At 39.4% G+C, this 72089-nt stretch overlaps 3 protein-coding genes across 6 annotated transcripts; all 3 read right to left on the reverse strand.

Annotated features, from left to right (window-relative positions):
- Positions 1–13569: 13569 nt before the first annotated feature.
- On the reverse strand, positions 13570–17635 carry LOC110917795. 4 transcript variants are annotated; one of them, XM_022162244.2, is made up of 2 exons: positions 17527–17635; positions 13570–14804 (listed from the first exon to the last, which is right to left on the reverse strand). In XM_022162244.2, the coding sequence occupies exon 2, from the start codon at positions 14788–14790 to the stop codon at positions 13735–13737; it is 1056 nt and encodes a 351-aa protein (XP_022017936.1). In that variant the 5' UTR covers positions 14791–14804; positions 17527–17635; the 3' UTR covers positions 13570–13734. The 4 variants fall into 4 exon arrangements, with proteins under 4 accessions (XP_022017936.1, XP_022017935.1, XP_022017934.1 ...); XM_022162243.2 differs by lacking the exon at positions 17527–17635 and adding an exon at positions 16927–17492; XM_022162242.2 differs by lacking the exon at positions 17527–17635 and adding an exon at positions 16657–17492.
- A 4754-nt stretch (positions 17636–22389) lies between these two features.
- LOC110919833 lies at positions 22390–47479 on the reverse strand. Its single transcript, XM_035985609.1, has 2 exons — positions 46744–47479; positions 22390–22424 (listed from the first exon to the last, which is right to left on the reverse strand). The coding sequence occupies exons 1-2, from the start codon at positions 47477–47479 to the stop codon at positions 22390–22392; spliced, it is 771 nt and encodes a 256-aa protein (XP_035841502.1).
- A 1457-nt stretch (positions 47480–48936) lies between these two features.
- LOC110919831 (extensin-like) lies at positions 48937–49689 on the reverse strand. The gene has a single exon (XM_022164083.1). It carries the CDS (start codon positions 49687–49689, stop codon positions 48937–48939), a length of 753 nt encoding a protein of 250 aa, XP_022019775.1.
- Between the last annotated feature and the right edge of the window lie 22400 nt (positions 49690–72089).

Consider the following 72089-nt stretch of genomic DNA (forward strand, 5'->3'; position numbering starts at 1 on the left):
TAGACAGAAATGTGACCCGGAAGACAGGTTTTTAGACTGCATCTCGAATACCTGATCAAATACACACAATTACCATCATCTTCAACCTCACAACTTAACTCCCCTGCACCCACATATTTGGTGCTTTTGGTTATTTGTGTGTCAATAAGTTTCATACCAGCTGTAACAAGACTGATTATCAAAGGCTTCTTTTATAACCTAATACACAAGAATGGTCTTTTTGATCATTCTATATATTGTTTACCTAAATCATCAGACTTTTCCAAACAATCAATATCTGAATATTAGATTATTAAAACCATAAACAACAAAACAAGATATAAACATTACCTAAAACAGCCAGTGTTATTAACTTATTACAGCAGAGTATTTGACTCTAGTTATTCAACAAAGTTTATTGTAGCAGTTCCAGTCAATAAACAGCCGTTTTTAGGGAGAAAAAGATGAGCAAATTGTGGGAAAGTGTTATTAAAACATAAACCAGATTGAGGCCTACCTCGTGCAACGGCACAGCGTCATTGCTAGCCATAGCAAGCATATTTCTGTCCAGTGCCAGAGCAAAACACGCAATTCTAGAATCATGAGCTAAAATAAACTTTGTTCGTTTTGATGCGTAATGCTCAACCCTAAATTGCCCCTTCCTTAATCCGAGACACACAAGCACAAACTTACCATGCGCTTGTGAAATCTCACAGAGCCCTTAGGTTTCCCAAACATCTTAATCTGTTGCAATAACTTTAAATCTGTAAAATTATACACAAACATAAACATCTCAATCTGATTTATCTTTTAATAACCATTACCTCAGCCCGCAGCTCGTCATCCAAAAGCAGATATCATGTAACACCATATCTTCCATCCTGTAACACATGAACACAACCACTCTATCAACACAAAATCAACAAGCAAAATGCACATTTCTACATCCACAACACACTTACTTTCCAAAAGCTTACACAGCATTTAAACTTACAACCTAGAAATATGAACCAAAACTGTAACATCATTTTTGAGTTACAATAACCAACCTCACTATCACATAAACAATTATAACAAAAGATCTGACGAAATCCACTTAAAAAATACAGATAACATGAACTATAACCATAACGAATGATCAATACTATTAGTTGATAGCTTCAGTAAACATTAAGATATATATGTGGCCTATTATTTAGTTCTAGCCGGCCCTAGAATTTGTCTATATATTATTTGTTATTCTCCCTGTAACATAATCACAATACAATTGCAATACAATCTGTTACCAAGTTTAACTTGGTATCAGAGCTTCATCTCTGCCGACACAAACCCTAGCAGGCTACAGCCTTGTTCCGATCCTTCTTCTTCCTTTTTTTTTCTCTGCCGATCAGTCTCCTTTCTGCTGTTTCTGTCTTCGAAAATCATGGCCATGATCGCAGCCTTTACTACAGCAGAGAAAACATCACACAACTCACACAAGTTTGCCTTTACCCTATCCCCTACTAATTACGGTTTCTGGAAAACAATGATCCAGCCGTTTCTAGTTACAAACAATCTCATCGGCTACATCGATGGTACAATCCCCTGCCCATCGCCAACCATTCCTGCTGCTGCTGAATCCTCTGATAAAAGTACAACCCTAGCCGAACCTGCTACTAATCCAAACTATCCGATATGGCTAAACAATGACGCACACGTCCGGATGATCCTTATATCAACCATATCTGAGGCAGCCTTTTCTCACGTTCAGGGTACCACCTCTCGAGATCTATGGTTATCTCTTGAACGTGCGTACGCACCCCACTCTGCATCAAGAGAATACACTTTGAAGGCACAACTACTCAAGATAGAGATGAAAGGTGATGAAACTCCGTCTGCGTACCTCACAAGGGCGCAGGAATATGCCGATGCACTTGCCAATATCAATGAGACAATGAAACCTAAAGATGTTGTGATGGTTGTTATCTCCGGGCTTCGTGAAGAATACAATGGACTGAAGCCCTCCCTTCTTGGCCGTATACCTCCGGTTCAATTCAATGAGATTCTTGGACTTGTTCATGATTATGAGTACATGATCAAAAAGTCTCTTCCTGCTGTCCCAACTGCTCAGGCTTTCACGGCTGTGACCAGCCCCCAACCGGCTCTTTCCGCAACTTCTGTTACCGCTGGACAGCAGCCGGATGCTCTTCAGGCTCTCCAACAATTAGCCTCAGCTTGGTTTCAATTTACAGCCAAATACCCCTTCAAATCAAGCGTTCTTTGCTTCTCGTTCCCAAAATTCTCGTGGTCGTGGGTTCAACAACAACCGCCGTGGACGAGGATCTTTCAACAATCAATCTTCTGTGGGCACTCGCAACCAATTCAGTTGGGCATCCAACCAAAATACAGTGTACGGAACTTGTAATCGTTGTGGCATAGGGCATGTTCCCTCTCAATGCCCCAACCGGGACCCTGCCACCATCCGGCCAAGATCATCGCAGCCATCTGCCAACTATGCTGATTTTCGCCCTTCATCATCCACCACGTGGCTGCCCGACACCGGCTCTAATAGTCACGTTGCTCAGGACACATCTACCTTCAACAATCAAGAACCCTACTATGGTGAGGATTTTCTACATGTTGGTAATGGTAAAGGCTTACCCATCTTACACATTGGTTCCACCACCTTTCACTCATCATCTAAATCTTTCAATCTTTCTAATATTCTTCATGTCCCACAAATCAAACAAAATTTACTTTCAGTTCAAAAATTTTGCCATGATAATCAAGTTTTCTTTGAATTTCACTCTACTTTTTTTGCTGTGAAGGACACGCTTACACGCACTACCCTCCTCACGGGTCCAAGTGAACATGGGCTCTACTCCATCCATCTTCCTCAAATTCAATCAGTTCCCAGAGTTGCCTTCACTGCTGTTCGTGCTTCCTCCAACATATGGCATCAACGGCTTGGTCATCCTCATCCACAACTTTTGAAGACCATGCTATCTACTTATTGTCTTCCTGTTTTAAATAAACATTCTGATTCCTTTTGTAATTCTTGTCACATTGGGAAATCATCCAAACTTCATTTGTCATCATCTAATTTTAAAAGTACTCATGTCTTGGATCTTTTGTTTTGTGATGTGTGGGGTCCTGCCCCTGTTACCTCTTCTGATGGTTACAATTACTTTCTGTTGTGTGTTGATGATTTTTCCCGTTACATGTGGTTCTTTCCATTGAAACACAAATCTGATGTATATGAAGTTTTCAAACAGTTTGTTCTTGTAGCTGAGAGACAATTTAACACCAAACTTAAATCTGTCCAAACTGATTGGGGGGTGAATTTCGGAATCTATCTCGTTTCTTTTCCTCCATTGGCATCTTACACCGCCTCTCGTGTCCACACACGAGTGAACAAAACGGCCTTTTCGAACGACGACACCGACATGTGGTTGAAACTGGCCTCACTCTTCTTGCTCAATCCGGTGTCCCTTCACGTTTTTGGCACTTTGCATTTGACACTGCCGTTTATCTTATTAACCGCATGCCCTCTCGGAACAATGATCGCCTCTCACCTTTTGAACACCTCTTTAAACGCAAACCTGACTTCTCTTTTTTGCGTGTGTTCGGGTGTCGATGTTATCCCCACCTCCGACCATACAACAAGCACAAAATGGACTTTCGGTCCTCACCTTGTATTTTTCTTGGCTATAGCCCATCACATTATGGCTATAGGTTCCTTGATCCCTCGTCTGATCGTATCTACATTGCCCGCCACGTGCGCTTCAATGAGCACGACTTTCCGTGTCAAACCTCACCATCCACTCCCAATTCTCCTACCACTTCTCAACCCGATCCTTATATATCCACCTACCCCACCCCGCCTTCACCTTCTACTGATCTGGTCACAGAACCGCCGGCTAGTGATCAGCCATCACCTTCCCCTACAACTGATCTTCCAACACCCCCACCTTCACCTTCACCTTCACCTACACCTCCGGTATCACCCACCTCACCGGACCATCCCATACCCGCCCCGTCTCCTGTTCCCAGCCCACTCCAACAATCGGCCCAAGCACCTCCCTCTTCACCTACACAACCGGCTCAACCAGACCCTACTCCACAACCCCGCCCTCGACCCTCTAACCTTCGCCCTAATCCTAAACAGCGGGTGCCATACAATCCATCTGCTTTTCATGCTTCTACTTCACCTGAAATCGAGCCCACTTCCTTTGCCATTGCCAACAAAGATCCTCGTTGGCGAAATGCCATGACTGAGGAGTATGCTGCCTTGCTTCGAAATGGAACTTGGTCTCTTGTACCACCTGTCCCGGATGCCAACGTGGTTGATTGTAAGTGGGTTTACAGACTCAAACGAGACAAAACAGGTGCTATCACACGATACAAGGCTCGGTTAGTTGCCAAGGTTCAATCAACAACCCGGTATCGAGTATCATGAAACTTTCAGTCCTGTTGTCAAATTCACAACGGTTAGGGTTGTGCTTTCTCTTGCTGTCTCTCAACGATGGCCTCTACGACAGTTGGATATACAAAATGCCTTTTTACATGGGGATTTGAATGAAACCGTTTATTTGAGGCAACCTCATGGCTTCTCTGATCCACAGAAGCCCGACCATGTCTGCCTCCTTCATAAGTCCCTCTATGGACTCAAGCAGGCACCGCGAGCTTGGTTTCATAGGCTTTCTACAGCCCTACATTCCTTGGGTTTTCAGGGGTCCAAAACTGACCCTTCTTTGTTCATCTATGCCTCTGGTGGTACTCTTCTCTACATGTTGGTTTATGTAGATGACATCATTCTCACAGGTAATAATCCCGAGGCCATTGATAACATTATTCACAGCTTGAGCAAAACATTTGCTCTGCAAGACATGGGTACTCTGTCGTACTTTCTTGGGATCGAGGTGGCTCCTTGCGGTTCTGATCTTCTCCTCTCTCAAAAGAAATACATTTTGGAGACCATCCACAAAGCGGGTCTCTTACAGGCTCGCCCGGTGCCTACACCAATGGCTACGAGTGCCACTTTGGCTCTTGGTGACAGTCCTCCGTTTGAGAATCCGGTCAAATATCGTCAGATTGTTGGTGCACTTCAATATGCCACACTCTAACGTCCGGACATAGCTTATGCGGTTAACAAAGTGTGCCAGTTCATGCATTCTCCAACCGAAGATCACTGGTCAGCCGTCAAACGAATTCTCCGATATTTACAGGGTACTGTTGACTATGGTCTTCTACTTAAACAGAATTCCAGCTCGACTCTACACGCCTACACTGATGCGTATTCTCCAGTTCTTAATGCCTATTCTGATGCGGATTGGGCTGGATGTCCCGATGACCATCGATCCACGGGGGGGCTATGCAATTTACCTTGGTTCAAACCTTGTTTCGTGGTCAGCAAAGAAACAAAAGACTGTATCTCGGTCCTCAACAGAATCCGAATATAAAGCCCTGGCCGACACTGTTGCTGAACTCACATGGCTTGAAGCTCTCTTACAAGAATTGCGTGTTCGTATGGCCACAACACCTGTTCTATTGTGTGATAATCTTGGAGCAACATACTTATCAGCGAATCCTGTGTTTCATGCCCGCACGAAGCATGTGGAAGTTGATTTTCATTTTGTCAGAGAGAAGGTCGGTGCAAAGAGGCTATCGGTTCAATTCATATCTACCACCGATCAGATTGCTGATGTGTTTACAAAGCCACTACCAGTACATCGTTTTGATATCTTAAGATCCAAGCTACAGGTCGTCACCCGACCTTAGCTTGCGGGGGAATATTAGTTAATAGCTTCAGTAAACATTAAGATATATATGTGGCCTATTATTTAGTTCTAGCCGGCCCTAGAATTTGTCTATATATTATTTGTTATTCTCCCTGTAACATAATCACAATACAATTGCAATACAATCTGTTACCAAGTTTAACTAACCTTCCTAAACTAGTACAGACCAGACGAAACCACTAGCCTTGAACAAGAAATCAAAATCAACAATAATCGTTCAATATTCTCATCTATCGCCTTGATTCTGAAACCCTAACCTTGAGAATTGCAGAGTAACCTGAGTGCGGTTATAAGATCTCATTTTGAAACAGCGCATCGCACTGCGAAAGAATTCTGTAAATTCACACGAAAACGATGAGAATCACATTGAAGATTAGAGTATTCGTACGAATGATGAACCCTAGATAGTGATAAAATAAGAATTTGGGGAAATTGGGGGGTTTTGGGATTATTTTGGAATGGGCGGTAGGTTGCTTTACTAATTACTAGAAAAGTTAATTAAGTATAAATTTTTCTTTTTCATATACAACCTTTTAAAACGGTTGCAACTTTTGCAACAGGTTTGCGACCACATCTTGTACTTGCACCTTGATATAAGCATATAAACATATTGATTCATCCAAAACAATAATAAATCAAAATGGGTTATACATTAACATTTTAAAAGGGTAGCTAATAACTTTAAACATGAAAATAATTAAGGTTAGGCTTGTCAATTTAAGTCGTGTGATAAATTGATCATGTGGTTGGAATCGGTTGATGTGTCTTACTCATTTAATAGACATGTGTGTCGATCGATCACAGGTAGCTGCGGAGGATTTACAGGGTGATCACCGTACGTTCGACGGAGCGTGAGACAGCGTGTGATGCCTCCACCGAGGGTGGAGGAGAGACTCGTTCAGGTCGAGTCGAGACTCGGTCAGGTCGAGATGTAGCTGTAGTCAGAGGGGATGTACAGTGGATGGTCGAGGCGATTGTAGCTATGCATTCTGGCGCGCCCCTACCTCCACTTATTGTATTTTTTTTGTTATTTTACGTTTGAAACATTGTAAAAATTTATCTTTTTGTTTGTTTTAGATGTAAAACATTCTAAATATTAATCTTATGTTTAGATGTTAAGTTGTTTGTTTAATAATTGTTGTCGTAGTTTTTAATATAATCATATCACATATTTATCGTTTTACAAAGTGGAAACTTATTAAAAACATTAGAGTAAACTGCCATTTTGGTCCCTGTGGTTTGGCCAGTTTTGCCACTTTAGTCCAAATCTCAAACTTATTACATCCAGGGCCCTATAGTTTGGTTTTTGTTGCCATTTTGGTCCAAATTTCAAATTTGACCAGATTTCCCATTAATGACCTGCTATTTTGTCTTTACCCTCAGGGGCATTTTGGTCAGTTTAGATTTATTATCTCTTTATAATAACTCATTTATAATAAAACCCTTAGATCATCATCTTCAACCTCATCTCAGACATCTCTCTTTCTCTCTCTCAACATAAAATCTGCTCTCTCTCTAAAATACCACCACCACCCCCACCATCGCATCATCCCCACCACCATCCCACCGCCGCCAACTCTGCTCTCTCTCTCTCTCTCTCTAAAATGACCTGCTCTCTCTCTACACTCGAAAACACATGGTAAATCGAAGCTCAAACGCTCGAAATCGAAGCTCAAACGCTGCTGGTGCTCAAATCGAAGCTCAAACGCTCGAAAACCCTAACCCTAAGAACACACAGATCTCCGCCTCAAGATCTCCGCCTCAAGAACACATGGTAAACCCTAACCCTATAGTGTTTGGCCAGTCGTTTTTTGGGTGGAGGTGCTCACCGGATTGAGAGAGAGGGGCGGTGGTTGCAGGGGGTGCGAGACGGTGGTTGCAGGGAGTTGCAGGTTCATCGGATGTGGTTGCAGGGGGTACGAGTGGGTGGTTGCAGGGAGTTGCAGGTTCATCGGATGTGGTTGCAGGGGTGCGAGTGGGTGGTTGCAGGGAGTTGCAGGTTCATCGGATGTGGTTGGTCCCTGTGGTTTTGGTAGAATTTTGTTGTTTCAATTGCTGATTTGGATTACTTTTATGTGATTCAGTGGATTTTTTTTTTTTTTGAGTAAACTGCGAGGCTGTGATGATTTCACCTAATCCGAGTCAAAATTGGGTCAACATTTGAGATTTTCCGCAGCTTGGCGTGGCAGAATCGGAGGAGGGCGAGTGCGCTTGCAACCTCTGTTTGCAGCCATGGCGGTTTTGATTTGTTGTTGGAGCCTCGTTTCTTTTTACAAATCGGTTTTTGATTTTCTTAAAGATGATGTTCTTGATTTTCTGGGTTTTGATGATGATGTTTGATGATGTTCTTGAAGATACAGATCTGAGCCTCGTTTCTTTTTACAAATCGCTTTTGTTTTTGTGTTGGTTTCTGGTTTTGTTCTGGGTTCTTGATTTTCTTCAAGATGATGTTCTTGATTTTCTGGGTTTTGATGATGAAGATTGACGATGTTCTTGATTTTCTGGGTTTTGATGATGAAGTTTGATGATGTTCTTGAAGATAGATGTTATTAATTACTGAAATGTTATAATAAATTAACATGGACCAAAATGCCCCTGCACTACAGGACAAAATAGGAGGTTGCAACAGTAAAAAAAATAGGGTTTTTGGATTTTGGACTAAAATGACAACAAAATGCAAACCACAGGGCCCTGGATGTAATAAGTTTGAGATTTGGACTAAAGTGGCAAAACTGGCCAAACCACAGGGACCAAAATGGCAGTTTACTCAAAACATTATAAATATATTTAACTACAAACTCGTAACATAATCCGATATATACAACACTATTTTAAAATTTACAAAACTTATTAAACTGTTTCCCGATTGCAACAAAAAATTAACCTCTCTATACATATTTATCGTTTTACAAAGTGGAAACTTATTAAGAATAATAAATACGTTTAACTACAAACTTGTAACATAATCCGATATATACAATGCTATTTTAAAATTTACAAAACTTATTAAATGCTTTTCCCGATTGCAACAAAAATTAACTTTTCTATACATATTTATCGTTTTACAAAGTGGAAACTTATTAAACATAATAAATATGTTTAACTACAAACTCATATCATAATCCGATATATACAACGCTATTTTAAAATTTACAAAATTTATTAAATGGTTTCCCGATTGCAACAAAAAATTAACTTTTCTATACAGCCCGTATACAGATTTCAAAACTAAAAACCCTTGTCAAACCTTCGAAACAAAATTATGCAAATATGTATACGGCCAGTATATAACTATACGTCCCGTATACATATAAAAACAAAAAAAAATTCCACCGCATTAAATTCTGCGCATAAACATTCTATACGGCCCGTATAATAGGGATGTGAAAATAAGATTATAGGGGTGTGGAAATAAAACAACCGTTATTTTGGAATGAGCGGGAGGTTGCTTTACAAGAAAAGTTAATTAAGTATAAATATTTCTTTTTCATATACAACCTTTTAAAACAGTCGCAACTTTTGCAACAGGTTTGCGACCACATCTCGTAATTGCGATCACACTAAACCTTTATATAAGCATATACGCATATTGATTCATCCAAAACAATAATAAATCAAAATGGGTTATACATTAACAATTCAAAAGCATAGCTAATAATTTTAGACATGAAAATAATTAAGGTTAGGCTTGTCAGTTTAAGTCGTGTGATAAATTGATCATGTGGTTGGAATCGGTTGATGTGTCTAACTCATTTAGTAGACATGTGTGTCTGACTCATTTAATAAATGTGTACTGTTCATATTATTGTAAAATCTAATGGGTTACCAACAAGACATTAAATAAGAGGGAAGTTCCTTATAGAGATATTTCAAAATGGAGTCTCCTTTAAACAAAATTCTTTTCAAAATGTGTCTTGATCACAAGTTTGATGAGCTGTGGAAATATGAAAGAAACCGAATATGAAGAGGATGAATATGAAAAGTTAGTTCAATAGGATTCCAAGACCGTCTAGCACAGTAATTCGTGATAATTACTAGGAAGATGGAATACAATATTCTTTTCAACATGTGTGTTGATCATAAACCCATATGCCCCAAACTTGTTTAAACAACTAAACCCATATTGGATCTTAAACTCAAATAAAAGCATACCCAACTACTCAAATTGTTAAATAATTAAGTAATGAAAAAGGCCAATAATTAAAATCCATTACAAATTTCTAACAATTGTTTTTTGTATTATTATCGTCTTTTTTATAGAAATGTTTACCATAAGAGACAATCCATATATTAAGTAATTTTTGGTGGTAATTTTTTTTTTCACCATCAATCATGAGACACCGGCCTTCCCTCTTCCTCCCCCTTCGAAACCATATCGCGTGCAGTCTATTTTAGTGTTTCTAATTGGAACCGTTAATTGACTGCACATTAAATACTCTATGCCTCACGAATAAATGCTCAGGAGGATGAATCGTCGGTTCTCCCCACACATATAGGCTTGTCTATTTGGACACTTTTGGTGCCCTAGACACCTCGTCTAGGCATTGAAATCAAGGGGCTCTGAGTGGGATGTCGGGCACAAAGTTTAAGGGGTCTACAAGCCTCGTCTAGGCCTAGACGAGGCGTCTAGCAGGTAGGTGTTTTTTTAGTTGAAAAATGGGTGTTTTGGTGGGGTAATTTGATTGTTTTTGGAGGATGATGTTTTTTTTTTTTAGTGAAAAAAGGTGTGTTTTGGTGGGGTAATTTGAGTTGTTTTTAAAGTTTTATTTTTTGTATAAAAATATTTTACCATTTTCAAGATGGGCCCTTTAAAAATATTCTATGGTTTAAATATTACATTGTTTTTAACATTTTACTTTTTCAAATATTACCATACCATTAAAATATTATATTGTTTAAATGTTATACTGTTTTCATCATTTTAATAACTGAATTCAAATTAAATATTATTTAACATTTTGAAAATTATATTGTTTCAGTATTATATTTCATAGTTTAGGTTTTATCATTTATTACCAAATATCGATTTAAGACAAACAATCATTAAGTAACCGAATAACTGAAAACAAAGTTAAATATGACATATATAAGATAAGTTTGTACATCCATAACAAAATATAAACTACAACTGAATACTAAATACCAAAATATGTACATGCCGCTGGTCTATGCCTCCGGGTCGGAATCTTGATATGGCTGCTGCTGTTGACGTGGTGCTCGAGGTGGTGGGAACGGTATGGTAGGTAACCCCTTTCTCTCTCGTCTATCTTGTGCCTCCCGAACTAACCAACCCACCAAATCCATAAACCTGTCAACGTCGGCTCGTAAACGCGGATCTTCTACAGCTCCCGGGGCATGACTTGGAATAATGTGTCGTGGAATCGCTGCTCCGTCTAAATCCACTGGAGGGTCCTGCATGACCGCTGCAGGATCTGGCGAAGGAGTTGCTATGGTGCACATGGGTGGTGGACAATTAGCCTCGCGGCATCCGAATCCAGTATTAGGGTTTCAAGGCGGCTCAGACATTGATCGTTGGAGAAGACAAAATAGTGAAGGTTTTCGACTTTGTTTGATACGTTTTTGGTGGCAGTGGTGGTTTCCCTTGAACCCTTCTTTTTGCTTGATCAGGTATTAAGGTTGCGTTCTAGGCGAAAGTGGTTGTCAAAAATTGTGGTGGTTGTTTAGTTTTACAAAGAAGATCCAAAATGTAGGCGTTCATCATTTATCTCATGAAAATTTTGTTGCAGCAGTAATTTGAAATGTGAGTTGCCAAAATAATGGAATCGGTGGGTGTTGGGTGGTGGTGGACGAGAGAAAGGGGAATATATATTATATAGTTTTTAAATTAGCTTGGTAAAAAGACTAAGCTACCCATATCTACCAGACTTATCTACTTACCTTACTTACCCTAAACCTTTAACAGAGTTAGTGCTAAAGGACAGATGGTGCAAGGTTTTTAATAGTTAAAGGATGATTCTTGTAATTTCAATAGGTAAAAGACATTCACTCACTGGAATTTGGTAGAAAGATAAAAAGGACAAAAAGTTGTAATTTACCCTCTTATCTATTTTAATGCTTTATAAATTAATCCATACCTATTTTGGTTATATTTTGTTTGGTTACAATTATCTTAAAATATGACCAAATACTAGTACCAACATCTCACTCGAACTTCAAATGAGCATATAGACCTATTCATCTAAAACAAAATTAATTGTAAAAGGTTATATTTTATTACTTATAAACCAGATGTGAGAATTTTTGACACAAAAATTATTAGGTTTTGGTTGGACAAGTTAACATGTTTTGTAAACAAATCATGTTTTTGGTTGGGTTGGCGTGTATACATATATTTAAGATGTATTTTCCTATATACTAAATGTGTGTAAAACATAATTTTACAAAACGGTCTGGAGCATGATGAAGTTGAATCCGATGATGATGGTAACCGCATATATGAATTTGGATTGCACTAATATTCGTAGGGATGCCAAAGTCGTAATGGTAGATAATTATTTTGGGGTTTTAGTGTGTTAAAGTTGAATTTGGTTTGATCTAATCTTCTTGGTCAAGCTTAATTGTTTTCTAGGGGTGGTGATATTGTTAGATGATGCGTTTGTTAGTAGAAACACCATTCAGTTGTGTTTGGATGAAGGCCCTCATGATAAATATAGGTGGCATGTCACTCATTTCTAATCCTCATGACCACCATGATCCTTCACATAGGTTGCATGTCACTCATCTTTAATCCATCATCTAAATCTACTACGCTAAGGGTGTGGTGATGACTCACATGGTTACCCCTTTATTTTTTAATTTAATTTTGTCTCAAAATCATCAAATGGGAGGGCCGTGGTAAACGTGGTTCATTCCACACGTAGTGGCGGACCCAAAATTTTTTCCATGGGGTGCAGAATATTTTTAAAAATTTTAGGCCCCTAGGTATATAAGTAAAAAATCGGTTCGTATAGGGTCGGTTCGGGTCGTGTTGAATAGGGCCGGGTCATGTAAAACAAAAGAACATCAAACTAAATTTATATAATCATTAAAACACATCAAACCTTGTTACAAACATAATTAAAACGTCGCCCCACAGGTTTTCAGGTTTCTCCGGTGAAAATTTTCAAGGGGTCCTTACCGAATGAGAACAAAGCCTTGGTTCGCGTGTCATGGGGGTGGCCGGATTTCTGGTTTCTCCGGCGAAAATTTTCAAGGGGTGTGGACGAAAAATTGCTAAGGGGAGCGAACGAAAATTTTAAGGGTTACGGACGGGATTTTCGACGGATAATACCACTAATTTTTTTTTTCAGGGGTGCGCCCGCCCACCTTGGGCTGGGTGTATGTCCACCCATGTCCACGCGAACCACCATCAATCAAGGAGGGGGTGTATCATATGATTAATGGTCCTATGTGGCAAATAATGTCCCAACCCATGCCCCCGCACCCATAGCCTAATTATGAATGTTTGACTTTACCTGACCAAATAGTCAAACTTGAAAATTACTTGTGCTTTGAAAAGTAATAAAACTGTGTAATTGGTTAACACATGTTCTGACCCAACAAGCCAATCTACATAAAATGAACATTGTACAAGTTCTTAAAAACCGGATCATTCTAGTGGTATGGAAAACGAGCCGATCCAATGTTGATCCCATACATAAGCAAGGGCAAAACCATAATCAAACTGGATATCCATGCATATATTAAGATGCTGACCCTTTAAACATAAGGTTAAAAACATAAGGTTAACTTTCTAAGGTCAAACCAAAGGACCAACAGATCCTTCCCTTCCTCATCCAACACAAGAATACAATGCAAAAAAGACAACAAACGGCATATAAAAGAGATGTCAATAACATTTATGTTCGCCTAAACCGCAGGTTCGGAAACAAAGTCTTTAAACCATGACAGCAGGTTCGGAAACAAAGTGTTTAAACCATGACATACGGCGGTTCTCATAAAAAGTTCTAATAAACTACTGTAGGAGATTAGCATTAAAGCATTCATGTGGGAAGTACCACATGTTGGTAATCAAACACCTGCCTTTAATTTTACTTTGATCACTATCCTTCAAACCAAGCCTTTCATTTCGCATCTGACGTTTGGCCCAAGTGTCAGGATTAACAGCAGCACTACTTTTCCAATCACCCACAAAGAATGCATTTTCCACTGTCGGCTTTTCTATCCGCATGCATTCCATTTGTTCAAAATCCATTTCATAAGCCTCGTACACATCTCGTGCAATACAACTCACCACATAGAGAGTTTTGCCCGAGTTTACAAACTCCGGGCGTAAGAGTCCCCGTTCTGGGAAATTCTTCATTCCAAGTAGCGTCAAACTGGGCATTGCATTGAGTCTCACTTCATATAAATGACAACTGCTGCTAATTGTATACATCTTTCCATTGAAAGAATGTATATCAAGGATGGGGAAAGGTAAGGAAAGAAAACGCCAGGTGGCTTGTTTACCAGATACAGAATATAATACTGTTTTGGTGAACTTTTGTGAGATCACAAGAACCCACTGGGATCTGGAGGGTGAAAAGACAAGGATACCCCTGAAGATTGATGGATTTGTATCTACCTTATAGGATCTGGGAAAATTAGGGAAGTGAAGTTCACACTTGCTGAGGGGATTCACAAGCCAGAACTCACAGGTTATGCTCCGGAAGAAGATCAAGTAACCGCATGTTAGACCAACACAAGTACTGCCAGTAGAATGGGGAAGAATGGTTTTGAATTTTCTTCCCTCAAAGTCCTCTAAATAGCACTCATTATTAGTGCTAGTAGAGAAAGATACTGACATGGGTCGTCTAGAACCCATAAACTTGTTTAGGTTAGCAAATGCTAGTGACCTCCAAGATTTGCAAACCCCGCTGAATGCCAAGAAATCTACGGGTCCAAGTTTCATCAAAATTGGTAAGAGCAGGTCGTGGTCAAGATTTGACCATGATGACAGACTACTGATGATAGAAGTCTTCAAACTCTTGCTGCTAGATGCATTACCATTCTGGTATCTATTCATATGCATTGTCTTTGCTGTTCCTACACTTGCAAAGTAAATCACATTAAATGAATGAAAAAACAAGAGATGCACATATGGTCATTTGATATAGGGAAGATAAACCGGTCTTGTTTTATAAATTATGATATTATGATTGCATATTTGTCAAGATGATATTGATCTAACACGATTGAAAATTTAAGATGGGATTGATATAAATGGCAAAAGTTATGCACTCACCAACCAAAAAGCAAAGAAACACTTTGAAGATTTATTGTAAACATCTTCATAAAAATCTTTCGACAACCCACCTTGAATATAACCATAACTGTAAATATATGGTTATAATAAGTTGCCTTGGTTAGCTCATAAAACTCTGTTTGCAAATATGAATTGATAATTTGGATATTGGTCTAAATCTGTAAAGTGAAAAATAAGGTAGCAACAAGTTAAGAGTTTCTATTTTCATAAATATTTTTCCCTGTAAGAACAACACTAAGGTTGTAACTATTTGAAGCTTACTAATTCCATGTATATATGTTTCCCTATGACAAAATTGTAAATCAACAGAAAATAAAACATTTTTTTTCTCTTTATTCTGCTATAATTTGCAGTTTACAGTGTATCCATAACACATAGAACTTCTAATCACCCCTTACCAGAAAGATGACAATATAAACCCCCTACTCAAGGTTGTTTGCAGCACATTACCCTATGTGAAATCAATTACAGATTTTCATGCAAGAATGAAACTGTTCATGGTTTACAAAAATAGGTAGGCGCCAGTCGAGCGGTGGGGCACCGATTAGCGATTAATATGACTGGAATTTTATATGTGTGTATATAGACACACACGCAAACAAAACTTAATATATAACTTTTTAAACTTATTAATCTATTGGAATTGATAGGGTTTGGAAAGAGTGAGAAGTAGGCAATCCTTCCCTCTATCTATCCCCAGGGATATAGAGACTGCTTTGAGAGACACCCCCCCCCCCCCACCCACCCAAACCCAACACCGATAACAAACAGTTGACAAACAACCAAAACTAGATAATAAAGAAATAGATAGCTACCGGATAATACAAGAGGGGTGAAGGAGAAACATAGTAATATAAGAACAAATTAATATATAAAGTCACAAGACTACATATAAACATATGTGCAGAAGTACAATGACATGCAAGGAAGGAAATATAAGCCTCTACCACATAGCTAAGACCCAAATGTACCATTTCTTAAGATTCCTTAACCTTAATCCTATGTCTCTACAAACCCTTATCCTGGATAAAGTCCTCATAGAAGTGCGGCTCTAGCAAATCCTCCCTAATTGGATTGATAAGTATAGTTTTTCAAATACTTCAAAGATTTTGACTAATTTAAACCAAATTTGATCGATTTTGACTGTCTTTGACCGATTTGTAGTTTTAGGGGTCAATTAGATGAAATTGCATCTACAGCCCAGCAATTAGCAATTAACCGGCTCCTACAACCGATTTTACAGCACTAGAATTCTTAAAAGCGTTAACTCGTGATAGAGCACAAAAACTAATTTTTCAAACTTACCACGTGTAAAATCCAAATAATAATGTTGATTAACCAAATCAAACTGATTAGATCACACCGAATCAACTAAAAGCAAAAACTTAAAGCAGATTAGACTAGGTTAAACAAAATTTAGGCATAATAATCAAATTTGGGAATAAAATATCTGATATGTACACTGAAGTAAAAAAGAAGTTACATTGAATTTGTAACAATCAAACAAGATTTTGTAACCCTAAATCTGAGATGAAACAAGAGCAAAAGGTTTTAACTGAGAAATCTATGAAAGATAATTCAACAAGAAAAAAGGTAAACATTCAACAAAAAATGAGATGGAAGAACATATACCGGAAATTGCAATCACGTAACGTTGAAAATGTAGTGGTTGATTGAATAGCCGCGACAACAACAAATAACAATGAGGCAAATTAGGGACACACAAAGATAAGATACGAAATTGTATATAAAGGAAGGAACCTCCTCTACGTAAACCCTCAGGCCCAGCGGGCTACATATTGGACTATAACATGAGCAAATAAATAACAAATAATCTAACACACCACCACCACTACCATCAACAACAACTATAGTTATCGATAATGAATAGCGACAAGGTACCTATATGCTACGTAGCGATAGCGATGAAGTAGCACCTTAGAACACAGAGAACATAGTGAGAATACAGTGGGTTTGTGTGAGTGTTATCTTGTCTTATCCTTTGCAAACAAACTCTTGAGGTTGTGTCTAATAGCAAGGATAAGGTTACTAGATCCTCCTCTAGGGACCTACAAGTGGTATCAGAGCCTAGGCACTCATCCTTGTTAAAACCGAGCCTAGTGTCGTGTTTTTCGCACAAAATCATTGAAGGTTTGGTAACTTTGTATGTGTTTGAAACTGGATTTTCAAGTTTGTTTTAAAAGATAAAATGAGTTAAAACTTTTCAGAAAGCTTGTAGTTGTTTGCAAAAAAATTTCACAAAAACCTTGTTTAGACACATGAAGACATGTTAAAACTTGGGTTTTTCTTAAAATTTCCTGCAAAATTCTGTTTCGCCATACTTTCCGGTGAGTTATTTTAACCGGAAAAGTCACCGGATTATTGTTGGTTTTGATAGATTTTCTAGAACAGTGCAAATCTTGCTTTTCACCAACTAAGAAACCTATACTCTGTCACTTCAAAAGTTTACCAACTCTTTACTAACTTTTACAATTCCCATACCTGCGAAAAACCTGTGTTTCTGTGCTGGTATCTCACGAAAAACCCATTCCAAACATTGAGTCAACAAAATCTATTCTGGTCAACGAAATATATATATTTTTGTCTGTTTCAGCGAAGAACAAGGCCATTTTCAAGAAGAACCAGTTAGTGGATTGTTGGATGAAATACCCAATATCTCAGTGGACTTAAACTTTTTATTGGGCCTATCTTCTTCGTGGGTTTTTAGAAATTTTGTGGGCTGAGATTATTCACTTCTCTATTAGGCCTCACCTATTCTTCATAAGTATCAGTGTTTGGGCCTCTCATCTTTGGTAGGAATTAGTATATTGTACGTTGATTTTTTTTTAAACAAAAATCTCACAGTGAACTTCTCTATTTTTAATTGGGCCTCTATTCTCACGAAAGACCCAACTGTGAGTATCATATGAGATTTTGGCCTTGCCACTTAACTATTATTCATCCATTGGGCTTTTAAGAATTAGTGGGTTTTGAGCGTATTTTGTTTTTCATTGGTTTGGGCTCAGTAAATTTAAAGGTCCACGAAATACTCACATGGTTATTCGTCATCTAGCTCTTCGTGGGATATTATTCGTGGACTAATATTGTTCGTGGACTAATATTGTTCGTGGAAATTAATTTTTCTCAGAGGGTTCACAAGATTTCTTTTAAGTGTTTCAAATTGGTTATTTTTAGTCCACTATGAGTTCTGACTGGTGGAGTTGGAAACCTGATCCTAATGCGGATATGTATACGAGTAAATGTTCAGGTCCAGTCCCCTCATGGGCTCAGACTCTCACGTCTTCGTCATCAGCACAATCGAGTTCAATTACAGTAAATCAGTGGGCTTTTGTTACAAACCAAAACCAAAGTATTCAAAGTCTTCTTTTGAGCGAAAATGAAACCGGTAGTAACAACCGCCCACCAAAGCTCATGCATATGAACGAGTATCCCAGATGGCAAGAGAGATTTCATACGTATATTCTTGGGCAAAACACGGAGTTGTGGTTGTCTTTTAACAAGGAATTCGATCAAACACTTGAAGAAGCCGGTTCAACTGCTGCGACATTTACGGATCTTTCTGTCGATGATAAAAAGACAAATGATTTAGAAAAGAAAGCATTCTCAATTCTAACTCAAACCTTAAACAAAGATATTTATCATAAGTTTGTGGGATTCAAAACGACAAAAAGTTTGTGGGATGCACTAAAGGCAAGAGGTCAAGGAAATGCGTCGTCACGCAAACTGAGACATGATCTGCTCAAAAAGGAGTTCGACGGCTTCATGTGTATGGAAAGGGAGTCGCTGGGAGACATGACAAGTCGATTTTATCATCTGCGGAGTGAGATGGGTCATTTTAAGGTTGCGGTAACTCCGGAAGAGGTTGTCACAAAGTTTGCCGACGCATTGCCAGCTCAATGGAATGGTTTCTTGGAAATTCTAAAGTATAATGGCACGCTAGCTACAACCAACATCCATGATTTCATTCAACTCTTGGAGAACAAAAATCAAGAGGAAATCAGGAAGGCAAAAAGAGTGCCGGTACCACAAAATCCCGAGATGTACTAAGGAAATTGTGGAGGTACCAGCACGGTTGCAAGACCTGCCCAACATGCTCAACTACAAACAACTTTTGTCTCGAGCACCGATATGTATGGAACACCACAACCAGCAGCTTTAGAGCAAAGCTATCAGTCTATTGGAGTACCATCATTTCTTGATCCAAACTACAAAGGTCAACAACAAGCTTGTTATGGAAACACTTCATCGACAGTCAATGCTGGTCAGTCAACTAATCCAAACACAGTTCGGCTAGATACTTAAAGTTTCTCGAAAGTAAGTGTTGAGGTGGCAAAGGAACATATGGAGTTTCTAAACACTTTGGGGAGCGCGTACTGTGGGTTGGTAACAGGGCAAATTGGGAACATCAATTTGACTCAGGAAGATTATCAGCAATTCGATAAGGATGAAATGGATTTGATGGATATCAAGTGGGCATTTGCTAGTGCAGTGAGGTGAGCAAAAGACTTCATGGAAAGAACTGGTAGAACTAGCTTGGAAAGTAAGGACACTAAGTATGGGTTCGATAAACAAGCGGTCAAGTGTTTCAACTGTGGTGAACGAGGCCATTTCAAACGTCAATGTACGAGGCCAGCTCAGCATGGGAACCAGAATCCGTTCAGAAATCAAGGCAACCAACTGAATCAGAATCAAAACAGGAATAATGAACGTGCCTTGATGCCTACAATCAATACTCATCAGGCAAGTCCATCAAACAACCGAGCTCTTGTGGTACAAGTTGATAAAGGTTGTGACTGGTCAATTCAACTAGGTAGCGGTGATTAGGGTGGAAGATAGTAGACCCATAACCCACTTCCCCCAAAGGCACGGGAAAGCCATTTGCTCCAACACCGAGTCTAAGAAGCCCTAATTGATCGAGTCGAAAGCCTTTTCAAAATCCACCTTGAATAGCATTGCTTTTCATTTTGTTGTTTTGGTCCATGAAACAATCTCATTGACCATCAACAGACCCTCTAAAATGCTTCTTCCTTCGATGTATACATTTTGTGTATCACTTACCACTGACCTAATCACATTTTTTAGTCTAAAAGCAAGTATTTTGGATATAATCTTCGAGATGCACCTAATGAGGCTTATGAGCCGAAAATTTTTGATGGTTTGAGGATTGGTGATCTTCGGTACAAGGGCAATAAAACTAGAATTACAACCCCGACTCAATGATCCATGCACATAGAAATGATCCATCACTCGGTACAAGTCATCTTCGAAAATATCCCAAAACATTTTGAGAAATTTAAAAGTGAACCCATCGGGGCCGGGAGCCTTGTCGTTAGCACAACTCGAAACCGCTTCTTTAATTTCTGATTTTGAGAACTGCTTCACAAGTGAGGCTGATTGTGTGAAAGTGAGTTGCTTGAAACCATTATTGATAAATTTCGGCCGAGAGTTAGACTCTTCCGTGAACACTGATGAGAAATAATCTTTTATACCATTTTCCAGTTCCTCCGGTTGCGACACCCAAACCCCATCAAAACCCGATTGTTTTTTGGTGACCTTTGATCATGCCATGGAAAAAAGATGAGTTTTCATCGCCCTCTTGCACCCAATTCTCACGTTCCTTTACCTCCACATCCTAGAGAACCATGCTTTCAGCTTTGAGGTCTAGAAATTCAACCTTGTTTTTAAAATCCTGAAGCAGGTCCTTGTTCTTGGCTTTGATGCCTACACACCAAGGCTTGATGGCGGCTTTAATTGCCTTGAGTCTAGCAAGCAATAATTTATCTGGTGCATGCAGTGTTGTAAAAGTCGCTAGGCGGTCCCTAGTCGGCCGACTGGGGAGTTGGGAGTAATCGGAGTACTCGGAGAGTAATCGGGGAGTACGCGGACATGGTAAATATAAAGAAAATTAATTGTTATATATTATTTATGTGTTAAAATAAGCATAATTCATGTCAACTGAGTATAATTTAAAATGAAACATGTTTAAAGTTCAAATATTCTGAATACAAGTCCGACTAGTCTGAGTACAAGGCCGAGTAGTCCGAGTACAAGGCTGAGTAGGCCGATTTTGACCGAGTTTGACCTATTAAAAGTCAACAAACCACGTTGACCGCCTAGACCGACTAGGCCGATTACGTCCGACTAGGCCGACTAGGCACCGAGTACTCCCGAGTAATCCCGAGGCCGACTAATTGAGACCGCCTAGGAGGAAGTCGCCTCGGAGGGGGTCCGAGGACCGAGTACTCGGCCGAGTAATCCGACTTTTACAACACTGGGTGCATGTAGTATAGTGATGCTTTTGTACGTGTTATGTACTTGTTCCGTCAATCCATCCTCCTTTAGCCAGAAGTTAAAAAAAACGGAACGGGGGGATTTGACATCCGTGCATAGAAGAAGTAGAGGTATGTGGTCTGACCTATACCGGGGTAGACCCAAAATCCTCGCAGAGGTGTAATTGGTTAACACATGTTCAAACCCAACAAGCCAATCTACACCAAACAAACATTGAACAAATAGACCATAAATGAGAGTAAAATGACCAAAATACCCACATGTGGGGTCCATTTGGTCAAATTTAACCACAAAAAATTATCTGAGATAGTGCTAAAGGACATAACTTGCATGTATTTGCAAACATCGAATACGTTTTCTGTCATTATCGAAGATAAAGGACACAGTTTGCAATAAGTGACATACATAAAGGACGATTTTTGTAATTTACTCTTACTTTTATCATTATCCTTCAAACCAAGCCTTTCATTTCGCATCTGACTTTTGGCCAAGTGTCAGGATTGATAGCAGCACTACTTTTCTAAACACCCACAAAGAATGCGTTTTCCACTATCGGCTTTTCTATCCACTTGCATGCCATTTGTTCAAAATCCATTTCATAAGCCTCGTACACATCTCGTGCAATACAACTCACCACATAGAGAGTTTTCCCCGAGTTTACGAACTCCGGGCGTAAGAGTCCCCTCTGGGAAATTCGTCATTCCAAGTAGCGTCAAACAGGGTGCATTGAGTGTCACTTCAAATAAATGACAATTGCTGCTAATTGTATATATTTTTTCATTGAAAGAATGTATATCAAGGATGGGGAAAGGTAAGTAAAGAACATTCCAGGTGGCTTGGTTACCAGATACATAACGACCTCCAAGATTTGCAAACCACGCTGAATGAGAAGAGATGGACAAATACATTGGTTGTTTAGCCAACATAAACTTATTCGAGTTAGAGACCGCAAGTGTTCTCCTTGACTTACGGACATCACCAAAAGCAATAAAATCAACTAATCCCAAGCGCATCATAATTAAAAACAAGAGATCATGGTCAAGGTTTAACCATTCAGTGTTTGGTCATGCTTCTAGTATTGGCCAGTCCTGCACTTGCAAAGGAACAATAATTATATGCAAAAAATGTCAACCCAAGACAAGTACATAAGGAAGCTACACTTGGCAAATCTAATCTAATCTTACAAAACTACTAACCAGCTCCAAAAAAGAAAGCTCGAGAAAATAATGCCATTTTGAGTGAAAAGTAAACTACAAATCTTTCATGTGAGAATCCCAAGTGTTGAATGAGTTAATTCATAATACATATCACAACATCTCATTTTGCAAATTAAATAACAGCTTCAGTGTCTAATATAACAAATCGTTACACGTAGAATCAATCAAGTGTGACAAATCAAATCAGGTGAAAAAGTATTCAATGCAAAACAATCGACAAAAAAACAGATTTCTACACTGAAATCTAACAAAAAAATTCAAATCTGGTAACAATTAAAGTAACCAAGTTATGCCTGCAAATCTAAAATCGCAATAACTAAAGAAGCCAAGTTATACCCGCAAATCTAAAATCGCAATAATTAAAGTAGCCAAGTTATACCTGCAAATCTACAAATCGGAAAGGCGCGGCACCTGCGTTGAAGTAGAGTTGGGGTGGGCGACATACTCCAGACAATTGTGACTAGCGAGGAGGCACAAGAGAAATATAAGTGTTAAATATGAAACAAATGCTAAAAGTAGTGTTATATTTGCAAGCGTGCATGACTTCACGCGTGATCATTTTGCATAATAATAAACTTTATCCTCTAAATCATGTAACACATAAAACGGATTATCATATATAATATATCCAAGGTAAAGCATACTTTTACAACACCTCAAACAACATTTCTTATAGATCTAGTAGAAATGAGTTCAGACTATATAAGAAATGATCAAACAATGAAGTGGTCAATCAAATCCAACAGGCTCCAATACAAATCAATAATCATAGAAGAGTTATATTATATATTGCCAAGCATAAGATCAACATATAATAATTAAAACTAAACGAGCAGAGAATCATTTGAAAGGGATTTCCACCAAGTACTTAACCAGATGTTATGTAAATTAGTGGGTTTAGCTCTATTAAATGTTAAACCCTAATGTTTTTTAAAAGGTATCAAGCATATATAACATAAGCAAAGTTGTATTGAAAACCTAAATTTGTGGCACAAAAGTTACATGTGATTAAAAGCGTACGCCACTAAATGGATACCAATTCGTTTTTCCAAACAGAACATGTAAACATTTTCCCAAAATCGACACAAGTAACCTAAGCACCTTGTTAGTAAAAATTTGCAAGGAGAAAGAAAATAAATGTAATCATTTCCCCAAAATTAGTTAAGGTGACCTAAACACTTTGTGACTAGAAAATTATAGTTAGTTTTGTCAACAGAGGTAATATAAGCAATTGATATAAACTAAATTCCAACGGAAAATAACTTGTTTAGACTCAATTAATCATACCAAATTTATCACTTAATTTTTTTTAACTAAATGATTCTATCATATTCAACCAACTAATCAATGAGAAACAATATATTTAGGATTCTTTTCAAACCAACTAAGCATCATAATCATTCATCTATTAATCAAGAACACATGTCATTCTTAAATTGTTGATTCCTTTTCGCATCATAAAAACAAAACCCACTAAATCCCAAAATCAGAAAAGAAAAAACAACCAACAACGATTAGAGTATAAGTATAGATAGAAGCATACCACTATCCCGCAATACCATATGGTTATTTTTTAATATAAAGCTCAGAAAAACGTCGTGAATACTACGAGTCGAAGCAATTGAAAGAGATTCACATATGATGAAATCGAACCACATGATGGTTTTTCAACCAACAGGACTAAGTTTCTATTTGAATATACGTCTTCTATTCAAACCCTAGACGAAAGTGACGGCCACAGGGCTTTCTCATTTATATACTAGGTTGTAACCGTGTATTACAAGATATATATATTTATATATTATGTATTTATTTTTTTCTTTTTTTTCAATAATTTTTTTTTTAAATATGTCTAGAATCCCTCTTCTTCCGACTTTTTTTTTCCCTTTTTCGTTATTATATTTGAACCACATGTATAAGTATAAATAGGGTGTAAACAAGCACAGAGGCGAGCTACTCGTGATCGGCTCGGTTAATAGAGCTTATTTTGTTATCGAGCCCGAGCTCAAGCCTGAAATAGAGCTCGTTTTGTTATCGAGCCCGAGCTCGAAATACAAAGCTTGTTAAGGCTCGCGAGTCTAAACGAGCCCATACAAAATTTTAATTTTTTATATATAATATATTAATAATGATGATAACATTGATGAGCCGAGCTAGAGCCGAGCTTTGGCTCGTTTAAGTGATGTTGAAGTGAGCTGGAGCCGAGCTTTTAGCTCGTTTAAGGTTGTTTTCAATATAGTTCGAGCCGAGTCGAGTTTTGGGTTTTACTCGCGAGCCGAGCTTGAGCTCAAAGAAGTAGGCTCGAACCGAGCCGAGCTCGAGCTCGAGCTTCACATAAACCTAATGAGCCGAGCTCAAGCCTTGTCGAACTCGGGCTCGGCCCGACTCATTTACACCCCTAAGTATAAAAATGTTAAACTGATCAAGGGTGCCAACATGACATTTTACAAAATGTTTATAAAGCTAAGGGGTTGTAAGTGACAATATTTAATGTTAAAGGGTAAAAAAAATTAAAAGATAAAAACCAAATGAAAAAAAAAACATGATTTGACAACCTCTACAGCGCAAAACCATTTTACAATTGTTATATACATGTAATCTATACAACCTAATAAAAGTCATACCTAGGGGAGACATGGCATCCATCTAGGGCTCCATTTTAGGCTAGAGGGTATGGGGTTCGTCCCCACCCCCGACGAGGACCGGCGACGCTGGCACGCCATCCCCCCCCCCCCCCGTCCCGTCCTCACCAGCAGCAGCATCTGGATGTTGGCGACGATCCTAAGTTGGTGGGCCCCTTCACTTTTTGACCGTTAAAAATAAAAATAAAAACAGTTGCAATTACAATATTTTGTATTTTAAGTTTGTAGGAGGATGAGGAGGATGGTTGTGAGAAAATGGTGAATGGAGACATGGCATTTTAGAGAGAGAGAATGTCATTTAAACAGAGAGAGGGTGTGATGAATTTGATGAAGATGAGTGAGAGGTGGAGAGAAGATGCTTTTGAAAGATGTTATGCTTCTTTTAAGGAAGAGTGGATCTGGGGAAAAGGGGTGGTGGAGTTAATTAATATTTTAATTTTTTTTTAATTTTACTTTTTTGGTTTAGGTTTAGGTTTTTTTTTTAAATTAAAAAAATACAATTGTTGTTTTTAGTGTATGTTTTTTTTTATGTTTATGTAATGTTTTTTTAATATTAATGAAAATATTTTGTTAGTTTATTTGTTAAATGTTGAAAAAAAAAGTAGAAGATTAAAAAAATATGTTGGTGCACTTGTATCTGTACTTTTTCTGTGTTCGGTCACGATGTAAAACGATGTTCCTGTTAGTCTTGTGAGTTTGACCAAGTCAACCATCCTCCGGTTTGACTTGGCCAAACAGTTGTTAAATGGTTGTAATATGTTCTGTGTCGAAGGTTGGGCCATCGAAGGATTGTTTCTATCCTTCGATGAGCTCGAAAGATATCCCACGAAGGATACTGATGGACTTCGAAGGATATGCCATCCTTCGGAGTATATGTGGATCCTTCGATGGCTTTGTAATCGACAGATGATCTTTCGGTCATTCTGCATGATCCTTCGACCAGACTTGCTGTGCTGGGTATATATATACCCATGCAGTGTGTTCACAAAAGAGAGATGCACACAGACACATTCGAGAGATAGAGAGCATTCTGCTGTGAACACACACCCACTTAGAGAGTTTGCAAAAACTGATTTGTAAACATTGTGCTTGTAACCGGAACCTTTCATTCGCATTAATACAAGTGGTGTTAATCGGTGAATCCTTGTGTGTTTGTGTTTGTGCTTGCTTCAACTCGGTTTGCTCACTAGCTTGGATTCCGCACTTGCTAGTGGGTTAGTATAACAAGGTTAAGGTTGAACCTCATCCTCCGAGAGGGACCTACAAGTGGTATCAGAGCTAAGGCTCTTTACCTTGTTAAAAACCGGGTTTGTTCAAGTTCTTGGTGTGTTTGGACACTTGGTTTAGCTCGCGTTTTTAGTGATTTTCTTGGATTTCTTGGCATAAAAACGTGTTCTAAACCAACCGGGTGTGTTAAAAGGCGGGTTGGGTAACTTAAAACTTGTTTTTAACATATTTGGTGATTTCCGACCATAATTCCGGTGAGTTCCGGTGACCGGATTTTCTGGATAAGGTTTTCCTTTTTGGGAATATTTTATTTCAAAATCAAAGTTGGTAGAAAAGGCATGGTCTGTCCATACTCTTTTGCCGAAAGTTGACTTCACCAACCCATCACCTTTTCACCAACCTGTCATATCAGTGTCAGTGTGTCAGGAGTATTCGAAGGATATCATTCGACATCGAAAGATCATCTTTCGATCAAGGAAGCTTCGATAGATATACATCTTTCGACCCATCCTTCGAAGTCAGAGTCTTATCCTTCGATCCAGGAATCTATTCGAAGGATAGTTGTTCGAAAGATAAGGATATATATTCGAAAGATAAGGATCTTTCAAATTGTGAATCTTTCGAATTTGTGAATCTTTCGAAGTCATTGTTCGAGATTCAACAGTGATCTTTCGAACACTGTTGATCCTTCGAACAGGTGTAGATCCTTCGAACAAGGTGTTGATCTTTCAATTCTTGTCTGTTTTAACTTAACAAGTTTGTGTTAGCTTGTCTTTTGATCAGGAATCCTTCGGCTGCTGTTATCTTTCGAAGATAGTTATATAAGAATTCATTTTTCTGTTTAAACATGAATCCGAGTTGGTGGGGAACTCCGGCTCCAGACAGTGGAAAATATACAAGTTCAGGTTTCACTCCCTCATGGTGGGGTACACCGGCTCCAGATAGTGGAAAGTACACGTGTACAAGTCTATCACCTTCATGGGCCGAGTCTCCGGTGTCTACATCTTCACAAGCAAATGCCATATCTTCAAGTCAATGGGCATTAGTATCGAATCAAACTCCGAGCATCCAAAGTATTTTATTGAGCGAAAGCGAAACCAGAAGTTTGAATCGTCCTCCAAAGTTGATGCATCTAAATGAATATCCGGGCTGGGTTGACAGATTTCGTACATACGTACTGGGGCAAAATACCGAACTGTGGATACGTTTCACTACAGACTTCGATCAAGCTATAGAGGTTGCTGCTTCAGACACTGCTACGTTTGCCGATCTTCCTGAAGATCAGAAGAAAACGTATGATCTGGAAAAGAAAGCATACGCCATTCTCACTCAGGCGTTAAGCAAGGATATCTACCACCAGTTTGTCAGTTTCAAGACAACTAAGAAGTTGTGGGACGGGTTGAAAACCAGAGGAGTAGGGAATGAAGCAACACGTCAATTGCGTCATGATCTGCTCAAGAAAGAATTCGACTGTTTCACATGCATGGATAAGGAGTCTTTGGGAGACATGACAAGCCGGTTTTATCATTTGCTTACTGAGTTGAATAATTTTGGTGTAGCAACAACTCAAGCAGAAGTGGTGAAGAAGTTTGCTGATGCTTTGCCTCCCCAATGGAGCAGTTTCCTGGAAATCCTGAAGTATAACGGAGTGTTGAGAACTACAAATATCAACGACTTCGTGCAGCTTTTGGAAAATAAGGATCAGGAGGAAACATTAAAGGCGAAGAGAGTTCCATTGCCACAAAATCCAGAAATGTATTATGGAACTTCCAGTACTTCGTCTGCAAGAACCGGTCCACATGCTCCACTACAAACGGCGTTTGTCACAAGCACGGATATGTATGGCAATCCAGTGCAAGTTCCTGTTAAGCCACCTCCTACCACAGACATGTATGGAAATCCAATACAACCACCTCTTCCTCCTCCTGCTCAACAACAACGTGCATGTTATGGAGGAACATCATCTGCTGGTCAGCAATCAAAGCCAAGTACAGTACAGCTCGACACTTCAAGCTTCTCTAAAGTCAGTGTAGAAGTAGCTAAGGAACACATGGAGCTGCTTAACACTGGAGTGAGCGCGTACTGTGGGTTAATAGAAGGTCAGATTGGCAACATTAATCTGACACAAGAAGACTATCGGCAGATTGATAAAGAAGAGATGGACTTGATGGATATCAAGTGGGCCTTTGCTAGTGCTGTGAGAAGGGCAAAGGATTGGATGGAAAGTACTGGCAGAACCAGCTTGGAGAGTAAGAGAGACACCAAGTATGGGTTCGATAAACAGGCAGTGAAGTCCTTCAACTGTGGTGAACGGGGTCACTTTAAAAGGGAATGTACAAAGCCAGCACAGCACGAGAACCAAAACCCCTTCAGAAACCAAGGCAACCAGCAGAACCAGAACAGAAACAATGAGCGTACATTGGTGCCCGTCAACAACCAAACCAACCGGGCACTTGCGGTTCAGGTGGATGAAGGTTGTGACTGGTCAATCCAGTTGGGTGGTGATGCTCCCGATGGAACAGCATGTTTTGCTCAAGTTGTGAAGGATGTAGTTCACACCAGTGGTGGAGAATCTTCCGCCAATGGTGGTGAATCTTCTGAGGATGAAGACTCTTCGGGTTATAGCAGGAGTTCAGATGAAGAATCCTCAAGTTCGGGCGATGATCATGTGGGTGAGACATCAAATGCAGCAATCGATGCAGATATTGATGAACTTTTGGGGGAAGCTGCAGCAGAAACTCAAAGAAGATCTATTCTGGTGGATCAAGCTGCTTATACTTCGTCTTCTCTCCATTCAGCCTTTATGGCTAATGTCGACGGCTCATCAAGTCAGGTATGTGTCGATGAACCCACTGTTGATAATTGTGATGAATGTGATAGATTGCGTGCTAGATGTGCTGACATAGAGAAAAGTATGTCTGAGTTGCAAGACAAACATGATGCTTTGCAAGCTAGTTTGTTTGACTTGCAAGACAAACATACTACAGTGAATGAGAATTTGTGTGACTTGCAAAGTAAGCATGAAGCTTTGCAAGAAAAGTATGATGTGACTTTTACTCACAATCAGAAATTGACTGTGGACCTTTCCAAATGCACTGAAGCCAACATGTTTTACGAAAACCATGAAAAGGAATTTAAGTCGGTAATCGAAAAATTAAAGAAAGATAAAACCGAACTGACAAAAATGGTTTCTAGAAAACAAACTGACATAAATTTGTATATATCTCGTCTTGAGACAATGCAAAAAGAGATGGCTTGTGTAAAAACGGAAAGTGAGGCAATCCAACTCAAGTTAGATAGTTATTTAAGTTCTAGCTATGTGTTGGATCACATCATTGATGTCCAAAAGGAGAAAAGGGACGTCACGTGCATAGGCTATAAGAATTGTCCACCACCAGTGAGACATAATTATGATGCCATGCCGGATGAGGAGGACAGGGTATTCTTTGAACCATCTGTGCCTCTAGATGTGAAAGAGTTTGCAGCAGGACTCGGATATCAGAAAGAAGTATCCTCAGATTCAGATGTGTCAGCAGATACATTTGTAACTGCTGAACAGAATCAGGATCCTCCAGTTGTGATTGAGGATGCTGATTCTTCTGATGATGAATCTGATGATACTGATTCAGCAAAGTCTGATGCGGTAGTTAAAAATGAGGACATACCTCTTGAGAATCATATTCTATGTGATCCTCCTGCAAAACCTGCTAAGGCTGTTGCAATCAAGTCCTCATCTGCAGAAGAGTCGGAGAGTGTGAACTTGCTGTACACTCTTATTGGTGATGATAAGATTTATTCAGACAAAGATTTTCCTATTAAGAATGTTAATCAATCCTTAATTAGTAAAGTCTTTGAGAATTCGACTAGTAAGTTTTTGGGAAAGACAGGACCACGTGTTACAGTTACACAGTGTCCTCCTATTCCAAAGGCCGAAATTCGAAAACAATTTGGCAACAAGAAATTACCAACAGTGCAGAAACAGCAAAATCACACCAATCCAAAAGCAAAATCACCGGCTCAAACTCAAAAGAAGCCGAATCAGAAGAAAAACAAGAATGTAAACTTTGTGAAGTCAACGGGAACGGACAAAATTGAAACGTTTGAAAATAAATCTAACTTAGATTTTGTCAAGAAAGCTACAGTTCTGAAAAGAAATGAACAGAACAGTTCAAAGCCTAGTACCTCGGGTTCACAAAGTTCAACATCATCGGCTAAACGATCACATGATACTTCGGGGTTTGTTGAACGAAGATCATGTTTTGAGTGTAGAACAATTGGACATATAATTAGAAATTGTCCATATCTTCATAAGCAAAAAGAAAAGGTTGATGTTCCCCGTGACCAAGCTGACCGTAAGCGATCTGTTTCTGAAAAACAAGATCCCCGACTTGTAAAAGAAAGGGAAAAGAAACAGAAACGCCAACAGGTCAAGAAAATTGAAAAAGCAATTAAAACCGATGTGGTTAACAAAACAGCTGTTTCTGTAAAACCAGACAATTCAAAAACTTCAGACAATCAAGAAGTTAAAATTTTAAAGAACAACACTGGTAAACCAAAACAGACCTGGAAACCAAAAACGGTTAATGAATCAGGGGGACCATCACAATTTACCAATCATCAAAGACAAGAAGTTATTGTTATTGATGAAAATGGAAGACCCAAGACCACAATGGCTTGGGTCCCCATCTCCAACTAATCATTTGAGTTCATGTGCAGGGTGTTCCAGGAGGAACTATCAGTAGTCATTGGATTGTTGATAGTGGGGCATCCAGGCACATGACAGGCGACATGAAGCTTCTCTACGACGTCAAATCTATTAGAGGAGGTTATGTTGCTTTTGCTGGAGATAAGGGAGGCTATATTACGGGTGAAGGAATGATATCCAACGGGATTGTCAGCTTTGACAAGATCAACTTTGTGCAACAACTTGATCACAATCTTCTTAGTGTTTCTCAAATTTGTGACAAGCAATTTTCAGTACACTTTGATGCTAATGGATGTTATGTGTTGAAAACCGGCTTCAAAATTCCAAAAGAATGGATTCTCTTGTCAGCTCCAAGGATAAATGATTTGTACGTCCTTGATATGAGCCAAGCTATTACTACGTCTGCACAAGCAACTTGTTTCGTTTCCAAAGCCACAGAAAAAGACACTATCTCTTGGCACAGACGAATGGGTCACATTCACTTACGCAAAATGAATCATTTGGTTTCAAATGAATTGGTGAATGGTGTTCCCCTCAAAAATTTCCATCTTCAAGACGTCTGTGTTTCGTGCCAGAAAGGAAAGCAAACTAAGAAGAAGCACCCTACTAAAAAGATCAACACGGTGGCAGTTCCTCTTGAACATTTGCACATGGATTTGTTCGGTCCTGTCAAGCACAAGAGTATTCGGGGTGATCAATACTGCCTCGTGATAACTGATGATTATTCAAGATTTTCTTGGGTGGCGTTCATGGCACACAAGAGTGAAACCTTTGGCATTATCAAAAACTTGATCATTCAGATTGAGAATTTGTATAAGTTGAAGGTTAGGCGGATACGTAGCGACAATGGTACTGAATTTAAAAATCATGCCATGGCGGAGTTTTGCACTTCAAAGGGTATTCTTCATGAGTTTAGTGCAGCTTATACTCCTCAACAAAATGGCGTCGCCGAACGTAAGAACCGCGCATTGATCGAGACTGCTAGGACAATGTTGGTAGAGTCGCAGTTACCCATTCCATTCTGGACTGAAGCTGTGGCCTCTGCATGTTACACATTGAACCGAGTCCTTACAGTCAAAAGGCACAATAAGACCTGCTTTGAGCTTCTTCAAAAACGGAAACCAGATTTGTCTTATCTCGAACGTTTGGAGCTCCATGCACAATCATCGATCCTAATGGAAAGTTTGGGGCTAAAGCAATTGATGGCTACTTTCTTGGGTATGCCACCCCTAACTTACGAGTCTGGAATCTAGAGACTAAAAGGGTCGAGGAATGGTCTGAGGTCAGAGTACAAAGGCACACCTTGCCAGTAAAATGTTCGGGTCAACCTTGGATGTTTGAGTACGATGACTTTTTCAATTCGATCAATGTTGAAGCCGTTGAAGAAAGTGCTGCGGCAAGGATGTTTTTCGAGAGTGACAATGCAACAGTTTCACCGGTGGTCCGTCCAATTCTTGTCAATCAAGAACCATCTTCGGTGAACAATAATACTCTCGACAATGAGGATTTTCACGATGCTGCCGAATTGAACGAATCTTCAGAGGATGATGAATTTCTAGATGCAGATCAAGAAGCTCCAACAGCAGTTCATGGTACTTCAGAAGGTACTCCTCCAGTGGATGCCCCTAGAACAGCTGAAGCTACTGCATCATCCTCTTCGTCAATTCCGGGCATTGATTTAGTTGTTGATCTCAATCTCAACAACCTGGGTATAAATATTCCAGTTCCAGATAATTCAGAAACAAGGATTCATAATACCCATCCTCAACAAAGTGGCATTCAAACAAGAAACATGTTGCGAAACAACAACAATGCAGGCTTGTATGCAGCTATTCGAGAATCCGGGCAACAAAATGATTGGTCTTTCGCGTGCTATGTTTCACAGGAAGAACCAAGAACTTGGAAAGAAGCCTTGAAAGATAACTCTTGGGTTGAAGCAATGCAGGAAGAGCTGCAACAATTCCAGAAGCTGGGTGTCTGGAAACTCGTAGAGAAACCTGCTGGATACAAGAAGATTGGTACCCGTTGGGTGTTTAAATGCAAAAAGGATGACCGCGGAGTTGTTATCCGAAACAAAGCACGTTTAGTCGTTCAAGGTTTTCGTCAGATAGAAGGGATCGACTACAACGAAGTCTATGCACCTGTTGCACGTCTCGAAGCAATTCGAATCTTTCTAGCCTATGCGTCCTTCAAAGGATTCAAGGTTTACCAGATGGACGTCAAAAGTGCATTCTTACATGGTGTGGTTGAAGAAGAGGTATACGTCGAACAGCTTCCAGGTTTTGAAGATCCTATCCATCCCGATCGAGTTTGGTTGCTCAACAAAGCTCTCTATGGTCTTCATCAAGCACCGCGAGCTTGGTATGCAACCTTATCTCACTATCTGCTGGAGAACGGTTTTCGAAGAGGTCTTATCGACTGTACTCTTTTCATCAAAGAACAAGATGGAGATCTTCTTCTGGTACAGGTATACGTTGATGATATTATTTTTGGTTCTACTAATGATGTCTTGTGTAGGAATTTCGAGCGCATCATGCAGGATAAATTCGAGATGAGTGCTATGGGGGAAATGACCTTCTTCTTGGGCCTACAAGTACAACAAACTGAGTCTGGGATATTCATCCATCAGACTAAATATGTTGGTGACATCTTGAGCCGGTTCCAGATGTCTGATGCAATGCCCATTGGTACCCCATTGCCGACAAATCACGGAATTACTCCAGACTTGAAGGGTGAAGCTGTTAGTCCTTCATATTACCGCGCAATGATCGGATCTCTTATGTACCTCACAGCATCAAGGCCAGACATAATGTACCCAACGTGCCTGCTTGCCAGATATCAAGTCAACCCGAAGGCCTCACATCTTGCAGCTGTAAAAAGGATTTTTCGTTATTTGAAGGGTTGCACTGACACCGGTCTATGGTACCCTAGGGATAATAACTTTGAATTGGTCGCTTTCAGTGATTCTAATTTTGGCGGATGCAAAATCGACGGCAAATCCACAACGGCTGGATGTCAGTTTTTAGGAAATCGCCTAGTCACATGGCAGTGCAAGAAGCAGACATGTGTCGCTACATCAACATGCGAAGCTGAATACATTGCTGCCTCAAGTTGTTGCTCCCAAGTTCTGTGGATCCAACAACAATTGCGGGACTACGGTTTTGAATTCCTAACTACTCCTATTTACGTTGATAATTCTACTGCTTTACAGATCACTAGAAATCCTGTGCAGCACTCAAAGACCAAACACATCGAAATCAAATATCACTTCATACGTGATTGCTTTGAGAAAAGGCTAATCGATGTTGTTAAGGTCCACACCGATGACCAACGTGCCGACCTTTTTACCAAAGCATTTGACAAATCAAGATTTGACTTTTTATTATTGGTAAACGGCATTAAGGTCAAGCAAGAGTAAACCAACATCGGAAAATCATTTTTGTAAATACCTTTGTGTTTTAAATTTGTCTTAGTTTATTGATTTTAGGGGGAGTAAATCCAAAATCTGAAAATCCAAAAACATCGAAAAATTTCAAAAACACAAAAACAATAGAAAAACAAAAATGAGTTTCCTGACGAGCAAAAGAGAAAATGATAGTACATCAGTGGTCTATCCAAACCTCTTTAAACCTTAAATGAAAAACGATAAGCAGCTCTATATAAGATGTATCGGTAGGCTCACAATCATTTTAAAATGTGCAGGGTGATATAAATCTTAAATCGACTGAAGACCAGGTGGGAACCATTCATTGGCATATGGTCTTAGTACCGAAATTTCGTTTGATAGATTGCCGAGGTTCTGAGATATTCGGTCTTTATGCTGCTTATCATCTGGGTATCATGGTTGTATCTTTTACCGAAAAATAACGGGGACGCAAGTCTAGATCTTCCATGATACTATACATACGTGTACATATTACATACTGCATTCGACCTCAATAAGTGATAAACAATCACATGTCCATATCAAATAAGTGATAAAATATCACATTTATCCGGGAGTCAAGTTCGTCTCTCTGCTGTACGGAAGTACTGACCTGTTCACGGACTTGCTCCTGTGCCCTCATGCATCGAAAATCAAGTTCCTCATCAATAAGTGATTATATCACATAGGGCTTGTTTTCAATTCAAAATAAGTGAGAATCTCACATCATATACGGTCAAACAGATGATAATCGGTATACTCACCGGTAAGATGAACCCTCGTGCATACCTTGATACAGGAATGTGTCGTGATGTGGATGAACACCGGTCGGTAAGTATAAATCATACCTTAACGTATCCCCTCGCCATGATTACATCTGACAAGTTGAGCTTAAGTGGACAACAATACCGATAATTGTTATAGGATGCTTATCTTAATGTTAACTAATTGAACAACAAGAGTGTTTTGGCATGAGCGTACACTGATATGATTCTCTTACCCTCGAAACTCGCAAAAAGAATGTCTGTATATATTTATTTACTGCTTTCAGTCTTTACATTTCAAATATTAAAAATACCAAAACGATTTTAGGTGAGTTTTAATATAAACTTTGTAAAAGCCAAAAAGATTTTATCTCTACTTTATTTTCGATCGTACGATGTTGGAGCTCGAGTCTTCATTACCTGAAACCTGAACGAAAACCGAATTGACTAAATCTTCATAAACGGTCGAAATTTGAATGTTTTGAAAGTTAAAGACTAAAATTGACAAATTTATTAAACTTTCAAACTGTCGGACGGTGTTTGATTGTGACATGGTCATTCGTGTGTCATTTGTTTATACTAACCATTCCAAGCAGTTGTTCTCATTACGCGTTTAGATTTCTTGCATGTGCAGACTCTAAAGGCTAGGAGAACATGGTCGATGATAAGCTTCGGAATGAAGACACGACGCGAAGGCACTCAAAAGATGAAGATGATCGAGTTGCCGCGGACCATCATCAACACCACAAGGATCTTTAGCTTTGAAGATCAAGTCATTCACGAGCATAACTCAAGGGGGAGCTTATGTTAAGGGGGAGTTTGTCAACACACTTCCTACATGATACGGGTAGTTTGTTGATACACTTTCTGCTTTCAAGATGTGAAGACTGTGAAGATCCTCCGACATTGAAGACTTAAAAGGACATCAGAGTCTTGAAGACACGAAGATCAATGATGATCAAGATCGAGACAAAGATACAGCCAAGGGGGAGTTTGTTGGTGCACTTGTGTCTGTACTTTGTCTGTGTTCGGTCACGATGTAAAACGATGTTCCTGTTAGTCTTGTGAGTTTGACCAAGTCAACCATCCTCCGGTTTGACTTGGCCAAACAGTTGTTAAATGGTTGTAATATGTTCTGTGTCGAAGGTTGGGCCATCGAAGGATTGTTTCTATCCTTCGATGAGCTCGAAAGATATCCCACGAAGGATACTGATGGACTTCGAAGGATATGCCATCCTTCGGAGTATATGTGGATCCTTCGATGGCTTTGTAATCGACAGATGATCTTTCGGTCATTCTGCATGATCCTTCGACCAGACCTGCTGTGCTGGGTATATATATACCCATGCAGTGTGTTCACAGAAGAGAGATGCACACAGACACATTCGAGAGATAGAGAGCATTCTGCTGTGAACACACACCCACTTAGAGAGTTTGCAAAAACTGATTTGTAAACATTGTGCTTGTAACCGGAACCTTTCATTCGCATTAATACAAGTGGTGTTAATCGGTGAATCCTTGTGTGTTTGTGTTTGTGCTTGCTTCAACTCGGTTTGCTCACTAGCTTGGATTCCGCACTTGCTAGTGGGTTAGTATAACAAGGTTAAGGTTGAACCTCATCCTCCGAGAGGGACCTACAAAATAAAAAACATAAAAGTGGTGGGGTATGATCATCTAGGACCATCCTCCATACCCTCTAGTTTTGTGGGATTGATCATCATTGGGAGGACTATGATGTGGCGCCTACGTGGCGGATCATCCTCCCTTGGAGGACCATCACCATACCCTCTAGCCTTAGTGTTTTCCTGCTTAAATGCTATTTATTTCCCTTTGGTGATGGGTTATGCGGACCCGGTTAGGTGATATTGGTTATAATTTGTTGACCGTATAAATTGAATCTTACCCGACCGGTTCTCACTTTTCCATCACACATTAGGGTTTCAGCGTATTCACCACATTTTGCATCTCCTTCTCAAACGATAACCTACAGGAAGTAATCCTACGTTCGTATTTTCTTCCACCATCCTTCAAAAGGTTTGATTTTGTATATTTAGATCAATACTGATTTCTTCTTATTCTCATACTAATTCTTTTTTATCCCTCGTTATGTTGGCGTAGTTTTTGTGTCCGATGTTGTTTGAATAGTTTAGATTACTTTTTATGTTGATTATGTAATAGTTAGTGAAACGGTCAAACCACGTGTATAGACTCGCTCGTTTGAAGTGGTCAAACGAGAGGGTTATTTGTTTGACCGTGTGGGTTTGCAAGTGAAGTGGGTGTGGCTATAAATACCACCCATTGGTTCATTTGCAAAGTGATGAAGGTTTTAGACTTTGGGGGAGAGATCACCACGTGGCCTCTCCCCGGATGTATACTCCTTTGGTATGGTTCGGCTAGCTTGTAATCGGGCCGCTTTTGTCACACCCCGATATTTCCACGTATTACCGGTTGGCCCGGTGGGGAGTATCGTGACGTAGTTGATATCATCATAGTCAAATAATCACAGTTCAATGTACAGCGGAAGTCTAAAGTAACAATATTACAAACCGATTTGAAAGTAACATAAAGTATTACACAACGGGTCGTAAAAAGATCCACAGGCGGATCAAAATAAAAAGAAATATTGTTCATCAGATTTAAGCATCAAAAGCTTGCAAGACTCTTTATTTGATACTAGGAGTAGCCCCCCTCCCCCCATTTCGCTTAGTACCTGCACTTAACCTTTTTGGAAAATACGTCAGTTTACACTAGTAAATACAATTAACTGACTCTTTTTAAAAAGTGTTTATAAAAATTGATTTAAAGGCACAAGGCATAAAATTCTTTTATAACTTGGGACAATTATTAAAATAATCTTGTATACAGTTTTACATGTTTGTCGTCTATTCGGGACCCGGTTAGAATAGCCAGATTAGATTAATTGACACACCACAAGTATACACCCACAAGAGATGTGAGATACCGTTTATACATACGCTGTCACACCCCCAAAATCCACCACGCGGAGTACCACCGCTTGGAGGCGTGACTGACCAGGATCAAGCCACCAATCATATTGAACATGTAAATAAGTAGTAATAGTTATCCATCAATACGAAAGGTGTTTATCAAAACCAACATAATTAAGTGTAGCGGAAGCATTAAAGTGAAAACCCAAACATAAGTATTAATGTATGAAATGTCATAAGTGTTTAATAAGCATTCAAGATCCATTGCCCACAACGACCCGCTCCTCCTTGTGCAAGCTCCAATAGTACCTAAGGTCCTGCAAGGCATGCAACAGAGAGTCAACAACTAGTTGAGCGAGTTCACAGAAAGTAAGTTCAGTAATAGTAATGGTATAGTAAGCATTGCATTCGTTCATTTAATCATGTATCGTATTAGTTCGTATCGCAGCCCTCTAGGCATGTATGCGAAGATTAGGGAAAGTTCTCAAGTATACTAGACTATGTATATTTGCATCGCTGGCCACCCTGGCATGTGTGCGAAGTTTAGTATGTATAGTTCGCAGCCTTCCTAAGGCATGTGTGCGAAGATCAGTCGTAATATCGCAGCCAACCCCTGGCGTGTGTGCGAAGATCAGTTCAAGTAGGTATACTAGTCTAGCTGTATCTTATCATTTACCATCCTCACCCTGAGGACCATATCATTAGGTTCCATTAACTAAGTACGCACGAAATAATCATCTAATCCCATTCCCACCCTGGGAACCCCATGCCTTGGCTGTGTGAACTCACCTTGGTTTGCTCGGCAGATACACAAAAGGTTTTCTTGAACTAGGGGTGGTCAACCACGTCCTAACAAGGTTACCACACAAGTCAGGTTTTGTTTTCAAGTAGAGCACGTATGCTTAACATAAGCTAACACGTTACAAGCATGTAGATCATGGCATCACTTTAAAAATCAGATAATTCAATTTGTGCGATTAACCTAAGGCCAATAGTACCCGGCCCAGTATGTGAATAAGCCCATCATATAAGGAGTCTAATCATAAAGCTCGCGGCCCAATGACAAGTAGTGATCTTGTGCGGCCGGACGGACTTGTGCGATCCTGATTGGATTGTGCGATCCGATCGGGTTGTGCGCTTGTGACTTGGGCTTCAAGGCCCAGTAGTATATAAACATTTAGCATACATGTGCGGCCCAAAAGTTATCAAGAAAATACAACTTGTGCGATCCAGTCAATCTTGTGCGACCCGGTGAGCCTTGTGCGGCTGAGTTGGGTTGTGCGAGTGATTCATTGGGCCTGAGGCCCGACAGTAATCAAGAAGCATTGCTTGTGCGATTGGATCGTTATGCGATTGGACTTCTTGGACGGCCAAGAAGTCTTGTGCGACCGAGAGGAGCCTTGTTCAATCAGTTTTAAATTTTCCGAATAGCATGCAATCAGTTACAACTTTTACGAATTTCCAAAATTACCACAATCAATCAACAGTTTCTAAACCATCTATTATCGATCAAACAAAGTAATTTTAGGCTAACTCATAGGAACCCTAATCCAATTCCATATGAACAACATCAACATGAACAAGCATAATTTCATGGTTCGAGCTTAACAATAATTAACAATACTAGCAACTCGTATCATTCGGTCCGATTCGTATTTATTCATTCGATTACATAGGTTAATCTTAACATCACATGAAGGCCAAACAATAACATGTAACATATCCGATTTCATATGCATGCTATCAATTACCCTTATACGATCACAAGCACCATACAAACAAATTGATCATGATAGCCTATGATATCTAACCGGTTTTCAGATTGTTATCATGCAACCCAATTCACAAGAACATCATCATTCACACAACTAATTCTAATCCTAATCATATGCTTCCATGACACCCAAAATCATCTAGTACAATAATGATAGTGATTCACTAACCGATTAACAGGAAGATTGATCCGAATAAGGGGATGTCTTCGAGATGTGGAGATGATGGCCGTAGGGTTTGAGAGAAGGAGAACTAGGGTTTTGAGTGTGTTATGATGTTTTGCAAAATATGAGGGGATTACAAACACTCTAAGTGTTATGCGTGTAAGGTGGGTGGGCCGAACCCTAACATGGGCTGCCCTATAGTCCGATTACAAGCCATACGGCCCAACCTCGGGCTTGTGCGATCAGTTGTGTGTTGTGCGGTTCGGGTTCTACGTTGTGCGTTCGGTTCACCTATCATGTACACATATTACACATAACATTCATATAATATATCATGCATTCATATAAATAATATAGTTCACGTAAGCATATAACGTTACACAAGATAAGTTCGAAGTACGAGTTGTCACATTATCCCCAACTAAAAACAAATTTCGTCCCGAAATTTGGTACGCACTCACTGAGGAAGCTAGGTAAGTTGTATCGTTCACTGGTTTTCCTGGGGTGTCACATACGCAACTGTCAGGTGTATGCCTACACCCCGTGCTTAAGTCGTGGCCATTTTACAAAAGAGCCGAGGATATCCAGGACATGGTCATTAACCCCCCAAAGGCATTGCATCAAACAAAACATCTTAAAACGGGTTATGCATCTTTTTAATCACATTCCGATTCTACGATTTCATACCCGACCAAGAGGTATTATTATCATACCGTATCGCTGTAGGTCCCTCGGAGGATGAGGTTAAACCTTAACCTTGTTATGTTAACACACTAGCAAGTGCGGAATCCAAGCTAGAGTGCAAACCGAGATGAAACAAGCACAAAAAACACACGCAATCTTCACCGATTAACACAACTTGTATTAATACGAATGAAAGGTTCGGTTACAAGCTCAATGTTTACAAATCTGTTTTGCAAACTCTCTCTAAGTGTGTGTGTGTTCTCAACAGAAGGTTTTTTCTGTTCTACTTGCTTCTACTCCCTAAAGTGAACACATTACACGGGTATATATATACCCAACACAGGTCGTCTGGTCGAAGGATCAGATAGGCTGATCGAAGGATCAGATAGATGATTGAAAGATCATCTATCGATTTGAAACCTATCGAAGGATCCACATATACACCTCGAATGATGATATCCTTCGAGGTCCATCAACATCCATCGAAGGCTTATCCTTCGATGAGTCATCCTTCGACAACTCATCCTTCGACACAAACATATGACAACCATTTTCTAACTGTTTGGCCAAGTCAAACCAGGAGGATGGTTGACTTGGTCAAACTTACAGGACTAACAAAAGACATCGTTATATCGTGACGAAATACAGACAAAGTACAGACACAAGTGCACCAACAATCGCAAGCCCGTATAACAGAAATTAAGTTAAAAGTGTTTACCTGAGCAAAAATATAATTTTTATCCCAGCTGTGTAACAATCAGCAAGTGCAAATAGATTTTACTGGGCTCCTAAATCTGGAATGAAGGTTTTAATAACCTATTAGATTCCTAAGGGTCTTACTTAAGTTTAAACTTAGACCAGTTAGTTTTAAAGAAAGGCTTACGGTTCAAAACGCAAAATTAAGCGAAAACCGGATTAGAATGTGATTTAGACCCGACGAGTATGAAGACTTGTATAATATGGGTTACTAAATACATTCTGGATTTAGAAGTAAAAATGATAAGGTTTTACCCATTTCGGTCAATTTATGCAAACTAGTTACATAAACTGTACCGAACGCGAAAAATGCATAACGGGTAACCAAATGGGTCATGTACAGGTTTTACAAGTTAATATATGCCTTAAATATGTTGTGATATCAGTAGGATACCTTCCATTATGCCCAAAACGGATTTAAAATCAATTTAAGCCTCGTAAGGGTATTTTGGTCATTTTAAAGATTATAAAAGAGGTTAAATAACAATCTGAGGTTCTGGTCTAAAATGATCTGTAAAATATTTATTTTTGCAAGTTATATCAGTAAGATATTGTATATATGTGAAATTTATCATTTATGGCCAAACTATGCTCCGTAGGGCATTTTGGTCAATTCACATAAGCTTTAAGGGTCAAATTTGGAAATCTGAGTTCAAAACTTTTACCAACTGTTAAAGTATAAAAATTTACTTATAATATCAGTAGGTAGGTAATGGGTCTTAAATGTTAAGTATAGTTTTAACCCATACTATGCGTTTAAAAAGCGTAAAAGTCGGTATTTGATGGTTTAAAATTTAATAAAAATTTCCAAAAATCCCTAAATATTATATTACATCAGTGGGTAGAAAGTTTGGTGTAAAATTTGAGTTTAAATAGGTTTTATGCCGAAAATGCCGTTTAATTAATAAAATGCTTTTAATTTACGATATCGAGCATGACTCCTAATTTAGAATACAAACTGATGTCAAATTTTTAGGACATGCTTATAAATCAGTAATAAAGGTTTTTGTCTTCTCACATTTTCAAAAATCTCATTTTTATACCAAAAGGGAATAATGGTCAACTTTTAAGCATTAATGGAAACATGCAAATGATTCAGATTTAACAGGAACCATATAGTATAATCTCAGAGGGTTATACTAACATGTAATGTGGTCCTAAAGGAACCCTAAGTCATATCTAAACTAAGCTAAATTGGGTCAGAACTGAAAGTCAAAGCAAAACTCTACTTTTGCGACTTTCGGTTCCGAACCGAGCCTAAACTCAGAATTGTCGGGTTGAACATGCCTAAACATGTTCTTATATTATTTACCAAGTTATTTTAGTGTTTAAACATGTTCCATAACTTCTACATTATCTGTTATGAATTTATTTGCAAAAATGGATTTTGTTGACTTTTTAATAATAAGTTTGACCCGACAATTGACCAAGTTAGAGTGAAAATTAGTATGTGCCCTTTTAAGGGTTTATTATCTACATAATTACCAACTCATAGCCACTTTCAATTCGAATAATGGCTGGACCATTAGTGATTAATCACTAAGTCAAAGCTTAATTACGACCGCTTTGACTTTTGGTCATTAAACTAATAAAACTTGAACTTAGGGAGCTAAGAACACTTACTAGGGTACTTAGCACGAGTATGGAACTTTAGAAAACTTCCTTGAGCTCCAGGAGGCTCCAAAGAGTGAGTTTTGAAATAAAATTTCAAGTGTGCATGACACGTGTCTTCATTATATTGGATGTGATTTTACGAGGTGTTACATCCTCACCCCCTTAAAAGAAATCTCAACCTCGAGATTTACAGAAATAAATGAGGGTACTTCTGCTTCATTGTGGATTCAACCTCCCACGTGTATTCTGGGCCTCTACGGGCATCCCATTTAACCTTCACAATCGGTATGTGCTTCCTTCGAAGCTTCTTAACCTGTCGATCCTCGATCGGCAATGGTTTTTCAACAAACTTTAAGCTCTCATCTATCTGCACGTCCTTATGTGACATGGCTAGCGATTCATCGGCTAGACATTTCTTCAAGTTGCAAATGTGGAACACATTATGTATTCCACTAAGCTCTTCTGGCAGATTTAGCTTGTAAGCTACGGTTCCGACACATTCGATGATCTCGAATGGCCCTATGTATCTTGGGCTCAGCTTGCCCTTCTTGCCAAAACGCATCACGCCTTTCTAGGGTGATACCTTAAGTAACACTTTGTCACCTACTTCGAATTTCAGAGGTTTACGCCTTTTATCTGCGTAGCTTTTCTGCCTATCCCTGGCAGCTTTGAGACGATCACGGATCTGCACAATCTTATCTATCGTCTCCAGGACGATATCAGGTCATGTTAGTTGGACATCTCCAACTTCCGCCCAACAAACTGGCGTCCTACACTTTCTTCCATACAAAGCTTCGAAAGGTGCAGCTTGAATACTCGAATGATAGCTATTATTATACAAAAATTCAATCAATGGAAGATGATCATCCCAACTTCCACCTAAATCAATAACACAAGCTCGTAGCATATCCTCGAGTGTTTGTATCGTACGTTTGCTTTGACCATCCGTCTGAGGATGATATGCAGTGTTGAAATTTAATTGAGTACCTAATGATTGCTGGAAGCTTTTCCAAAAGTGCGATGTGTATCTTGTATCCCTATCAGAGATAATAGACACTGGTACTCCGTGAAGAGATACAATCTCTTCCACCTACAGCTGAGATAACTTATTGGAGCTGTGAGTTTCTTTAATCGGTAAGAAGTGAGCTGACTTAGTAAGTCTATCTACTATAACCCAAATAGTATCATTACCATGCTTTGTCCTTGGTAACTTAGTGATGAAATCCATAGTCACCATTTCCCACTTCCAAGTGGGAAGTTCAGGCTGTTGCAGCAAACCTGACGGCTTCTGGTGTTCGGCTTTAACTTGAGAACACGTCAAACATTTTGCCACATGAGTGGCTATAGATTTCTTCAAACCTATCCACCAATAACTTGCCTTTAAATCCTGGTACATCTTATCACTGCCAGGATGAACAGAATATTTGAAGCTATGGGCTTCTTGAAGAATCACGTCCCTAAGTCCTCCAAAAATTGGAACCCATATTCGTCCATTCAATCTTAGGATTCCATCTTTTCCATATGATAACTATTCGGCAGTTACGTCCAACTTTTCACTCGGATAGTTAGCTTCTAACACAACTTCTTTTTTAGCGGAAAACAACCTTTCATTCAAGTTGTTCTTCAATTCAATGCTCTTGGCATTGATCCTAATGGGCTTAACCATTTGCTTTCTGCTCAAGGCATCGGCGACTACATTCTCTTTGCCTGGATGATATCGGATTTCACAATCATAATCATTCAGTGCCTCCATCCATCAACGCTGTCTCATGTTCAGATCCTTCGGGTTAAACAGATGCTAAAGGCTCTTATGATCAGAATAGATCACACACTTGGTACCATATATATAATGCCTCCAAAGTTTTAGTGCAAACACAACGGCACCCAATTCCAAATCATGGGTGGTGTAATTCTTTTCATGCACCTTTAATTGTCGTGAGGCATAGGCAATGACCTTGCCTCTTTGCATGAGTACACAACCCATTCCAGTGTGCAATGCGTCGCAGTATACCACAAATTCTTCAATTCCTTCAGGCAATGTCAAAACCAGAGCATTGCTCAACTTTTGCTTAAGAATCTCAAAAGATTCTTGCTGCTTAGGACCCCAATCAAACTTTATATTTTTGCAAGTCAATGAAGTTAAGGGTGCTGCAATCCTTGAAAATTTTTCAATAAAACGCCTATAATATCCTGCAAGACCCAAGAAGCTGTGAATCTCTCTAGGCGTCTTCGGTTCTTGCCAATTCATGATGGCTTCAATCATAGCGGGATCCACTTGGATACCACGCTCGCTTACCACATGTCCAAGAAATTGGACTTCACGAAGCCAAAACTCAAATTTTGAAAACTTGGCGTAGAGCTTTTCTTGCTGAAGAAGTTTAAGGATACATTGAAGATGTCTTTCATGATCGGCCTGACTCTTTGAGTATATAAGTATGTCATCAATAAATACAAAGACAAACTTGTCCAAATAAGGTTTGCAAACGCGATTCATGAAGTCCATGAACGCTGCTGGTGCATTAGTGAGCCCGAAAGGCATCACCAAGAACTCGTAGTGACCATAACGAGTCCTGAATGCAGTCTTATGCACATCTTCATCTCTGACCTTCAGCTGATGGTAACCTGACCTCAAGTCAATCTTGGAGAAGTAACTTGCCCCTTGCAGTTGATCGAACAGATCGTAGATCCTGGGAAATGGATATCTGTTCTTGATTGTAACTTTGTTTAGCTCGCGATAATCAATGCATAAACGCATTGATCTGTCCTTCTTCTTCACAAACAGAATCGGTGCTCCCCAAGGGGATGAGCTAGGTCTAATAAAACCCTTTGCCAACAAATCATCCAACTGAGTCCTTAACTCTTTCATCTCAGTCGGTGCCAATCGGTAAGGTGCTCTTACAACTGGTGCTGCTCCAGGAATAATATCGATTCTGAACTCCATTCGCCTATCTGGAGGTAAATCAGGTAGTTCTTCAGGGAATACGTCTGGATATTCAGAAATAACAGGGATGTCTTCGATTTTGGGCTTTAGTTTATCAATAGTCACTTGTGCCATGTAAATGACACAACCCTTCTTTAAACACTTCGATGCTTTAAGCATAGATACTTGCTTAGGCAACCCGTACCGAGTATCTCCTTGTATCGTAAGTGGCTCACCATACGGAGTCTTGATAACCACTTGCTTCTTATCACAAACAATCTGGGCTTGGTTAGAAGATAACCAATCCATGCCTATCACTATGTCGAATCCCGTCAATTTTAAAGGAAGCAAAGACAGAGGAAAAGAGTGGTTCCTAATGGATATAAAACATCCATCTAATACGGTTGAAGCAGTCTCTATGGTACCATCTGCCAATTCTACTTCATATTTTATGCTTAGGGTTTTAACAGGCAGATTTAATAATTTACAAAATTTATTATCCACAAACGACTTATCTGCACCCGAATCAAACAATACCCTTGCATAAACATCATTGATAAGAAAGGTACCTGTTATCACATTGTCATTCTGAACCGCTTCTTGTGCATTCATTTGAAAGACCTGAGCATTGGTCTTTTTACCCTCTTCAGGTTTCTTTGCATACTTTGGGCAGTTGGACTTGATATACCCCTTCTCGTTGCAACCATAACAGGTTGCATCTTTCAACTTTTTACAATCCAAGGTCTTATGTTCCTTGGACTTACAGATCCCACATCCAAAAGTCTTCGTTTGCGACAGCGACTTCGATTCCAACCTACACTTTCCAAAGTGATGCTTCTGACATGTCTTGGAATTGGGTTTCTCACCCGTCTGTTGGCTATCCTTTTTGAATCCAGAACTCTTCTTATGATCCGAGTTCCCCTTATGTTTCTTATCAGAACGTCGTGAGTTCTCCTCCTCACGTTTCCTTTTTCCCTCATTGGAATTCTTAAGCGATCTCTGCCAGACCGCATCGAGAGTAAGAGATAATGACAAATCAGCCACTGACCTGAAAGTGGTAGGTCTAGATGCTTTCACAATTGCTTTAATTTCTGGAGCTAGACCTCTAATAAAACGAGCTATACGTTTTGGTTCTGGCGTGACCAAGTAGGGAACCAATCGAGACATGGTGTTGAAACTGGTAAGGTACGCCTGATAATCAAAGTTCTTCATGTCCAAGGTCAAGAAGTCAGCTTCAATCCTTTCTACCTCATGCTGAGGACAGAAATTATCTTTGATCAACGCAACAAACTGATCCCAAGACATGTTGTAAAGTGGGATTTTTTCCTGCAGCTTGGATTAGGGACCTCCACCAAGCTAAAGCTTCTCCTTTAAAAGATTGTGAAACAAACTTCACAATGTCCTGTTCGGCACAACCGCTAATATTAACTACTGTATCCATCTCATCTAGCCATGTCATGCAATAAATGGCTCCTTTCTCCCGAGTGAAATCCCTGGGCTTGCAGGAGATAAAATACTTATAAGAACAGGTCTTAATATGCAGCTCCTGATTGAGCACAATTTGCTTAGATGGAACACTCCTTTGATTTGACGAATGATGAGATTCGTCATTTTGAGACACATGAGTCTTGGAGGGTGGTTTAGGATGGGGTACAGATAGGATTTGCTGCGAGTACTACTTGATTCCCTAAACTGCCTGTCCATGGCTTTAGTAACAACATTGCCAATCAATGCTTGAAGATCCGCACCAGTTACGTTGATTCTGGTAGTATCATGATTCTCCCTCGGGTGACTGTTGACTTCTTCTGATTCTGCATGTAGCTTGATTACTACATAAGAATAATGACAATGATTTATTCAGAAGTCTATAACAGAATTGTCATTCATGATTATTCATTAACCATGGTATCAATAAGCCATATTGGTTAATTTGCTAATCACATTTATTCAGGATCTTCGTTATAATTAATCCTTAGTTATAATTTATTAAAATATTAGAGTGGCACAAAAGGCCTAGTCACAAGGACAGTTATATATTATAAGCCATGATTCTTATAGGATCAAGGCATTAAGGCTTGAACAGAGTCCATCACCTTTTCTTGACAGGGAGTCGTAGACTACAACAATCTTTTTGTCTCGGAGGACAATAAATATGGCCCGTAGGCACTTTATCACTAATGGATGTTTAAATAATATAAAGGAAAGGAATCGGAAGAATCCAATATAAGGATGACTTGTGTGATTTTATCGAATCACATTTGCCAGGATTGTTAACATGTTTTCAGATGTTAACAAGGATTTGAATCTTAAGAGGAACTACCATCATGTCCCTGTCTTAAAATGACACATGGGCTACGTTTTGCCTTTAAGACTTTCTTTCAATGTTTATTGGCAGATTAATATAAAATGAAATGTTTATGTTGATTTATTTCATATAATATATTTATACATATAATGAAAAAATGAAATTTTGAATTAAAACATTAAACTAAATTTAAAAGGAGTACGTAGGTGCCCTAAATGGGACTTTTACATAAATAAATTGCCCACACAGGGGCTAAAATGAAAATACAAGTCCTCGCAGGGACTAGGTACATAAATAAATGTCTACACAGGGACTTAATTGAAAATTAAAATTACAAAGCAAACAAATAAGGAATTTCAATAATCCCTTCCCTTCTTCCCTTTGATTAAATCAGCCAAACCCTTAAGTAGACCCCGACGGCTTCTACGCTCCCTCTAAACATCCCATTCCACCTGGTTCAACCTCTGAAGGATCTCCTGCTGCGTGGTTGGACAAGTGGCGGCTGCGGCTGCTGCTGCGACTGAGGCTGAAGAGGTGGCAGGTATTGATACCCATATACTGGGTATCCAGTTGGATACGTTGCTTGAAAGGGCCCTTCAGGATGAAGAGCATTGTAGTTTGCCGCCTCGAGATACGGGTCAACACTAGGGGCGTTGTAGTAGTTGTAGCCAGAAAAAGCCGGCTGTTTAAAAGGGTTATACGCCGCTGCACCAGCGTATGAAGGAATTGGGTTATCAAAACCCACGTGTGGTGATGGTGCGACTGGCGGAGAGCCGACCTCTGAAAGTGGGTTTGAAGGCCCACCCATCTGCGGGTCTTCATACAGCGGCGGGTAGTAGCTGTTGGTGCTATGTTGGGGGGAGCTGAAGTGGAATCCCCCTCGCACGGACATCTGTGCACCTGATTTTCTTCGCCTCGGTGGTTTTGGAGGCGGTTGCTGCTCTGGCGGTGGCGTGACCGTCTCAAAATGTGGGTCCTCTGAGGGGACCTGCTGGTGTGGTGAAGAATGGTGGGAAGGTGTATACTCCCGGTGATAATTGCTCCACCATTGAGCAAATGAATCGGGGCCTCTATAAGGCGAACCATGGAAAGATGATCCGTCTGAAATTTCTATGGGTGGCTCGGCAGGCTCTGGATCTGGATCCTCGTCCATATCCATATCCTGGGCTCTAGGAAAGTGGTCTTCTGGTCCTAATGGGTTATGGCCCATTGGTTCTTCACTCACGTTCGCCGGGTTGAACCGGCTCTGAATGTACGGGGTCGGGTCCTGAAAAGCCCGGTGTGAACTCGACCGCTGCAGTGGAAGGAAGGAATGATGAGAATCATTGGGCTTGTTTTCTGATTATGGCCCAAATGAGTGGTGATACGAGGGCGAAGAGCTTAGCGAGACAGAAACACGCCTCGCGGGTTCCAAATACGTTCTCCAGTCTTCTTGAGGACTAGAGTTCATGGTTGCTGAAGGAGTTCGCCGGTGTGATGGCCCGGCCTCATGGTCATGACTTGTGAAAACAGGAGCTTTTCCGCCTCTTCCTCTTCCTATGATACGCGGCGGCATTTTCTTGTTCCTGTCAAAACAAACAAAAGAAAACAATAAAGGACAAAATAAAAGATTAGGATTAGTCCTAAGTCCTTTGCCTACACTCGGAAGTCAAGGAATGTGCAACTGTGTCATTGAGATTAAACACAAAAGGCTAGTGTTTAATTCACTCAATGTTGGCTCTGATACAAACCTGTCACACCCTGATATTTCCACGTATTACCGGTGGGCCCGATGGGGAGTATCGTGAAGTAGTTGATATCATCATAGTCAAATAATCATAGTTCAATGCACAACGGAAGTCTAAAGTAACAATATTACAAACCGATTCAAAAGTAACATGCAGATCAAAATAAAAAGAAATATTGTTCAACAGATTTAAGCATCAAAAGCTTGCAAGACTCTTTATTTGATACTAGGAGTAGCCAGCCCATTTCGCTTAGTACCTGCACTTAACCTTTTTGGAAAATACATCAATTTACACTGGTAAATACAATTAACCCTATGAATAGGAATGGTGAGAAGCAGAATGATGTGAAGAGTGGTGAGAAGAGTGGTGGGAATGGTGTGAATGCAGTGAATGTTGCGAATGGTGCGAATGTTGGGGCTTTTCTGGTTGTGGTGGCCCGAAAGAATGATGTAGGATGGTGAAGTGCTTAATGAAACAGATCGCCTCACGGGCTCGAGTGAATGCCTCCAAACATCATAAGGATCGAAGCTGAAAGATGCCGAAGGAGTACGGCGGTGAGAGGGTCCTGCTTGGCTGGATGGTCCTCCTCTCATTGAACCTTTTCCTTTACCTCCCCTGACACGTGGTGGCATCTCTTTATAAGTAAACATGTCAAAAAAAAAAAAAAAAACAAGAAAACAACATATATAAACCAAATAAAGATTAAGAATAATCCTAGGTCATTTGCCTAGACTCGGAAGTCTAAGGAATGTGCTACTGTGTCATTGAGATTAAACACAAAAGGCTAGTGTTTAATTCACTCAATGTTGGCTCTCATACCAACCTGTCACACCCCGATATTTCCACATATTCCAGTGGGCCAGGTGGGGAGTATATTGATGTAGTTGATATCATCATAGACAATTAAACACAATTATAACATAGCGGAAGGCTTGGAAGTTTAATTACTATTACAACCCAAAATGTTCAAAGTTCAAATTGAAAGAATATACAGGAGGTTGTAAAAGAGATCCACAGGCGGACGATTAAACAAATATATAAAACAGAGTTTGACATACTTTAGGCATCTAGGGATTTGCAAGATCCTCTTATTTAATGCCAAGTAGCTCCAGCCTATTTCGTGAGGTACCTGTCACTTAGTCTTTGGAAAATACATCAGTTTCCACCAGTAAATACAATTAACTGACTCAATTGAAAACATTTATAAAAATTGGTTTAAGTGCTTGAAGCACTAAAATGCTTTTATAAGATGGGACAATTTCATTTAAAATCTTGTATACAGATTTACATGTTTTCATACATTTGGGGCCGGTTTGGAATTGGACATGAATAACTGACTCACCACTTATAAAACCCACAAGGAGTTATCCCCAACTTGTGGGTAATTTATTATTTAGCATTTGCATCTATTGGATGTATGCCTACACCCCTTGCATAGGTCGTGGCCATTAATAACATAAATGAGCCGAGGATATCCAGGACACGGTCGTTAACCCCCAAAGTTTATGTTATCAAACAAAACAGATTAAAACGTCTTATGCGGATTTATTAATCACAATCGAACTAAATGATCCCATACCCGACCAAACGGTAATAATTTACCGTATCCCAAGCCCGTATAAGGGAAAATAAGTTAAAAGGATTTACCTAAGTTAATAATGCAAGAAATGCTACTCAGCCGTATGTTACTAAGACTTTATGCAAGTATCTTCTACTGAGGCTACCTAATCTGAAAGGAAGGTTTTATTAACCTATTAGTATACTAAATGGTCTTATTTAAGTCAAGGACTTAGACCGGTTAGTTTTAAGGATGCTTTACGGTATGAAACGCTAGATTAAGCGGAGACCGGAATGGAATGTAATTTAGATCCAACAAGTATAAATACTTGTATAATATGGGTACACTAAATACATTCTGGATTTTGAAGTTTGGATGACAAGGTTAGACCCGTTTCGGTTAATTCTTGCAAACTAATTACATAAACCGAAGCGAACGCGTATAAGCATAAACAGGTAACCGAATGAGTCATAAACAAGTTCCATATGTTATTATGCTTAAAATATGTTATGACATCAGTAGGATATGAACATGTAAGCCCAAAGAGATTTTAAAACCGAATTAGGCCCCGTAAGGGCATTTTGGTCATTTTAAGATTTATAAAAGGGGTTTAAAGGTAAACTGAAATTCTGATAAAAAACATTCTGTAAAAATATTTAATTTATGATGTTATAACAGTAGGACATCATACATATGTGTGGTTTATGATTTATGGCCAAACTATGCCCCGAAAGGGCATTTTGGTCATTTCACATATGCTTTTTGGGACTTAATTGGGATTTTGAGTTCGTGACTTATACCTACTGTAAAAATATTTAAAATCATTTATAAAATAAGTAGGTAACAAGTCTTGGGTGCTAAATATGGTTTAAAACTATACTATGCACTTAATTAGCGTAAAAGTCGATATTTGACGATAATTCCGAGGTTTAAGCGATTCTGAAATTTTGACACGCTTTTAATGGTAAAAATATTTTATTTTTCATATCACATCAGTAGCAAAAGATTTTGCATGTTAATTATATGTAAAACTCATTTTATTTACGAAAAGGCTATTATCGTCATTTATAGACTTTACGCGGGAACTCCAGGTTAAGGTCAGTATATAATCTGACCCAACACCCCAATAGTTCCTAAAAATGATATCATAACAATAGGTAAAGAGTTTTATCTCAAAATTTTAATTAATGCTTGATTTATGTACCAAAGGGCATTTTAGTCTTTATAAAAGCATGATTTTCGATCATTTGCATAACATCAGTTTATGCCCAGAATGTAAGTGTCAAAATATTTAAATATGCTTACTAATGAGTACCTAATCCGTTTGCATGTTTATTTATATTAAAAACGTCATTTTTAGACCAAAGGGCATACTAGTCAATATTAAGCTTAATATCGGAAACATGCATATAATTCAGATTACTAAGTGACCATGTAATATAACCTTGGAGGGATATACTACAACATCATATGGTCATCATGTAACCTTAATGCATAAAGGAATTAAGCTATTTCGGGTTAGAACTGAAAGTCAAAGCAAAAGTCAAGCTTTTGCGACTTTCGGTTGCGAACCGAGTTTAAACTTAGAATTGTTGGGTTAAACTTATTTAGACACGTTAGATTAATGTTCACCAAGTTATTACAGTGACAAAACATGTTTTATAACCTCTACATTATCATATTTGATTTTTATTTTAAAATCTGATTAGTTTGACTTTTTATTTAATTACTTTGACCCGACAATTAACTAAGTAAATGTGGTAATTAGGAGGTGCCCTTTTGAGGGATTAACACCTACCTTATTACAATCACGTAGCCATATTCTGTCACACCCTGGCTTTGCGGAAGCGTGGTTAATTTGTGTGACTTCTTAATACCATAGCTTAATCATAACAAAGCTATATGAATTTAAAAACCATGCAAGTCATCCATTAAGTTTTTGAAAACATCATACAATACCATTGTTTTTAACATGCAACCATAGCCTTGTTCAGTAACATTACAACTTATAACAAAACATAAACGTGATTTAGGGATTGTGTCTTGTCCAGGTAAGAGACACAACCCTAAACCCTGATGACTTCATGACCAGTGCAGCGGAAAACGTTCCATACCGTGCCAGATCCGTTTAATTTCCTGAAATACATGTGAGTTTGAAAAATCAACAATAATGTTGAGCGAGTTCATGCGTAAGTGAGTATGTAAAACCTTTGTGAGTATAAAAATAGTTGTGGTATGTAGTAGTGTAAGAGGACTTGTGATCATCAATGGTTTGCAAGGCCACTGACATATGTGTAGTGCAAATAGGGAGACTCAAACCTAGCAGATTTATGCCACGGCAAAGTATGTGGACAAAGTCACCCCACGGTCCGTTTCTAGTTTGGCCGGGGGCTGGGCTCGCTACACCCAGATAGATCTACCGCTCCTGTCCCTCGGTCCCTCCATGAGGACTAATGGCCCCATGTTGTTCCTATCCACTCACATGATCGTATAACACCTCCTTACGTTAAACATACCGTTGTAAAGTACTCGTAAATCATAGTAACATGTATTTCACCCCCGCAGTTAAGTAAACTGAAAACAGTTAGAGAAAAGGGGGACATGAACTCACAGTGAATGCGTATCTCTACCAAGTAATCCGAATATCCGAAGCTGTGCAACGACCTACAGGTGCTAATTCTATTAGACGGATGGCCGTGCCTTAGCTTTATAACTTATATTTTTAGGAGACGGTTAGACAACCGTTTCGTGTACATACTTGGTATTTTACTTTCCTTCCCAAGGATGGGGGATTTAAATACATGTGTATTTATACTATCTCATTAAGTCCCACTTAATATATTTTTATTTCTCATTCCAAAATATAATTATTTTTCTCAAAAATAATATATTTTCTCTTTACACAATACTTTCCAAAATAATACGTTAACAACATACGTGTTGGTGAATATTTCCGCGTAATGCGTAAGTTACGTTTTAATGATTAGGTGGTAATAGAAATTACCGTTGTAACTTTTATGCTTGCCGTATAAGCGTTGGTATTATTTTGGGTTTGACAAGTTAGTAAATATTATTTTTACTCTAAAAATAATATTTATACATTTTCACAAAATAATCATAAACAGTGTTGTGACAAAATATATTTACCGAATATATATTTATCACGTTTAGTTTTGTGAAAATCCCACCTCCGATTATTTATAAATAAAGTCATGGCGAAATATATTTGAAAACATGTCAAAGTAGTCTAACACTTGTAAATAATTCTAAGTGTTATATTTTTAGAAAATTTCGCCAGAGTTTCCCCTGTAACTGGAGGTGGCCACGCTTTCAAGCGTATCATTTTCTTTTACAAAATCATTTCAACAATTCTTCAAATCAACCAAATCAATCTCCAATACTTCAAACTAGTCGATAAGTATGTAAAATCGCAATATTACATGAACTTGTAGTTTTTCTAAAACTATTATGTAGATCTCGTTGTATTTAGTGGATCTAGGTATAAAATAGTTTATTCTTGCAAAAACCCCGTTTTTGGAACAAATCACTCTTTACAACTTCCGACAATTTTTATAAAAATTGTTATTTTGTCGGATTTTTCGTTTCACAAGTGTTTATACACTTGTAGACTATAAAAATCACATTTGTTAACATGTTAAACAACTTTTATAAAACATGATTTTCTCGACACCCGGTCCTACGAATATACCACTTGTACATATGTAGATCGGCTCGTTTTAAATACTATTTTTCACGTTAAAACATTTTTACACAAGTTCATGTTTCCCGTGTGGTGGAGTTTCACCTTTTAACCCTTGTACCAAAGAAACAAGTGTATGTCAAGACACGTGATCCTAACAAAGTCGGGTTAAACGATGATGAGAGCCACCACATCATAGATCGGGCCATAAAAACCAACATATTCAAATACTACGACATTTACACGCGTTATGTTCTTTTATCCAACGATTTTCACATTTTAGTAGACTTTAATGATTCAAGAAGTGGGTTACCGACTTTTAACCGTCAAAAATTCTTTTAACCACTTTAGATACGATTAATAACGAGTTTTAAACAATATACCTCTAGCTCGGGGCTAGGGAAGATTCTAGTCGAAAACTGCGTGGATAAAAGCAACGTAGCGAGGTCCTTCAACTTCCGTTTGCTTCCGGCTTCCTTATACGTGATCCTCAAGACTTGAATGCACTTGAAATGAAGACACACGAACTCGGAAATGGATGGATGGTTGTGTGAGTGTTCGGCCGAGAGGAGAGGGCAAGGGAGAGAGAGAGATGTGTTGGTGATCTTGTGTGTGTTTGAGTGTGTGAGAGAGGTGAGTTTAAATAGAGAATTCTAGGTGCTTTCGTCCAACGGTTCTCGAGTCGTCTAGATATCCACGAACTCCATTAAAATAATAAAAAGGTTGTACTCTCTTGTCACATCACCTTGGCCGATTTCATTAGGATGTAATGACATCCGGTTCGTTTTCGACTGCTCAGTTATGGTTCAGTTATGTTAAGTCGGTTACATAAAGGTCTAACTTCATTAGTTGTTTATTGCGTTATGATACGGGTGTTAGGGTAATCAGGGACCCTAACTGGCTCAGAAAAGTACTGACAATAATACTGGCAATATTTTTATGTTCCGGGTATTGTCCAGTTGTTCGGTCGGATAGTAATCCGTTAAAGTGCTTAAGATATTCCTTAAGCGTCGTAAGTAATATTTTTAGCGACACAATTTATTCTGCAAAGTGTCAGGAATAATTCCTTGTATTTTGGCACTTTATTAATTAGCTAGAAGCTAGTGTGTAAATAAAAGTGCTGTGTTCCGTGCTTAAAGTATGTTTTAGGCACATCCAATCTCTGTATCTTATTCCTAGAGACGCAATTATACAACCCTTGTATCTTTACACACACTACGGTGTAGTAATATAATTCTGGCTCTTACAGGCCTTTAGAGGCAGTGACTGCCTGATGCTGGCTATATCAGCATGTTCACTGTGTATCCGTTTAGTGCTACTGTGCTTTTTGTGCATCAAGTTTGTCACTAGAGTTCAGTAAATAAATAATGTAGTGACAGGAAAAATCAAAGTATGATGCAGACATGTACATGTATCAACAATCAAGTAGCAGTTTATCAGAAATCTCAGTTAAGCACAGTAATTAGGCAACAGTTAATAGCTAATTAAGTCGTACGGATACCTGGTTTTGTGAGGGTTGTCACATTCTCCCCCCGTTAAATAAATTTCGTCCCGAAATTTAAGTTCTGCTTGTAGATGCAGAGTTTTTAGGAAATAAGTGGGGGTATTTCTCTTTCATCCGGTCCTCACGCTCCCAGGTGTATTCAGGACCATGTCTGGCATTCCAGCGAACCTTGACGAGTTTGACACTGCTCCGGCGGGTCCTGTTAACTTTCCAATCTGTGACCTCGACAGGTGCTTCTACGAAGTGGAGCGTGTCGTCAACATGAATCTCGTCGATAGGAATGGCAACGTCAACTTGAGTTGGACTCTTCTTTAAATTGGATACATGAAATGTATCGTGAACACCATTTAGTTCAGCAGGTAGGTCCAACTTGTATGCTACGGTTCCAATTCTTTCTAGAATGCTGAAAGGACCAATGTAGCGTGGATTTAACTTCCCACGCTTCCCAAAGCGTGCCACCCCTTTCCAGGGTGATACCTTCAATAACACCATCTCTCCAACTTGATAATCCACATGTTTTCGGTTTGGATCCGCGTAGGCTTTTTGTCTGTGGCGAGCGGCTTCGATGCGTTTAAGAATCTGTGCAATCTTGTCTGTCGTCTCTTGGACGATTTCGGGACCGGCAAGCTGCCTATCACCTGCGTCAGCCCAACATAGTGGTGATCGACACTTGCGTCCGTAAAGGGCTTCAAAAGGCGCGACACCAATACTGGTGTGGTAGCTGTTGTTGTATGAGAATTCGACCAAAGGTAAGTGTTTATCCCAGCTACCGCCCAAATCCATAGCACATGCTCTCAGCATGTCTTCCAAAGTCTGTATCGTTCGCTCGCTCTGGCCGTCAGTTTGCGGATGGAACGCAGTGCTCAGATTCAATTGTGAGCCAAAAGCTTCTTGGAAGGATTGCCATATCCTTGACACAAACCTTCCGTCTCTATCAGAGATGATCGAGAGGGGTACTCCATGTCGTGCTACGATCTCTCTTAAGTAAATTTCCGCAAGTTTACTAGTACTGTCTTTCTCCTTGATTGGCAGAAAGTGTGCGGACTTTGTTAGGCGGTCAACAATCACCCAAATCATATCATGACCTCTTGGCGTTCTTGGCAGTTTTGTAACAAAATCCATTGAGATTTGTTCCCATTTCCACTTGGGAATCTCAGGTTGTTGCAGAAGTCCCGAGGGCTTCTGGTATTCCGCCTTGACCTTAGCGCACGTTAAACATTTGCTCACGTAAATTGCAACGTCGCCTTTCATCCTAGGCCACCAATAGTAATTTTTGAGATCTTGGTACATCTTATCCGATCCCGGGTGGATAGAGTACCGTGACTTGTGCGCTTCATCGAAAATAACCTCCCTTAATCCACCAAATAGAGGAACCCAAATCCTTTTCCCAAAACATAACGTTCCTTCCTCGTTTGGCACCAATATCTTCTCCATCCCACGGAGATACTCTTTCTCAAGGTTCTCCTCCTTGAGAGCTTCTTTCTGTGCTGCACGAACGCGCGAGGAGAGATCGGTTTGGATTATCATTTCCATAGCCCTAACCCTCAGGGGCTTGATCCTTTCCTTACGACTTAAGGCATCGGCGACTACATTCGCCTTCCCTGGGTGATACTTTATCTCGCAGTCGTAATCGTTCAATAATTCAACCCATCGTCTTTGCCTCATATTCAACTCCTTCTGGTTGAATATATGCTGTAGGCTTTTGTGATCTGTGAAGATTGTGCACTTCGTACCATACAGGTAGTGTCTCCAGATCTTTAGTGCAAAAACCACTGCGCCTAGCTCCAAATCATGAGTGGTATAGTTCTTTTCGTGCACCTTCAGTTGGCGTGATGCGTAAGCGATGACCTTTTGACGTTGCATCAACACACAACCCAATCGCTGACGCGATGCGTCGCAGTATACCACAAAATTGTCGGTACCTTCTGGTAGAGCTAAGATTGGCGCGTTACAAAGCTTATCCTTTAATATCTGAAATGCTTCATCCTGTTTGATTCCCCAATCAAACTTCCTATCTTTTTGTGTGAGGAGTGTTAACGGTTGAGCGATCTTTGAAAAGTTCTCGATGAACCTTCGATAATAGCCAGCCAAACCCAAGAATTGCCGAATCTCGGTTGGCGTCTTTGGCGTTTCCCAATCTTTGATCGCCTCGATCTTGGTTGGATCCACGTGGATTCCATCTCCATTCACCACGTGCCCAAGAAACTGCACTTCTCTTAGCCAAAACTCACACTTAGAGAACTTGGCGTACAGCTGTTCTTTCTTTAGTAGCTCCAGAATGGCTCTAAGATGCTGCTCGTGCTCGGCCTTCGTCTTCGAATAAATCAGGATGTCATCGATGAATACGATCACGAACTTATCCAAGTACGGCTTACAAACTCGGTTCATCAAATCCATGAACACTGCAGGTGCGTTTGTCAAACCAAACGGCATAACGAGAAACCCGTAGTGTCCATATCGAGTTCTGAAGGCTGTCTTCGGGATACTCTCCTCCTGTATCCGTAGCTGATGGTATCCAGATCGAAGATCGATCTTTGAATAGAAGTTTGAACCTTGAAGCTGGTCAAACAGATCATCGATTCTTGGCAGGGGATACCTATTCTTGATTGTTAGCTTGTTCAATTCTCTGTAGTCAATACACATGCGGAAACTTCCGTCCTTCTTCTTGACAAACAAAACTGGAGCTCCCCAAGGCGAGAAGCTTGGTCGGATAAAACCCTTGTCTAACAACTCTTGCAGTTGTGTCGACAATTCCTGCATCTCAGACGGAGCAAGTCTGTATGGTGCCTTAGCCACAGGCGCGGCGCCTGGAACTAAGTCAATGTGAAACTCCACTTGCCTCTGAGGTGGCAAGCCAGGCAAGTCTTCTGGAAAGACTTCGGGATACTCCCTCACGACAGGGATGTCTTCGATCTTCGGCTCAGCAGCCTTCTTATCCATAATGTGTGCTAGAAAAGCAACACATCCTTTCTTGAGACACTTTCTTGCTTTCAGGCAACTAATCATCCTTAACGGCGTCTCACGCTTTTCTCCATGAACAACAATGGTCTCACCATCGTCGGTCGGAATACGAATGACCTTCTCGTGACATACTATCTCTGCCTTGTTCCCGGATAACCAATCCATTCCTACCACCACGTCGAAGCTTCCTAACTGGACTGGTAGTAGATCTAGAGTAAACTCGCGTTCTCCTAATTCAATCACACAGCCTCTGATCACATCATTGGCTTCTATCAACTTTCCATTAGCCAATTCGATTGCGTAGGGAATGTCTAACTTATTAGCGGCTAGCCCAAGTATATTCTTAAATTCTAGTGATATGAAGCTATAGTCGGCACCAGTATCAAACAGAACAGATGCATAACGTTGATTTACAGGGAACGTACCAGTGACAACGTTGGGATCCTGGCGCGCTTCCTGTGCACCGATCTGGAACACCCTTCCACGGGCTTGGTTCAATCCTGGGCAATCCTTCTTGAAGTGCCCAACGTCACCGCAATGAAAACATCCTAATCTTTTTCCACTTCCTGCACCGCCCCCAACTGGCGGGTTGTTTTGATTGGCAGTTCCGGCTTGATTTGCATTGTAGCCTCGATTATTCCCTTGTGGGCGATTTCCCAAACCACCACGATTATCGTTTCTATTCATATTTCCTCCCTGGCCTCCTCGGCCTGTACTAGCCCAACATGATTCCTTTGAGTGGCCCGGTTTTCCACAAGATTCACAAACTTTCACGTTACAATTGCCAGTATGGTGGCGTTGGCAGTTGTTGCATTTGGGCTGGGTGCCCTGGTACCCTTTCCCTTTCTTGGTACTACCAGCTGATTTTCCTTTCTTTACTGCCATACTGACGCCCTGTTTGAAGTTTGAAAACTTCCTTTTGTTGTCTCCTGAGGACTCAACGTGAGTCTCTGTCTTCTTTGCCTTGACTTCATCAAACTTGTTTAAACGAATTGCCTCCTCAGTGAGAGCCACGCTCAAATCAATGGCTTCCGTAATAGTTGCCGGTCTGGCGGAGGTCACCATGCTAATGATTTGGGGAGCTAACCCCCAAATGAAGCGCTCAATTCGCTTGTATTCAGGCGTGACCATATAAGGAACCACTTGAGATAGGTCATGAAATCTCTGGACGTATTCTGCAACCTTCGGTCCATCCATCTTTAGGTGCCAAAATTCAGTCTCCAACCTTTGAATTTCTGCACGGGAACAATACTTCCTGCGCATAAGCTCTTTCAATTCAGCCCAAGTCAGGGCGTAGGCGGCAGCTTCGCCTAGTGTTTGCACTTGTAAGTTCCACCAAGATAGGGCTCCGTCTAGAAACAGCCCTGAGATGTAAGTGACCTGCTGGTCGAGCGCACATTTGCTCATGCGGATGGTGGAATCAGTCTTCTCTGCCCAGCGAACGAAAGCAACAGCACCACCGGTGCCGTCGAAGTTGATGGGCTTACAGTCCAAGAATTGTTTGTAGGTGCACCCTGCACATACATCATATCATAGGAACGGCATTAGCATTTGCTAAAGGAACCCATTTATGCCATGGTATGTCTTAATGACTTAGGTTTACCATGAGGAGGATTTTGGTTGCCGTTGATGTTCGTGTTGCTTCCGCTTGGTCCTTCTTGCGAGGCAGCATACTGAGCAATGGCGGCAGCAATAACTTGCTGTAGTTCTTCAGGAGTAGTGGGCATCGCCTGCGGTTGACGTCTTGGTGCCATCTTCTAAAGATGCGTACGTCGATTAGGCCAAAGTAAACATACGTATATAGTAATAGTAATAGCATATAACATCTCATGTCATCAATATATCACACACAACATCCCATGTCCCAACATCCCATGTCACAAAACATAAATAAGCAATCAAGTGAATCAAATATGGTGAGAATACAGCGATTGTTATATATATCGAGACCATAAAGTGTAGCAAGTGTGTCAGCACGTCACTGTATCATACAATCACAAATCAAATAGGGGCTACATCACCCCTGTCAAAAACAACATCACATCAGTGTCACATACAACTAGTACATCAACAAATATCAACAAAAATCTGTATCGTCAGATGGTCTCCAAAAATCTGTGCAGTCACAATCGCGGTCGTCTCACCATCGCCTACCACTACAGTACCAATGAGCCCTATGCGGATGGGGGTGGGGGAGGGGGAAAGTGAGCGAAAAGTAAGCGGCGTAAGTGATACCAGTCCTCCTCCATCGCCTGCTGAGTACGGATCACGGACGCAACCTGCTGCTCCAAGGTCGAAAGTCGGGCAGCAATGTCCGGAGGAAATGATCGAAAAGGCTGAAACGACGAAGATGTCTGACCAAGATATGGACCAAAAGATAACTGAGCTCTCTCGAGCTCCTGGAGTCGCTGTGAATGAGACTCGTGCTGGTGTACAAACGACATCAAAAGATCCTCAATAGTATGGCGCAAATGAAATGGGTGGTATGGATCTGTGGGTGGTATCGGTGAGGAAGATGACCAAAGTAATGGTGTGCTGGTAAGATCGATAGGTGCAACAGAAGATGGGATAGATGCTATCTGAGGCATGAATGGCATGGTCGTCGGTACATGACCGAAAGGGTGGGCTGAAGAGCCCTCTCCAGGCCCCGCTGGAGGAATAAACGGTGGGATCTGAAAAGAGAACTCAGTATGATGTGTGCCAGTGTGATGTGGGGGAAACGGTGGAACATCCTCGTCCGCCGGTATCCACCCGTGCTGTGCCTCCTCATCTGGAGGATCCATGTGCTCAGCAAAAAGAGCGTGCTCGGGCTCGATGGGCAAAGGATCGATAGGAGCAATAACGGGGTCAACAGGTGCAATAACAGGATCGACAGGATCAATAACAGGATCAGCAGGTATGTCACCTACGGGTAAAGGAACAATGGGATCAGCAGCAACATGATCGCCCTCGATCACAGGAACACCTACAAGGGGATCAGCATCAACAGGCTCAAGAGGAAAATCAGCATGAACAGGGTCATGCTCAGGTAAAGGATCAAAAGCAGCTGCCTGCTCTGGGGCTATGGCAGGCTCAGGGTCGTCGAACGCCATGTCAAAGTCAAAATCTGGATCAATGGGACCGACAGGATCGTCAGGGTCCTCTATATGCTCATCCATAGGAATATACTCGATATCATGGTCAGGATCAAATCCTGAAGGGAAAACAGGGTCAGAATCCTCGATATCATCATGCTCAAACGTGTAGCTCGGAATGGGGGCAACTGAAGACGCATGATCAGGGTCTGAGTCGTGAATAAACTGCTGCGCGCTCGCTCCGCGAGATGATACAGATGCCACAGACTCTAAAGAGTCTGGGACTGGTGAGTGAATGGGCGAGTCTCCAGCTGGAACGTCAGCTATCATCAAGAGACCGCCAGCAGGTAGAGGAGCTACGTCAGGATCCTCGTCCTCAAATGGCTCGTCCTCGTAAAGCTCGATGTCGCCGTCGGCATCGGCGTCTGGCATAAGCTCATAAGCAGGGTAAGAAGCAAGAGGAATCGGTGCCGGAATCGCAACAATAGGGAGGTACTCAGCAGGGTCGCCATCAATGGGCTCATAGGCTCCCTCGGGTAAAGCGAAGGGTAAGGGGTCATCAGCGTGCTCATCGGCGCCGTCAGGTAACGCGAACGGCTGGAAGTCGTCATCGTCGGTGCTAGTATAGTCTGAGGTGTGCACCTCATGCTCCGAAGACATAACATCGTCTGACACTAACGGTAGGGGTCCAGTGGTATCTGATCCACCTGTAGCTGGTGAATCCATGGGTCTGTAACATAACACAGAATAAGCACAAAATCAGTGAATCAAATAGTCACATAAGTTACCAGACAATAATCACATAATCCACCTAGTCCCACTAGCCTCCCAGCCTCCCAGACTGTCCTTCCTAGTCTCACTAGCCAACATTCCTAGTCCCACTAGCCAACACTCCTAGTCCCACTAGCCAACACTCCTAGTCCCACTAGCCAACACTCCTAGTCCCACTAGCCAACACTCCTAGTCCCACTAGCCAACACTCCTAGTCCCACTAGCCTGAACCTCAGCCTCCCAGACTGAGCCTAGAATAATGAATAAAATGTGCTCAACATTTGTTTGTAAAAAAGTTTGTGGATCTGGACTTAAGTGGTATGCAGAAAAAAATGTTTTCATGAGAGCCCTAGTGATCATAGTCTAGACTCGAGAAAGAATCCTAGTTCGCTATGATCAGAGCTCTGATACCAAGCTGTCACACCCTGGCTTTGCGGAAGCGTGGTTAATTTGTGTGACTTCTTAATACCATAGCTTAATCATAACAAAGCTATATGAATTTAAAAACCATGCAAGTCATCCATTAAGTTTTTGAAAACATCATACAATACCATTGTTTTTAACATGCAACCATAGCCTTGTTCAGTAACATTACAACTTATAACAAAACATAAACGTGATTTAGGGATTGTGTCTTGTCCAGGTAAGAGACACAACCCTAAACCCTGATGACTTCATGACCAGTGCAGCGGAAAACGTTCCATACCGTGCCAGATCCGTTTAATTTCCTGAAATACATGTGAGTTTGAAAAATCAACAATAATGTTGAGCGAGTTCATGCGTAAGTGAGTATGTAAAACCTTTGTGAGTATAAAAATAGTTGTGGTATGTAGCAGTGTAAGAGGACTTGTGATCATCAATGGTTTGCAAGGCCACTGACATATGTGTAGTGCAAATAGGGAGACTCAAACCTAGCAGATTTATGCCACGGCAAAGTATGTGGACAAAGTCACCCCACGGTCCGTTTCTAGTTTGGCCGGGGGCTGGGCTCGCTACACCCAGATAGATCTACCGCTCCTGTCCCTCGGTCCCTCCATGAGGACTAATGGCCCCATGTTGTTCCTATCCACTCACATGATCGTATAACACCTCCTTACGTTAAACATACCGTTGTAAAGTACTCGTAAATCATAGTAACATGTATTTCACCCCCGCAGTTAAGTAAACTGAAAACAGTTAGAGAAAAGGGGGACATGAACTCACAGTGAATGCGTATCTCTACCAAGTAATCCGAATATCCGAAGCTGTGCAACGACCTACAGGTGCTAATTCTATTAGACGGATGGCCGTGCCTTAGCTTTATAACTTATATTTTTAGGAGACGGTTAGACAACCGTTTCGTGTACATACTTGGTATTTTACTTTCCTTCCCAAGGATGGGGGATTTAAATACATGTGTATTTATACTATCTCATTAAGTCCCACTTAATATATTTTTATTTCTCATTCCAAAATATAATTATTTTTCTCAAAAATAATATATTTTCTCTTTACACAATACTTTCCAAAATAATACGTTAACAACATACGTGTTGGTGAATATTTCCGCGTAATGCGTAAGTTACGTTTTAATGATTAGGTGGTAATAGAAATTACCGTTGTAACTTTTATGCTTGCCGTATAAGCGTTGGTATTATTTTGGGTTTGACAAGTTAGTAAATATTATTTTTACTCTAAAAATAATATTTATACATTTTCACAAAATAATCATAAACAGTGTTGTGACAAAATATATTTACCGAATATATATTTATCACGTTTAGTTTTGTGAAAATCCCACCTCCGATTATTTATAAATAAAGTCATGGCGAAATATATTTGAAAACATGTCAAAGTAGTCTAACACTTGTAAATAATTCTAAGTGTTATATTTTTAGAAAATTTCGCCAGAGTTTCCCCTGTAACTGGAGGTGGCCACGCTTTCAAGCGTATCATTTTCTTTTACAAAATCATTTCAACAATTCTTCAAATCAACCAAATCAATCTCCAATACTTCAAACTAGTCGATAAGTATGTAAAATCGCAATATTACATGAACTTGTAGTTCTTCTAAAACTATTATGTAGATCTCGTTGTATTTAGTGGATCTAGGTATAAAATAGTTTATTCTTGCAAAAACCCCGTTTTTGGAACAAATCACTCTTTACAACTTCCGACAATTTTTATAAAAATTGTTATTTTGTCGGATTTTTCGTTTCACAAGTGTTTATACACTTGTAGACTATAAAAATCACATTTGTTAACATGTTAAACAACTTTTATAAAACATGATTTTCTCGACACCCGGTCCTACGAATATACCACTTGTACATACGTAGATCGGCTCGTTTTAAATACTATTTTTCACGTTAAAACATTTTTACACAAGTTCATGTTTCCCGTGTGGTGGAGTTTCACCTTTTAACCCTTGTACCAAAGAAACAAGTGTATGTCAAGACACGTGATCCTAACAAAGTCGGGTTAAACGATGATGAGAGCCACCACATCATAGATCGGGCCATAAAAACCAACATATTCAAATACTACGACATTTACACGCGTTATGTTCTTTTATCCAACGATTTTCACATTTTAGTAGACTTTAATGATTCAAGAAGTGGGTTACCGACTTTTAACCGTCAAAAATTCTTTTAACCACTTTAGATACGATTAATAACGAGTTTTAAACAATATACCTCTAGCTCGGGGCTAGGGAAGATTCTAGTCGAAAACTGCGTGGATAAAAGCAACGTAGCGAGGTCCTTCAACTTCCGTTTGCTTCCGGCTTCCTTATACGTGATCCTCAAGACTTGAATGCACTTGAAATGAAGAGACACGAACTCGGAAATGGATGGATGGTTGTGTGAGTGTTCGGCCGAGAGGAGAGGGCAAGGGAGAGAGAGAGAGAGATGTGTTGGTGATCTTGTGTGTGTTTGAGTGTGTGAGAGAGGTGAGTTTAAATAGAGAATTCTAGGTGCTTTCGTCCAACGGTTCTCGAGTCGTCTAGATATCCACGAACTCCATTAAAATAATAAAAAGGTTGTACTCTCTTGTCACATCACCTTGGCCGATTTCATTAGGATGTAATGACATCCGGTTCGTTTTCGACTGCTCAGTTATGGTTCAGTTATGTTAAGTCGGTTACATAAAGGTCTAACCTCATTAGTTGTTTATTGCGTTATGATACGGGTGTTAGGGTAATCAGGGACCCTAACTGGCTCAGAAAAGTACTGACAATAATACTGGCAATATTTTTATGTTCCGGGTATTGTCCGGTTGTTCGGTCGGATAGTAATCCGTTAAAGTGCTTAAGATATTCCTTAAGCGTCGTAAGTAATATTTTTAGCGACACAATTTATTCTGCAAAGTGTCAGGAATAATTCCTTGTATTTTGGCACTTTATTAATTAGCTAGAAGCTAGTGTGTAAATAAAAGTGCTGTGTTCCGTGCTTAAAGTATGTTTTAGGCACATCCAATCTCTGTATCTTATTCCTAGAGACGCAATTATACAACCCTTGTATCTTTACACACACTACGGTGTAGTAATATAATTCTGGCTCTTACAGGCCTTTAGAGGCAGTGACTGCCTGATGCTGGCTATATCAGCATGTTCACTATGTATCCGTTTAGTGCTACTGTGCTTTTTGTGCATCAAGTTTGTCACTAGAGTTCAGTAAATAAATAATGTAGTGACAGGAAAAATCAAAGTATGATGCAGACATGTACATGTATCAACAATCAAGTAGCAGTTTACCAGAAATCTCAGTTAAGCACAGTAATTAGGCAACAGTTAATAGCTAATTAAGTCGTACGGATACCTGGTTTTGTGAGGGTTGTCACATATTCGCCTCGAACAATGGCTGGACCGTTTAGGTCTAAACCGAAAGTAAAAGCCGTTTTGTGGCAACTTTGACTTTCGGTCTTTAAACGCATAAAAACCGAACTAGAGTGGCTAAAGACACTTACAAAGGGTCCTAACTCGAAGATCAAACTAGAAGGATCATCCTAATTTTATCAAGAATCTCAAAGGCTGGCCATGTCACAGGCATCATCTCTGTAGTTGCATTAACCAATCCTTGTATCTATATATTATTTCATCATATAGATGAAAATTTTTCATTATTAATATAAGTTAACATCATGTAGACGACATATAAATATGCAAATGCTCTTTTAAATACTTTTAACTAAAAAATTAAATTTTGAAGTTCAGAATTCTAGTTTTGAAGAGAGTAAAATAAGAAAGAATCATACATGTTAAAAAATTGGATGAGTCAAATACGGAGTCTCCCTCACAAGCCCAAAAGGGATAGCATCCTGAATCTCTGGTGCAATAGATGCAGTAGTGAATGTCACCTAGGAAAAACCTTCAAAATTCTGGTGAAAAAGGTATACAAACATTCACAATGTATGGAAAAGGGAGACACTCACAGATTTCCCCAATGCGAAACTTTGAACACAGTATCAACATCTTCAATAAGGTTATACAACTCGTATAGAATGAGTTTGCACAGAAATAAATGCAGTGGAATCTTTTTTTTATTTACATGTATACGAGTCGTATAACAATATACGACCCGTATACATGTATATACGAGCAATATATTGTTCTACGGCCAAATGTGTTTATTTTTTGAGGTTTGATCAGTTTTTTGGGTTGAAGATCTGTATACGTATATATATATATATATATATATATATATATATATATGTATATATATATATATATAGGGTAGGGATCAAGAGTAAACCATGTTTAAATTGTGAACAAAAGCGAACAAATCCTGGCCGTTGGATGATGAGGTCTTGATTATAGGATTTAAATGGTTTTTAAATTAAATAAAATAATAAATTGTTATATAATAACCGAATAAGGACATAGTTGTAATTTTTTGTTCTCTCAAATCACATTGTTATTTATTTTTAGAAGCAACTAACAATGATTTACATTTTTTTATGGTGATCCCAACTAAATCACACATTATATATATATTTTTAATTTGGTGAATACATCATCCTTTCTTTTAATATTAAATACATATGACCTTATATGCAAATGCTTGAGTTATCATAATATTATTTAATATTCTTTTGCACACATACGTGAAATACTATATTACATGTATGTATAATGGTTATAACATACTAATGTTGATAAGTAAACAAATATGTACATATGTGTATAAAAAACAAACATTAATTTAAACAACAACCATACACATTTTTATAAAGAACAAACAGTCACTGAACATCAACTACAAGTATATACACATGTGTATAAAAACTAATTGCTTAGCGAACAACAATTATAAACATTTGTATAAAAAACAAATCGTCACTTAACACTTAACGACAACTATACACATGTGTATAAAAAACAAACAGTCACTTAACAACAACTATACACATGTGTATAAAAACAAATATTCACCAAACAACTACTAGATGTATACAGAAAGAATTAAAAAGTGATAATTTGTATTTGTTCTATATGAATATTTCTAAATGAGGAAAACATAAATTAAGGGGCTGTTTGGTAGCATCTTAATGACCATTCAGATGCTACCTCTTAATGGTTTAAAACCTCTGAATGAATAAGAGATAACCTCAAGTATGAATGGTTAAGAGGTAACCTCTGAATGGTAAATCATCACATGTCACATTCTTCTACGTTCTCATTGGTAAAATTCTTAATGGTTCCCTTAAGAGGTAGCCTCTTAATAACCATTCAGAGGCTACCAAACAGCCCCTAAATCCATAAAAGTTCTTATTAGATACATACACAAACTTTATTTCAAAACATATAATTGATTATGGTTTGTTATATAAGAAAACTATTGGGGATTACCAATGTTATAGTATTGATCAAAAATTAACAATTTTATTATCAAACAAAGTGCTACGTGAATAAGAAAAAAAATAATATATGAATGTGTAGAATAATCCAGAAAAACAATAATGACAATGAATAAACTGATGCAAAGATATAAGAAAATTCGAATATTGAATTTTGTAATCTTGATAATATTGGATCAATAAATTAAAAATCACATGAAATATAGGAAACGGTTACCTGATTTTGATTAATCAATTTTAAAATTTGTTTACAATTAAAAAAATTAAGTTAAATGACAACCCTACCCTTATATATAGTGAAGAAGATCTATGGCCAGGATCTGTTCGTTTTGTTCACAAATAGGGAAGTGTTCACAAATGAACCTAACCCTATATACATACATATATATATATATATATATATATATATATATATATATATATATATATATATATATATATATATATATATATATACCGGTTGAGTTCATTTCAGAACTCTAAATAACTACCGAACTTTCAGAACTCCTAATAAACAATCATTATATATACAAGTTTTTGTATTTAGGATATTTTTATCATCTATTATATATATTCCTTTGATTACATTCATGTTAAAAGTACTTTACATATGTTTAATTACCAAAATTATATATATGTGTCATAACTAATTACATATATGTAAAAGAACTAGTTTACACATGTGTAATAAAATTACATATAAAAAATGATAAAATTACTCTTAACATGTATGTAATCGTAAAAAAATACACATAATAAATGATAAAATTACTCTTAACATGTATGTAATCGTAAAAAAATACACATAATAAATGATAAAATTATCCTAAACATAAAAATATATAAATAAAAAGATTGTTTATTAGGAGTTCTGCGAGTTCTATAAATATTTATGGCTCTGAAATGATCCTGGCCCTATATATATATATATAAATATATGTATATATATATATATATATATATATATGTATATATATATATATATGTATATTGTGTAAAACCGAACAACCGTTTAATAAATTTTAGTAATTCTTTGGGTTATTGGATTTTAATAATCCAAACTTTGACCAACTGGCCGGCAATAATCCCAACTTAAAAAATTCCCCTACCAGTCCCAACTTTCAAGCTATTTTCCTCCACCAAGCCTTTACTATCCGGGTTATAACCCAGTTAGTGTTTTGCATATGTGGCAGCTTATGTGGCACACAACCTGGTTAAATGCTGACGTGGAAGCTTACGCGTCACCATCATCTTCAACACCACCTCCCACAACCACCACCTGCCACCACCATCACCATCGACAACTTGTTTCGGCGACCTACACCTTACTCCAGCAACTTGTTCCGGTGACCTTACAACTTGTTCAGGCGACCTACACCTTACTCCGGCAACCTGAAACCTACTCCGGCGACCTGCAACTTGTTCCGGCGACACTATTTACCTATGAAACCACCAAACGAGACAACCGCCAGTCATCTCCAACCTCCTGTGACCTTCTCCGCCACTCAAACCTTCAAAATTTCAACTATCGTCGTGTCTCATGTTTTTCCGGTGAGGTTGGAGTAGTGGATGATAGTTTGATGGTTGTAGCCGAGGTTCGAAAGGTGGATATCTACCGAAAATCTCACCCTTCAAACCTCCGACCACCTCCATTAAACTACCATCCATAACTCCAAACTCACCGGAAAAACGTGAAACAAGGCGTTGGTGGAAATTTTGAAGTTCTGAGCGGTGAAGGTCACATGAGGTTGGAGATGACTGGTGGTTGTCTTGTTTGGTGGTTTCATAGGTAAAGAATGTCGCCAGAGCAAGTTGCAGGTTGTCGGATTAAGTTGCAGGTCATCGGAACAAGTTATAACGTCACCGGAGTAAGTTGCAGGTCGCCAGAACAAGTTATAAGGTCGCCGGAAGAAGTTGTCGCGATGTGTGGTAGTGATGGTGGTGGCAGGCGGTGGTTGTGGGTGGTGGTGATGGTGTTGATGCCACGTAAGCTTCCACATCAGCATTTAACCAGGTTGTGTGCCACATAAGCTGCCACGTATGCAAAACACTAACTGGGTCAGTTACTAAAGGCTTGGTGGAGGAAAATAGCTTGAAAGTTGGGACTAGCATGGGGAGTTTTTTAAGTTGGATTATTGTCGGCCAATTGGTTAAAATTTGGATTGTTAAAATCCAATAACCCTAATTCTTTAGATAACGTTTTCAGTATCCGGAGTTTGTTGGTTTGTTGTAGCTAGGGTTCAGAATGCTTGAATATGGTGATATTAGAACCCTCTACACTACATGTAAACACAGCGACTTTGTGATGGAAGGATCTTCGAATGCGGTATGTACGTTAAATTTTATTAAATGATACTATTACTCGTTTACCAGATGGAGTCCTTTCGCGGTCTAATCATATCAACTATGTAAGAGAGAGACCTTTAAGTACGGATCCTACAGTTGCATTTGGAACAAGAAGTCCAACAATTCGTTCATTA

Source organism: Helianthus annuus, chromosome 16 (assembly GCF_002127325.2).
Source record: "Helianthus annuus cultivar XRQ/B chromosome 16, HanXRQr2.0-SUNRISE, whole genome shotgun sequence".
In the NCBI taxonomy this organism is placed as follows: domain Eukaryota; kingdom Viridiplantae; phylum Streptophyta; class Magnoliopsida; order Asterales; family Asteraceae; genus Helianthus; species Helianthus annuus.

Coding starts and splice junctions, on each gene's coding strand:
- LOC110917795 (XM_022162244.2), bottom strand. CDS start 14,790: ATGCATATGAATAGATACCAGAATGGTAATGCATCTAGCAGCAAGAGT.
- LOC110919833 (XM_035985609.1), bottom strand. CDS start 47,479: ATGTCTTGGGATCAGTTTGTTGCGTTGATCAAAGATAATTTCTGTCCT. Junction 22,425..46,743: donor GAATGACAATGTGATAACAG/GTACCTTTCTTA, acceptor TTGCAAGTGCAG/GACTGGCCAATACTAGAAGC.
- LOC110919831 (XM_022164083.1), bottom strand. CDS start 49,689: ATGGGCCATAACCCATTAGGACCAGAAGACCACTTTCCTAGAGCCCAG.